The 72,089-nt window shown below is 36.8% G+C and overlaps 5 protein-coding genes, 1 long non-coding RNA gene and 1 other non-coding gene across 10 annotated transcripts; 1 reads left to right on the forward strand and 6 right to left on the reverse strand.

Annotated features, from left to right (window-relative positions):
• Window positions 1–9,232: 9,232 nt before the first annotated feature.
• On the reverse strand, window positions 9,233–9,339 carry LOC145077527 (small nucleolar RNA R71). The gene has a single exon (XR_013693270.1). It is a non-coding gene; the product is annotated as a small nucleolar RNA R71 (small nucleolar RNA).
• Window positions 9,340–19,699: 10,360 nt separating this feature from the next.
• LOC145074631 (uncharacterized) lies at window positions 19,700–22,394 on the reverse strand. Of its 4 annotated transcripts, none has more exons than XR_013691949.1 (6): window positions 22,230–22,394; window positions 21,938–22,097; window positions 21,456–21,559; window positions 21,292–21,388; window positions 20,313–21,183; window positions 19,700–20,006 (listed from the first exon to the last, which is right to left on the reverse strand). It is a non-coding gene; the product is annotated as an uncharacterized LOC145074631 (long non-coding RNA). The 4 variants fall into 4 exon arrangements; XR_013691948.1 differs by having other exon boundaries at window positions 21,938–22,105; XR_013691947.1 differs by having other exon boundaries at window positions 20,313–20,390; window positions 21,089–21,183; window positions 21,938–22,389.
• Window positions 22,395–23,662: 1,268 nt separating this feature from the next.
• On the forward strand, window positions 23,663–24,411 carry LOC145073232 (uncharacterized). The gene is made up of 2 exons (XM_079019791.1): window positions 23,663–23,854; window positions 23,938–24,411. The coding sequence occupies exons 1-2, from the start codon at window positions 23,749–23,751 to the stop codon at window positions 24,390–24,392; spliced, it is 561 nt and encodes a 186-aa protein (XP_078875917.1). The 5' UTR covers window positions 23,663–23,748; the 3' UTR covers window positions 24,393–24,411.
• A 131-nt stretch (window positions 24,412–24,542) lies between these two features.
• LOC145073231 (Basic-leucine zipper (bZIP) transcription factor family protein) lies at window positions 24,543–26,288 on the reverse strand. Its single transcript, XM_079019790.1, has 5 exons — window positions 25,708–26,288; window positions 25,145–25,530; window positions 24,991–25,062; window positions 24,876–24,905; window positions 24,543–24,754 (listed from the first exon to the last, which is right to left on the reverse strand). Exons 1-5 carry the CDS (start codon window positions 26,030–26,032, stop codon window positions 24,665–24,667), a joined length of 903 nt encoding a protein of 300 aa, XP_078875916.1. The 5' UTR covers window positions 26,033–26,288; the 3' UTR covers window positions 24,543–24,664.
• Window positions 26,289–26,759: 471 nt separating this feature from the next.
• On the reverse strand, window positions 26,760–27,755 carry LOC145074653 (citrate-binding protein-like). Its single transcript, XM_079020994.1, has 2 exons — window positions 27,483–27,755; window positions 26,760–27,244 (listed from the first exon to the last, which is right to left on the reverse strand). Exons 1-2 carry the CDS (start codon window positions 27,753–27,755, stop codon window positions 26,861–26,863), a joined length of 657 nt encoding a protein of 218 aa, XP_078877120.1. The 3' UTR covers window positions 26,760–26,860.
• A 6,588-nt stretch (window positions 27,756–34,343) lies between these two features.
• On the reverse strand, window positions 34,344–35,282 carry LOC145075658 (uncharacterized). Its single transcript, XM_079021819.1, has 4 exons — window positions 35,114–35,282; window positions 34,782–35,020; window positions 34,474–34,708; window positions 34,344–34,384 (listed from the first exon to the last, which is right to left on the reverse strand). Exons 1-4 carry the CDS (start codon window positions 35,280–35,282, stop codon window positions 34,344–34,346), a joined length of 684 nt encoding a protein of 227 aa, XP_078877945.1.
• Window positions 35,283–35,542: 260 nt separating this feature from the next.
• Window positions 35,543–37,471, reverse strand: LOC145075659 (uncharacterized). The gene is made up of 4 exons (XM_079021820.1): window positions 37,266–37,471; window positions 36,805–36,808; window positions 36,139–36,456; window positions 35,543–36,025 (listed from the first exon to the last, which is right to left on the reverse strand). The coding sequence occupies exons 1-4, from the start codon at window positions 37,469–37,471 to the stop codon at window positions 35,543–35,545; spliced, it is 1,011 nt and encodes a 336-aa protein (XP_078877946.1).
• Between the last annotated feature and the right edge of the window lie 34,618 nt (window positions 37,472–72,089).

Genomic DNA, 72,089 nt, shown 5'->3' on the forward strand with positions numbered 1-72,089 from the left:
AAACATTATTAAGTTATTTAGAATTTAATAAAAGCATATTACACCATGGTATATCAGCCATTAATCCTTAACCAAATGTTATACTTCTGATGGACGCATAAAATACTATATTATCATTTCCAATCTTCTAGGTATCTTTTGATCGTTGAACATAATGTTTGACCGGATAATTGATGTAACTAAAAACATTGGATTGGCAACCAAGTATTCAACATATTATTAAACTATAATAAAATAAATCTCCATATAGGATATTATAAAAAATAATACTAAATATTTATTTGTGGTTTTAGTATCAACCTACCCTTGACTGCAATAAGAATTTATACAATATTAAAAGGGAACTCGAATTATACTCCAATACAAAGATAATTGATGTAGAGTGCAAACCAGTATAAGACATCATGATTGATCCCGACCAAGACAAATAATGATGGTCAATTCCTTTTGTTGACGATCCCTCGGAATTGAGAAATTTGTTGCAGATCCCTCATAATTGAGGACAATTCTTTTTGAAAAGGGAGGGGATGATACAAATGCGAAATCTAGCCTACTATGTTTCAAGCCGGGTCTGGGTCGTGATAGCGAATAGATGAAGTCCGAGAAGGATGTTGAATGCGAATCGGGAGATGGATGTGAAAAAGGCTTATGATTGCGAAAGTGATCCATGTTGCAACTAGATGCGAACCAATGCGAACGATCGCAATGGATCACAATCCAATGGTTATGGATGCGAATGACTTATCCGATGTGAATGCGAACCACTTCGAAACAACAGTTGGATGCAAAAAGAGCAGTGGGTGCGAAAGCTTAATGGATGCGAACAGTGCTACATGGGTGCGAACAATTACCGGATGCGAACATCTTATGGATGCTGACACGAATATATTTGAGTGGTTAATCGCATGGACGATCTAGAAGACTCTATTTTATTTTTAGAAACAGTTTGATTTTATTTTATTTTAGGTGTTTATTTTAGTTTCCTTTTTGTAAGCATTTGGGTAGATCGTTTGTAAAATTATCATGAGTTGAATGAAATTGAATTTGAAGAATGTTGTTCTTTTGAGTTGCGTACTCGCCTCTTTGTCAAGTCTAGGATGTGTATTTTAGTTTGATACGAATTTAAATCAATGGGTCTTGATTTGTTTCATTGATACTCAATCTATAGGTCCAAATTGTTTATCAAAATCTATATTTTACTGTTTTCTTGTCGAACAAGTTATCTCCGTTCTTGTGTTCTTGTTTTTGTTTCTTATTTTTCCGCTGCAATTTTATATCAAAAAATCTAAAAAGAAGTTAAGCTCTCGTACATTTATGAAATATGGTACCAGAGCATAGTTCTGATCAACTAGTGCGTGACTTCTTGTTTAAGTTTCAGTTTCGATTTATTAGTCGTGTGTTAAAAAAATCAAGTTTTTGTCAGATCAGAAATTCTTGCTGAGTTTACTGATTTCGCTGTTAAGTTTTTCTTTTAGAAGTCAGTTCAGAATGTCGCTAAGGAGATCCGAATTTGTGGGTTCGGATGAATACTTCTCGATTTTTTCTAAATATAGTCAACTCTTTCGAGACATGTTAGGTGAAGAAGATTAGGATGATTTCGATGACACTGATTCTAATGATGAAGATTTTTGCTCCCTCTATGACTCCAATAGGGATAAATTGAAGAAGATATTCAGGAGGGAGAAAAGATTGAAGAAGAGGAAGATGAAGACTCTACCCCTATCTACGACACTGATGGGGAATGATAATTTTTTGATAAAATCAACTTCGTGGCCGAAGAGGAATTTGTTGAAGATCCCTCGGAATTGAGGATAATTCCTTTTGAATAGGAAGGGGATGATATGAATGTGAAAGGTAGCCTTCTAAGTTCCAAGCCGGTTCTGGGTCGTGATAGCAAATGGATGAAGTCCGAGAAGGATGTTGAATGTGAACCGAGAGATGGATGCGAAAAGGCTTATGATTGCGAAAGTGATGTTGAGTGCAAAAATGATCAATGTTGCGACTAGATGCGAAGCAATGTAAACGATCGCAATGGATCACAGTCCAATGGTTATGGATGCGAATGGATGTGAAGGACTTATCTGATGCGAATGTAAACAACTTTGGAACGACAGTTGGATGTGAACGAGCAGTGGGTGCGAAAGCTTAATGGATGCGAACAGTGCTACATGGGTGCGAACAATTACTGGATGCGAACATCTTATAGATGTGAACAGTCTGTTGTTGGATGCGAAAGTTGGTTAGGCATTGTTCCTAACACGAATATATTTTAGTGGTTAGAAGACTCTACTTTATTTCTAGAAACAATTTGATTTGATTTGATTTTAGGCGTTTATTTTAGTTTCCATTTTGTAAGCATTTGTAAGGCTATAAATACCCCTTGGTAGATCGTTTGTAAAATTATGATGAGTTGAATGAAATTGAATTTGAAGAACGTTGTTCTTTTGAGTTGCGTACTTGTCCCTTTGTCAAGTCTAGGACGCGTATTCTAATTTGATACGAATTCAAATCAATAGGTCTTAATTGGTTTTCATCGATACTCAATCTATAAGTCTAGATTGTTTATCAAAATCTATCTTTTATTGTTTTCTTGTCGAACAAGTTATCTTCGTTCTTCTGTTATTGTTCTTGTTTCTTATTTTTCCGCTGCAATTTTATATCAGAAAATCTAAAAAGAAATTAAGCCCTCATACACGAATCGGGTGTCATTTTGGTGCTCCAATGATTCACTAAGGTTATATATAATACCTTATGAGGTTAATGAGTGTCATTAAGTTTATGTGAAGCTAAATAAAGTAATTAAGCTTAAAGAGGTGTGATATTTAACATAATTTTACTTATATAGGATGAATTAATATTACACTTCAAGCAACTTATTATACATTAGCCTACACACTCTTAAAATGTGTTCATTACCTAATAACACATGTCCCTTGTCATACATTGTGCTCTAATGTTTCCTATTATTGAATTTCTTTGTGCATGAAGTTTTAAGCAAGGAGACTCGTCGAAGAAAGGGTTGTGACTATATGGATGTAACGAAAGACGGATGAAATAGATTCTCATAGCCTATCCCTTGACGACTCGTGGGCCCTCTAATGTCGAACAAAAAAAGGACTAGTGTTATAACGACCCCACGACGCTTCACAAAAGTCATCTAGTATTAGCTTTCACAGTAACCGCTTGTTCCATGTCTGCTTCAGCAAATAAGATGAAGTCATTAGCAAAAAACAGATGGTATATGGCGTTGCATGTAAATGCCCCCTTCACCCCCGCCCCCTAAAGTGGTAAAGAAGGCTCATTAGTACCAGAGCCTATTCTTTCAATTGTGCAATTAGTTCTTCCCATATAAGGTTGTAAAAGTTAGGCGGTGGTCGAGTATTCGACTGAGGTTAAGGGACTTATCGGTCAAAGCGGGGATTAATCGGCGCCTACGCTAAAACCCTTAATTATAATAGAATTTATTTTTTAAAGAAATAAATATTACCTATATCTTGAAAAAATAAGTACATAACCATAAAACTTTGACATATTCAAATGTCTAAATATTTAAATCATCGTATATATATTTTAGACTAATCGAATATCTCTTTCACAATTTTACACATCAATCATCATATATTAGTCATCGATTATCATAAATTTGATTATTCAGAGATTTTATTTGAAAATTTTGAATGTCTGACTTTTTGACCGACCTAGACCGCCTAGAACGCCAAGGACGGCCCAAGACCGACTCCGATTAACTCGACCGACGTGCATTAACTGTAGAGGGTAAAAGACCACTTAGCGCCTACGCCGATTTTTACAATGTTGTGTGTATATTATATGTAAAATGTATACATTCATGAAAGTATTTTCACAAAGAGTTTTTATATGGGGATAAACCTTCTAGTTTTGAATTGAGTTTACTCATTATTGCGTGCATCTATATTTGGATACGTTGAGACGTGTATGGTCTGAACACCTTCGATTTAGGGTTCTCCTCCTATCTCTATTGAAGAATACATTTTGAGGAGGAGACGAGTTGCTTTCACAAGTGTAGTACCCACTATGAATGAGAGTAGCGGTCAGAACAAATGGTCCTTCAATTATAATTGTTAGCTTTTCCACATGGGAAAAGTGGTTAGCATCACACGAAGGAACCTTACACAAAATGATATTTTTTAAGAAATGAAATTAAAATTTGATGGACTACTCAAAATAGGTAACAATATCATATCAGTAAGCTGGGATCAAAAAATCGTGAATTATGATTAAAAATACTTTTACATGGGGTGGGTTTAAATACAAGTATTTATTTTAATAAGATATAAACTTAAGTAAATTAGTAAGCAACATTAACTTAATCTTTATGCCTTACTTTATGGTTTTTTTCTTTACTTAAAGTATTTACAGTATGTCAAATAACTAGTATTTAATTCTGTGCTTTGCTACGGGTTCTTACGGGTGTTTTTCTTGTGTATATAAAAGTTTTAAAAAACACTAAAAATTTAAAAGAAACATGTTGTGTGAATTATCAAAAGTTGAGAAGAATTTAGGGACTATTTATATAAGTTTGATTGTTTCTGAATAATTCATAAGAATATAGTGTCCATAAATGCAAAAAGAAATAGTATAATGCGCATTATAAGTAAAGTTGAGAAGAGTTTAAGACTATTTTTTACAATTTGTATCTAGTGTTTTGCAGTCTAATATGTTTTTTAATTTAATTTAACTATTGATAAATTGTATGTATTATTGTATTTGTTGCTAGCAAAATATATAGGGGTATCATTGTATATACCGATCTTGCAATATGTATTTACAAAAAATGTAGATTTTCAGGATAAAAGATGAAAAAAAAAGTTATAATGAATAAATTAAGAAGTAAAAAAACAAAAGGAGTATCTATTGTGAAGAAGGGGTAATAACTTATGGCTTTTAAAGGTAAAAAGCGAGTAAAAAAAGTTGTGACAAGTTAAGTTTGGTTGTAAAAATAAAAATTGAAATAAAAGAAAGAAAAAGGGCAAGTTTGGTAATTTAAGAATAGAATATAAAACTGTAAGAACCATTTCTGTAAGTTCAATTCACAACAATCGAAAGAAGTGTGACGAATTCAGCCTTGTACACTGCATTTTATGTAGCACTTTTAAGCTAAATTTAATTAATTTTATAACCGTTGACGGGTTACAATTTATATATATATTTATAACTAGTTTATAACCCGTCAACAGATATAAAATTAATTAAATTTTATAATAAAAATTTATAATTATTACTCAATTATTTTAAATAAGTTATTTTAAATAAATTATTAATAAGAGATATATCAAATTTTTAAAGTTATTATAACTTCAAATTTAACATATAATTAGAAAATGTAAATTTGAATTTTGAAATGTAACGCTCTGTTCCGAATCGCTTTCTTAATTCGGGATTGTGGCCTGAAGATGGTTTATCATAAGGCTTAGGGCCTTTAGAAGAGAGAGATCTACACCCATTTAGGTACGGACGATGTAATTGAGGTGATCCGGGGGTTTGGGTTGTGCCTTGGAGCCAAGTGGTATATCGGTAAAGTGACGGTTCGGTCTCTTTATGAAATTTGGATTTTCGTTTGGAAGGTTTTGAGGTGAAGATAAGTTGATAGATGTGTAGAGCTTCTCGCCACCTTTACGTGGATATAAAGAACGTCAAAAACATAGTTGAAACGAAGAAGTTATGGTCATTTGAAGTGGGAGTGGTTCACGTGAGTGATCGTTGACTTGTTGACTGAGCTCATTTAAGGCTCACGATGTGAGCAAGGAGTACTCACGACGTGAGGAGCGTCTGATGCACTAAAACCCTAATTTTCAGGTATTTAAAGTTATGAGATGATTAGGGTTGCTCCTCCCCAGCCTCTTTCACTCCCAAGACCTTTGGAAACCCTAATCTCAGCTCGCATTGGAGTTCTTGGTCATTTTGGTGTTATTCAAGAGATTTTGGAGGCTTTGAAGCTCATTAAGGAAAAGAAGATCATTGGTGGTGCATTGGTTAGATTCTTGGCTTCATCATCAGCTAGATGTGGAGCTTTTGGACCTTTGTAAGTCCTCAAGCTCATACCTTTCCTTTCCTTGCTTGCTAGATCTAAGTTTCCATGCATTTTATGGATTGTAATGCTGGTTAGCATGTATGGGATCCATAAAGTTGGCAACTTTATGGATCATGGTGGTACCTTAAGCCTTATAAGTCTCAGATCTGGATTTTGGTCATGGTTTTGGACTCCAAGTTTGAATCTTGGACCTTTTTACTTCATTTTGACCCAAGTTGGTGTTTAATTCATGTATTGGACATATGTGACTGAAAAGGTTCGATTTTTATCGCCCTTGGGGTCAAGGAAGACCCTCTAGACCGTCCCATGTTAAGGCTTAATGGTTTAGGAGCTTAATGCTCCTTTTTGGTCAGATCTGGACTCACGACGTGAGAACGTATTCAAGGAAGTTCCTGCTAAAACCATGACCTCACGACGTGAGCATGAAGATCTCACAACGTGAGCAACCCCTGTGCAAGTGTTGGACTCTTTAATTGTGGGCTAGCTTAGTATTGGACTTGTCTTTTGGTTTGGTCTCATAATGGACTAATGATTTTAGAGTAATGGGCTTGCCCTAATGGGCCTTGAATGATGAATTAGACCATAATAGGCCCAATGTAGTAGTCCTTGATTAGGCCCAATGGGCTTGGACTTTGGGCTATCGGAAAATCATTGGTTCAGAAAAGTAATTGACCTTTGGGGAAAGGCCCATGTAAGGGTTTGGGCCCAATTTGGAAAATTGGGCCATTGATGGATATTTATGGATTTGATAGTTTTGGCCCTTGGTTGTGAATCTTGTTGGGCTAGGAATGAAACGGACATTTCACCCCAGGTAGGGACTATTGGGTTTTGACTAAGTGTTATTTCGGCACTAATAGCTCGGGGAGTCGAAGGATCCACAGTTCGGGGAATTGCCAGTTAGCAGCCAGAGGATAATTGATATTGCCATATTTATACATATTTTTAGGCGATATTTATTTACATTTCTATTAATATTTTGGTCATTTGCATATAATAATGGTACTTATGAGTTTAAATTGTTATTTTACAGCCAAATACAAGCATCTTCGAAGATAGGGACTGAAATTGACAGAATATGGAACTTTGGAGGGTTGGAGAAAAGAAGAACGAAAAAACACCCAAAAGATGTACTCACGACGTGAACAGTTCATGGTTCACGACGTGAGTAGAGAGTTTTAGAAGATATGCATGCAGGTAGAAGAGTCCATGCCGAACACGGTTATCTCATATTCACGACGTGAATCCTTATGGTTCACGACGTGAGCTTGAGAAATCGGAAAACTATAAATTCCCTTGCCCATTACGATTTGAGGACTTTTGACTGACTTAGAAGGGTTCCTAGAGACGAATTTCAGAGGAAGAGAAGGTCTGGAAGTTGGTTTTAACACCAAGGAAGAAGTAGTTCATAAATTGGTACAATTAAACATGTCTTTGATTATAGTTTTTGTTTGTTTAGTTGTTAGCATGTACAGCTAAATCTAGCTGCTTCTGTTAGCTAGATGAAGTTGGAACTCATGGTTTTAATGCATTAGATTTGACTTTACTTGTTGGTAATATGCTTGTGTTGATTGATTTTACCTAGCATGCTTAATTTAAATATTTGATTGCTTTAAATTCTTGTTTTGTGTGGTTGGTGAATACAAATCTGCATGAATTTGAATACCTAATAATTCAGTGAACACTAGTTTATTAGAGCTAAGATCAAACCAATACTAGATAAGTAATTGAATCATTGAATTAAGTTGTGCTAGAGAACTCATATTATGATTGTAATTGTGTGTTTATCAAATCAATCTTACATGGCTCCAATTTCATTTAATAATTGATTCTGAGTTACTATTGTGCGACCATACATAGAATTACATGAATTGATTAATAATTAGTAGATTTATAACTAAATTGCTAATACTTCATTAATTGGTAACCAACAGTAATAATCATAGCTAATGTATAACCATTGAGTGAAAGCGGATTCAAACTAACAGAAGTGTTTTGTTTATTGATTGAGTTTTTGTTAAAGAATTAAGTTCATCTAAACTTGCAAAATTAGATAAAAACCCTTCCTTTTATTAATTAGGTTAATTTAGTAGTAGATAAATTAATTAGTAAATACCGTTCCCTGTGATCGGCACCTGACTTACCCAACTATTCTATAATTCGACTAGGTACACTGCCTAGGTGCATTTTAGTTAGTTAAGTTAGTTAGGTTATAAATTTAAAATTAGGTGTAGCTATTTGCACGCATCAAGTTTTTGGCGCCGTTGTCGGGGAGGGCTTAGTTAACTATTAGTTTGTTTGCTTTAAATTAATCTATCCTTTTTTGTAGGGTAAAACCTGCAAGAAGTTACTTTTATGTTTTAATTTTTTTCTGCATTACAGGACTCACGACGTGAGAACTGAAGTTCTTAGTTTTGTTTATTTTAGTTCTTTTTTCTTAGTTTAGTTTTATGTTTTATCTTTTTGTTTCAGGAGTTCATGACCAGAGGATCTAACACACCTTTGGTGCCACCACTTGAAGATCCCAAGTCTGCAATTCACAAAAAGAAGGATAAGAGCGTGAAAGAGGATCAAACACTAAAGAAGACGCCTTTACAAGAACTCAAGTCTATATTCTCAAAAAAGTCGAGAAAGAAGATGGAAGGATCAAGTTCATCTTCAAAGGACAAGAACAAGGTTGAAGACTTAGATCAAATACCTATCCCGAACGAATCCGAATACGAATCCGAAGCCGAGTTTGGACTTTATATAAGTGAAGCCGAGAACGAGCCGGAGAACGAAATGTCGAACATTGATGAGATGGCCATGGGGGACTACAAGAAGCACATTCGAGATGATGTGGGGCCGGGTTTAGTACATCCTACGATTCCTGCCAATGTCACATTCGAGTTAAAGGGACATATCCTTACTGCAATTAAGGATATCCCATTCTACGGGAAGGATCACGAGGATGCTTTCAAACATTTAGACGAGGTGAACGATATTGCGGATTATTTTAATACTCCCAATATCCCAAGGGAAACAGCTTTGCTAAGGATCCTACCAGTCACTTTCAAGGGAGCAGCAAAAGATTGGTTGAAGGCACTCCCATCTGGTACAATCACCACATGGGTCCAATTGTGAGGGAGATTTCTAGATCAGTTTTTCCCACCCTCCAAAATCTCTAAACTCAATAAGGAAATTGCCAACTTTGAGCAAAATCTGGGGGAGTCATTATACGAGGCCTGGGAACGCTACAAGGGGTTGTTAAGGAATTGTCCTCAATATGACCTCAATATTCAGCAAGAGATGTCGATATTTTATGATGGGGTGAATGTCATGACTAGACAACTCCTTGATTCGCAAGGACCACTGACGAAGAAGAACCCAAATCAGGCCAAGGAGATGATTGAAGAGTTTTCAAGGCACTCTCGTGAGTATCAAAACCCAAGGCGTGATGGGATAAAAGGCAGTGGAGGTACACAAACTGAAGAGATGGTTGCTGTGATGGCAATGCTTAGCACTATGGATAGGAGATTGACTCAAATGGACCAATCAATTCATGCAATTTGAGTTGGTTGCAAGAAATGTAGTGGCCCACAATTGACAAAAGATTGCAATATGGATGAATATGGAAACAAGAAAGCTCAAGTATGCTACTCAAGTGGGGACAAGTATGATGAATACTGGAGGAAACCAAAGAAAGAGTAACTACCTTACGATGAATAAAAAAAGCAAAAAGAAGAGAAATTTAGGCAAATTGGTCGGGGCTTCTACTAAAGAGAGCAACCACTAGCTGAGAAGAAATCAGAATTAGAGACCATGTTGATGAAATTTATGGAAGCTTCAGAAAAAAGGCATGATGTTACTGATACTGCAATGGAAGAACAAAGAACTATAATGAAGAATCATCACGCAATGATGATAGATTAGCAAGCATTAATAAAGAATCAGCAAGCTTCCATCAATAACCTTGAAGTACAACTTGGTCAACTTACCACTTTGGTTAATGAGAAGATGGTCCCGAAAAATCCTGAAAAGAAGACCCAATCTCACGTAATTTCCATAGATACTGAAGAAGAGGCGATTTTTGAGTTCCTAGAAGCCTTAGAAGTGGAGCCACAGCAGCCCGATCCAAAGCCAAAGAAGCCAAAGCTCGAATTTGAAGAATATGGTGGAATACCCAGTTCACGTCGTGAGCCCGCTATGCTCATGTCGTGGGCTCGGTCTGAACAAAAAAAATTCGTATCTGTTCCAGCTTATAAACAGCCTTTGCCATTCCCGTCTAGAGCTAATTTTAGTCCACTGGAGAGAGAACATTTGGAGTTTATCAAGCAATTGAAGGGTATTCCTATTAATACTCCTTTTATTGATTCACTTGCAAAAGTTCTAGAATATGCTAAGTTCCTACAAGACTTGTTAGACACTCGTCAGCAATTAAACGAGAACTCTAAGGTGATTCTAAGTGAGCAAAGCTCAAAAGCTGTGTTGAGAGAGATACCTAAGAAGATGGGGGATCTTGGACGACTCACTCTCCCATGTGAGTTTGGGAATAATATGAAGGTTTATGCTTTAGCCGATTCTGAGGCTAGCATAAATTTGATGCCTTATTCGTTTTATCAAAAATTGAATATTCAGAAGTTGAAGGCTACAAAGATGAGTATTTACATGGCGAACCGTTCAGTGACACAGCCCCGGGGCATTGTGGAAGATATTATCGTGAAAATTGGTAAATTCATTTTTCCAATAAACTTTGTGGTTTTGGATATGAAAGAAGATCCCAATGTACCAATTATTCTTGGTCGCTCGTTACTTAACACTGCTGGAGCTCTAGTTGATATACACGAGTCCAAGCTCACCTTGAGAGTTGGGGATGAGAACGAAATTTTTGGAATAGAAGATGGTTTCCAAAGGAGTGATGCTCAAGAAGAGGTTTTCAACATTGATAAAGAAAATGAACTTGAAGAATTAGAGAAGCTCATGGAAGAAGAAATCAAAACAATTCAACAAGTTAAAAAAAACAAAACCGAGAGCATCTGTTCCATTTTTAGTTGAAGTCATTGCCTACACGAATCCAACTTCTTGGGTAAGCAAGGAAGATGATGAAATGTCGAGTGATGAAGAGGAGGTTATTTCAAAAGTAACAAGTCCAGTGGTGAGAGAGGAGAAGGATACTATGGAGCTTAAAGATGATGAAAAATTGAGGATTCAAGGGATCAAACGCAAGCTCGATGGAAACAACATCAAGGCTAAAAAGGAAAAATTCTAAAAAGGCATATATTCGTCGAGTGCAAGCTTACAAGAGGCGTTTCAAGGAGCAAAAGATCTTAGTGGTGGACTCTTCAGATGATTTAACGTAGGAGGCACGAAGTCCAGCTCAAGACTCCTAAAAAAGAAGCGCTTCTCGGGAGGCAACCCGAGTTTGGTTTGCGTTTTCTTTCTTTTTCTTTTTAGTTTTTAGCATATTTTTAGTTCTTAGGATGTCGATCATGTCATCCGAATTATTATCTGCATAATAAATTACCAAGTAAGGAGTCATTAAAATCAAGTGGTAAAACTTATTGAATGTTTTACAAAATTAAATTTGGAGAAATTAATAAATTTCATGATCAGACGTACTTCATGACATGAACCGTATGGTTCACGACGTGAATTCGGATGGAATACGGGCATGATTATTTTATATGTTAACCATTTTTTGTAATCCTGCCCACTTTCAGTAATGACCCAATATATGCCTTAGCCCACTTCTTACTTAAATGGCCCAATTTTAGAGTCCAGACAGGACTCACGACGTGATCCATTACGGATTCACGACGTGAGAAGTAAATTACTCGGGACCGCAAATTAAAGGATACAAAATCAGTTTGACCTACCACTTTGTTTATTCCTCACGAAGTGAAAGAGGCAACTGGTCCCCTCCATTTGATATTGGCCGACAACCACTATATTTTCCTTTTTGCTTACGTAATACTTCAATCTAAGGTAATGATTCTTAATTATTAAGTTTAATTCTTCTCTAATAGTTGAACTTAGGTTTAGGGTTTGTTAGTTAGATGAAATGTAGAAAATATGCCCTAAAATTCGTGAAAAAGCCTTGAAATGTAGATGATTTATGGTCGAAAGTAACATAGGAGTAAACCCCAAGCATTGTATTGGCCGATTTGTACAAGAACTAAACAGAATGTGACATCGATGACGAACTCACGACGTGAATATCTAAGAAATTCACGACGTGAATTCTGGACTGGACAATTTTCTGTTTCTTTTATTTCTAATCTTGTGGGTTGTTTCTTTTGGCTATGTTTGCTGTTTTTTTTTTGCAGAAATGGGTCCTAGAAGGGAGGCACCTATTGGAGTTGCGGGTTTACACCCGTTCTACAATTTTCCCACAACGATGTCCCAAGAAGTCTTGACCCGATGGAACAACAAATTAGGGTGGCTCTACAACCGAGAGATTGCAGTTGCTCCTACAATCAATTGGACGTGGTTGAGGGAAGTCGGGCTCGTGGAAAGGTTGTCCCCGTTTCTGACCAAAATATTTATTGGAGATGGATATTCGTTCACTTGCTTGGGATGGCTCAACGTTTTTCGGATCCAATAGCGAGTGTATAAGGAGTTTTGTGTTGAGTTTTTCTCAACAGTAACTTTCCAGGAGACTGTCCTAGACCCACGCTGGCAGAAAACTTTGGTATTCCATTTAGGGGGTGAGTATCGGGAATGTAGCCTCGTTGAATTCACTTGGAGGGTTGGAATATATGATCGTCAAGAGGCAATGACTCCCGAATTTGGTATGTTCTTGAGCGAGGCAGCTAGAGGGTATGCAGATGGTGTCACTGTATATGCTTTCTGGCATACTATTGCATCCGGGATTTTCAATTTCGGAGTGTCTCCCGAGACTAGTATTTGGTCCCCTATCCACCGCTTACTCCACCGTTTCATTACGTTCTCCATCAATCATAGGAGGCATGGAGATAAAGTAACAAAGCAAAATCTATTCTTCTTATGGTGTATCTTGCAGCCCAGAGTGTGTTGCAACATTCCTTATTTTTTGGCACGTTTTATGGTTGGGTTTGCTGCTAGTTCACGACATGGGAGCCCCATCTGTGGAGGGAAATTTATTACGTGTTTGGCCCGCTCGTATTGTTTGCTTGTCCCTGATATTACTCGTTCCATGACTTGTGTGGATGAGCATGAGTTTGGCATGGGGTATTTGGAGACCATGCAGGTTATCAGAAACTTTGGGTCGCATTGGGGAATAGTACCTTCAGATGATGAGGGTCATGAGGGTGACGAGCAGCCTGATACACAACCAGAACAACAACCACAACCACGACCTAGGAGAAGAAATGTGAGAGGAAGAGGAGAGAGAGGACAACTAGTGCAACAAACTGCACCATTTGGAGGAGCACCTTTTGGGGGTGATATGACTGGGTATTTTGACCAGTTATCATTGAGCGTCAATTGGATTGGGGGTACCATGGAGAATGTGGTTCGACAGCTTGGGGTGGAGCAGCCAACTCATTTGGGATATCATTACCCGATATGCCCTCGATGGAGCGAGTATCGAGGACAAGGAGGAGATGGGGCAGGCACTAGTGGAGCAAACGAGGAGAATGAAGATGATTGATCGTTTAGTTTTCTTTCGTTTGTTTTAGACTTATTTGGTTTGTTTTTATTTTGTTTTTTAATTTGTTTAGATTGTAAGACTTTAAGATATTATGTTACTTTGTTCTTCTTTGGTTGTTAACTTTCAGCTTGCTAAGGAGTCTTGGGGAAGGAGTAAGGTCGAGTCAAGAGTCGTGTTCGTTTAGGCGAGTATCGTTCAAGTCTAGAAATTGAAAGTCGAAACCCACAATTGGAAATAAGTGTGGGGTGAGTCGAGAGAGAAGTTATAGTTAGAAGAGTCGTCAAAATACACTGAATTTAGAAGGGTTTTAATTCGTTAAGACGTTGAGTGGAGCATATGTATTTACAAGAAAGAAGGGAGTTTCAATTCTGGTTCACCCAGACTTCACGTCGTGAGCCTATATTGATTCACGTCGTGAGTTTTGAATTTCCACCACATTGATTTCATTCCGCTCTTCTTCATTACATGGAATTACTACAATTCCTTATGACACTTTTGTGACGATACGACGGGTTGTTTTCTCTAATATACAATGTCGTGTATGCTTTCCCACATTGTCTACATGATTTGGAGGCTTGCACCATTCTTTTTGAAGATTGAAGTTTTGATTGATGGCTGGTTTCGTCAGTTCAAGTCCGAGTTCTTATTTTAAAGAGGTCCATATTCGAGATGCATGTTTTTACACACTTTTGGAGTTTCGTTCACGCCACTATCCCAGGGGAGTCTGTTCCTTTTTCTCCCTTCTCTTAATTTTGATTTATTTATGCATACAATGAGGGCATTGTATGAAATAAGTGTGGTGTAGGGGTAGAAAAAGTAAATTGCTAGATAATTTGGTAAATTTTAAAAATTTTATTAATTGGATCTAGTAGTAATAATTTGAACTATACTTGCTAGTGGAATGATCCGATAAGAGCTCAAATGTTTACTTGAGCCGATATACGTTATAATGCATTTGTGGCCTCCCTTATTTTAGTGAAATCATGGAACAAAAACACAACCTTGCTTAGTTTGAGGAATGCAAAAAGTTTAGCAGCCTAAGCCAGAAATCTATCCAGGAAAGTTGTTTCTTAACCAATAAAGGTTGAAGTTAAGCGCTCCTGCTTAAGCATGTAGGGTTTGGAATGAAAAAAAGTGAGTTATACATGAAAAAGAAAAAAAAAAGAGAGAAATTACCGAAAAGTAAAAAAAAATATTGAAGAATTTTGGAGCTATCAAGTTTGAAGATCAAAAGATCAAAATTCTTAAAGAATCAAAAGTTAAAGATATCAAAATCATGAATGTGTTGAATTCAAGAGCTCTGAGTTGTGGTATCTCTAAGTTGTAATTCTCTAGTTTATGTGTGCTTGGGTATCTTTACAAAAATACTTTGAGGTTACGTAAGATTTCTGGGGATGGATTTGGAGGGTTGCATAAAATGAGCATTGTTCAGAAGAAGTGGGCGAGTGTTTCTGAAGATTGTGAGTATTTAAAGTATGGGGGGTCCTTTAGGAAAATTTAGACACAAATGCATGCGTTGAGGTCTTGGCATAATGGTTGAGCTGGAATTGGATTGTTCTATGTGATGCTAGTGATGAAGGTTTAAGTTTAAATAAGTAGATTTGCTTGAGGGCAAGCAAAGAACAAGTGTGGGGTATTTTGATATTGCCATATTTATACATATTTTTAGGTGATATTTATTTACATTTCTATTAATATTTTGGTCATTTGCATATAATAATGGTACTTATGAGTTTAAATTGTTATTTTGCAGCCAAATAGAAGCATCTTCGAAGATAGGGACTGAAATTGACAGAATATGGAACTTTGGAGGATTGGAGAAAAGAAGAACGAAAAAAAACCCAAAAGATGTACTCACGACGTGAACAGTTCATGGTTCACGACGTGAGTAGAGAGTTTTAGAAGATATGTATGCAGGTAGAAGAGTCCTTGCCGAACACGGTTATCTCATATTCACGACATGAATCCTTATGGTTCACGACGTGAGCTCGAGAAATCAGAAAACTATAAATTCCCTTGCCTATTACGATTTGAGGACTTTTGGCTGACTTAGAAGGGTTCCTAGAGACAATTTTCAGAGGAAGAGAAGGTCTGGAAGTTGGTTTTAACACCAAGGAAGAAGAAGTTCATAAATTGGTACAATTAAACATGTCTTTGATTATAGTTTTTGTTTATTTAGTTGTTAGCATGTATAGCTAAATCTAGTTGCTTCTATTAGCTAAATGAAGTTGGAACTCATGGTTTTAATGCATTATATTTGACTTTATTTGTTGGTAATATGCTTGTGTTGATTAATTTTACCTAGCATGCTTAATTTAAATATTTGATTGCTTTAAATTCTTGTTTTGTATGGTTAGTGAATACAAATCTGCATGAATTTGAATACCTAATAATTCAGTGAACACTAGTTTAGTAGAGCTAAGATCAAACCAATCCTAGATAAGTAATTGAATCATTGAATTAAGTTGTGCTAGAGAACTCATATTATGACCGTAATTATGTGTTTATCAAATCAATCTTACATGGCTCCAATTTCATTTAATAATTGATTTGGTGTTAACTATTGTGTGACCATACATAGAATTACATGAATTGATTAATAATTAGTAGATTTAGAACTAAATTGCTAATACTTCATTAGTTGGTAACCAACAGTAATAAGCATAACTAATGTATAACCATTGAGTGAAAGCAGATTCAAACTAACAGAAGTGTTTTGTTTATTGATTGAGTTTGTGTTAAAGAATTAAGTTCATCTAAACTTGCAAAATTAGATAAAAACCCTTCCTTTGTTAGTAATTAGATTAATTTTGTAGTAGATAAATTAATTAGTAAACACTGTTCCCTGTGATCGACACCGGACTTACCCAACTATTCTATAATTCGACTAGGTACACTGCCTAGGTGCATTTTAGTTAGTTAAGTTAGTTAGGTTATAAATTTAAAATAAGGTGTAGCTATTTGCACGCATCAATAATCCGTGGGACTTCAGTAGTGCGAGGTGAGTATCCTCTTGTTTGTATGGGTCTACGGCCACAATGCCAACCCATTTAGTTTATGCATGATAGGAAGACTCGGGGGTTAGCTCTTGATCTCAGCTATGTTATATGTTCCGGATTACGATCCGATGACGGGGTAAGCTCGAGGAATGTTTATATGCTTCTGGACTTTGGTCTGATGCCCGGCGGGGCCTGAAGAAAGTTTATTTGTATGTTATTCCGGACTAAGGTCCGATGCCGAGGCAAGCCTGAGGAATGTTTGCATGATAGATTATGCTTGTTGTTTGTGTGATACTTGTATGTGCCTAGTAGAGAGGTGAGTGTGGGCGAGGTCCCGTATCTCATTACTAGTTGAGTGTGGACAGGGTTCCATGACTCATCAGTAGCAGGACAGGGGCGGGGCCCAAGTTAGGCGAGGCCTTAGGACAGGAAATACATTTAGATTATGTTTTCTTTATGTGCTACAGTGCTAGTATGAGTATATGATATTGTTGTATGAGTATAGTGGGTGGGGCCAAGAGACAGGCGGGGCCTAAGAGAAACAAATTTGTATACCGAGCGGGGCTCGGTGCCAGGCGGGGTCCGATTCCGGATTCTTCCGATGCCGAGCAGGCCCGATGTAGCAGACGGGGGGACAATATATGTGCTTATGTGTATGGTATGTGGTAGGTTGGGAAACTCACCAAGCTTCATGCTTACGATTTTTAGTTTTGGTTTCAGGTACTTCCAGTTGCAAAGATAAGAGCTCGGGATGACTGCGTTGCACACACCAAGATGTTTTAGCCTGGGATGTTTACTCTGATGTTTTGAAACTTTGATAACAATGTTTGAGATATTATAATTTATGTTTTGATGAAATGGGTTGATAACTATGGTTTCATTAATGATTTAAAATGAAAATTTTAGACCGTATTATTGGGATGTTTCATAAAATGAGTTGTCTAATATATCTACATGACACATGACATAATATTAATGTGAAGTTGTATAGTTGAATGACACGTGGCAAAAAGAGATTAAATCTATTTATTTATTAGAATAGACTATAATCCAATATAAAGTTAAATATTCATTTAGAAAAGTAAGTCTCTCTTTCTTAATATTATGCAAGTAATAAACGCATAATTGCTTGACCAATACAAAAGTAGCCTTGTTGCCCAAGGCTTATCTCAACAACCAGATCTAGATTTTGTTGAGACTTTTAATCATATATTTAAGCTTGCCACCATCCATATTATTCTTAATATTTTTGCTTCTTATGTATGGCTTGTACATAAATTGGATGTCAAAAATACATTTTTGAACGGTGACTTAACACAGGAGGTATATATGAAAGAACCTCTTAATTGTGTACATCCTTCTCACCCAATCATATTTTTTTTTGCTTAAAGCCGCCTATAGCCTTAAACAAGTTTTTTGTGCTTGGTATCAACAATTTGTTATTATTTTTCCTCCTTAGGATTCAATAATAACAAATCTTACACTTCTTTTTTCATGTTTCATAGTAGCCATGACACTAACTATCTTATTATTTATGTTCATGATATTATTCTTACGACTTCCTTTATGACTCTTATTCAGCTTGTCATTTATCTCCTTTCTTATTCTTACGACTTCCTTTATGACTCTTATTTAGCTTGTCATTTCTCTCCTTTATGACTCTTATTTAGCTTATCGTCTCTCTCTCTCTCTCTCTCTCTCTCTCTCTCTCTCTCGGCATTATTGTTATGTGTACCAATTATGGTCTCTTTTTTTCGCAGCCTTTGTTTGTGACATTCTTACTCGATCCAATAGACTCAAGTAAGATCCTTGTAGTACATCACTTGAAACAAAATCCAAGCTTCTTTCTACTAGTAACCTATCAGCGACACCACCCTCTATCACAGCCTTAGCTTGTTAGTCCCCTTCAATATCTCACATTCACTCATCTATACATTGCTTATGTTGTCAATCAAATCTTCATTTACATGTACGATCCTTGGGAAGCCAACTTGAATGTCTTAAAAACAAGGTTCTAAAAAGTTTGTCATGGCTTCAGCATGACACTTCATGGCTCCAAAACTTGTACTTGTCGCTAAACTTTAACAAAATATCGTCTTAAGTCATATATGTATATAAAAATGAATAATAGTATAACACTCCATCTGTCCCATATTAATAGTCCATATTCCCTTTTTGGTTTGTCCTAAAATAGAAACCTAATTCTAAAATAAATATTACTTTTACCAAAATACCCTTTATTATTAGTTAAACTACAATAAAATTAAATACAACTATCATGAAATTAAATGCAACAAAAAGGTAAAACTGTCATTTCATTTAATAAAGTTAGTGGTAATTAATGTTTCCTTAATCTGTGTGTTTTTTTGTCTGTGGACAACAATTTTGGGACGGAGGGACTATATATATATATATATATATATATATATATATATATATATATATATATATATATATATATACACACACACACACACACTAGCCGTTTATCCTTGCCAAACAACGGGTAAGAATAATTTTTTAGAAATTAGTTTCACTCGGAAACTTGTTTTGTTTTAAGGAACACATCTCTGAAAAACCGATTTATTATAAAATACTATATTTTTTTAATTGTATATAAACTTCTCATTAAGTTTGTGTGCATTCAACTTTTCTATTATATTATATTAATTTAAAAACTTTTATGTTGAAAATTTGTTTCTAACATCGGTACGGTAGTTATTACAAATTTATTATATTAGTTTATGGAATATGTCCTATATGTATAAATTTGGACATTATTTTCTATAAATTATATATTATTATTCAATTGTTTTATTTGTTTGATAAATTAATGAGAAAGTAAATATCTCTATCTTTTTCCTAATAAGGTCATACTTGATAAAAAAAGACAAAATCCTAAAATGAAACTTAAGCTTATCAACCATTGAAATGGTATCTTTTGATACATAAATATCAATACTAAAATATATGAATTCAATCAAACATACATTCCATAAAAGACTACACATGTAGAAAACGGCATGCACAAAAGGGGTGTAATCTAAATCAAAATCAAAATCAATGTACAATGCCCTAATAAGAAAAAAAAACGGCATACACTTGCTGTCAATGTTTATTTAAAAGTAGTGACTGTATACTTTTCACCCCAACCAATCAATTTTGCACCTTTTGAAAATAATTGATTTATAGTCTTTGGTTCTATCTTAACGAATATCAATACAATTTCATTCACACCAACACTTGACCTTCAGCATTCTTATTGACTCTTCTGAGTTCTAATAAACACTTCATCTTAACAAACAGTTTCCTCTCAAAACATGTTGTCTATCTGTAAACACATAAAGATTAAACCAAGATCACATGCTTTGACTTTTATTTTTTTGAACATCCTTTTACTCAAATTCAAGTTTCCCACAAAATTTAGAAGGATTTCACACAAAACTTCTTAAATTATATATAACTGGCACCTATATATACAAACTCATGATAATTTTTAAATTTTTCCACAAAATTCGGTATATACCAATAATCGTGTATTTAGATTGACCTGCAATTTCTATAGAAATTTGGTGAACATGTGGCATGTAAAAACCATCTAACTTATAAAAACGTCAAATGGTCAAAATATATTTACCTTCATTTTGAAATCAAATTTGGATGAGGTACCACCAACAACATTGATCGGGTTAATAATAAGTCGGTAATTATGCATCTGAGTATATACAATCAAAAGATTAAGAATTCATGTAAGTGTTAAATAAATGTAAACAAAGAAACCATGTCCATAGTTGTATGATAATCAAAATATCAACAATATGTCTAAATTCAACAAAGGAGACATCACAATCAACATACATTAAAATAAATCCACATGGGTATGGTAGTTATCTCTGGGAGGCTGATTTGACAATGTTCTTAAGACACAAACCAATCAAGCATATAGTATTTGTTTGGTATCTACTATCTACTCCCGACTCTCTCTATACAAACACACAACAAAAATGATTCATGCAACATTTAAAATGCCAAAACAATCTATTGGTTTTCTTTTTTTTGGTGAATTTAGACCAACATCTACTTGCTTTTTAAGTATAGCAGATTAAAGCTAGGTAAAGCCATCTCATGCTTGAAATCAAACAAATGAAATATAAATGAAGGAAGATCAAAATCCAATGATTTTCCATGAAAATCAGTCAACCAATAGGACTATAAATAATTTTAAAATCAATTTCATGTAAAAACTATAAAGTAATAAAATCTCATATTCAGTAATCATAATCTTTGGTCTTAAGCCATCACTTCTATTTGAAATCAAAGATGAAATTAAAAAAAACATGATGATCAAAGTTTGAAGTTGGATAGTTCACCAGCTTAATCTGTCAACCAAACTTAACAAACACAAACACTTACAAACGAAATTTGTAGTCTTTCAATCCAAACAAACTCTTTACTTGAGTTCAAGTTTCTAGTTGCAAAAGTTCTGCTCAACTCTTCAATACTGTATTCTACAAAAGAAATCCCCAAAACATATAGTTAAATTGAAATAATACTACTATAAAGATTTATTCGGATCTACATTCAATAACATTAAAAGGAAAAAAAACAGATGAGACCTGCCATTGATGTTTTGATGGTCATACATGGACATATCAGATTCACATTTACACATACCCCAAGAAATCAGATCTCACACATACATGTCCCTACCACCTGCCACAGACACATACAAATTATAAAATTGTACAAAAAGAGTTTGAATAGTCAAGATTTTTCTTACCTATTGTAGAGACTGTATACAACCCCACATCCAAAATGAAGAGCATATCCCTCAAGCCGCTTCTTATTTAAGCATATATTCCCTACCATCAGCTTTATTTTCATCTAAACCAAACAATTAGCCATTAAAAGTGAATCTTTTAGCCATTTCTGATAGTTGAAAAAAAAAACCGATATATAAAGATTATGATAGGAAGCTTACACATCATATAAAAATCAACATAACAGTAAAGTAATATTTGTAGAAACATTCAATATTCCAGAGGTCAAATTAGAAACAATCAGATAGCATATCCTAGAAAAAATTTATGGGTAGACTAAAATATAGTAACTAACGGATTCAAAAATAGATTTTAGATAGAGGATATTGGGATGTAACTGACCTTTTCAAGATCTAGGGTTTCGTGGCTTTTATAAGTGGTGTGCGTGTGTGAAGAGAGAGAGAGAGAGAGAGAGAGAGAGAGAGAGAGAGAGATGGTGTACTTTTGGCGTCTTCATGATCGCTTCATTTGTAACAAGAAAGAGAGTGAGAGAGGTGGTGCGACGATGGTGCCTTGAGGATCGTTTCAGTACTCTACGAATGATTTTCCCTTCGATCGAGTGTATGTAAGATAGAAGCCCAAGAATTCACATTGAGTGTTACCTGCATTTCTTTGAGAGAGAGAGAGAGAGAGAGAGAGAGAGAGAGAGAGAGAGAGAGAGAGAGAGAGAGGGTTGCGGTAGTCGTACAAACATGAAAGAGTGTGGAGATGAAGGAAATGGAATAGAAACACACCAAATATAATGGAGACCGACCAGAATCCTCGTATATTTGCCAAGATCTCGGATTCAACATCAACAAACTCAACCAGGTCAAACGAATTCTATGTGAGCTTGGAAGATGAGTTTGTTAGTTTGAGATAAGATATATGGGATAAGAGTTAGATATATCACGGTTAGGTCAAACGTTTGCAATATTTAAGGATATTTGTGCATTGAATAATTGTACTCGGTGCTAAATCATTTCGTACGACTGAAATTCAATGTTTGACTCTATACGTTTTAATGCATAAAATGTTTGTACCTATTGCAGTATGGTTTGCACCACTTAAATTTTAAATTTCAGCGTTTGACTAAAGATTCTTTATAAGCTAATATATATATATATATATATATATATATATATATATATATATATATATATATATATATATAGATATATTAATTAATTATTAATTATATACAAAATTGTTATTTTGAGTCATGTCTTATAAACAACGTAGCTCATCGCAGCTCAAAAAAACTTGAGGTTTGGCATTGCCGCCAAGTCACACCTAATATTATTTAGAACATTGGTTAAAACATATCTTGAATTACCTTCGGGGCACTCTGACTCATTGTCTTCAGCTTTATCCATCCTAGGTGGACCATTTGGTTTCTTACACCGACACATATTGGGTTGGATACTCGAACGTCTTAAGACTCGTCACTCTACTTCGGGTTTTTGTGTCTTTTTTAATGATAATCTTGTCTCTTCATCATCCAAATGAGAACATGTAGTTTTGTTCTCATGTTGAAGTCAAATCTAGATGTGTTGTCAACGCGTTGTCAAGGTCACCGGGCTCCAAAATCTTATTCTTTGACTCCCTTGTCCCATGTCTCGTGCAACCACAATTTTCACTGACAACGTTTTTGTTGTCTGTTTAGCGTCTAATTTTATACAACACCAAAGAACCAAACATATATAGATAGATTTATATTTTGTATGAAAATGTTGCCTTTAGTGACACTAGAGTTTTGCATGTTCCATTTGCACATTCGTTTCATGACATTTTCACAAAAAACTTGCCCTCATAGTTATTCTTAATTTTCAATCTACTCTTAGTGTGGGCCTACTGCTCGGACTGTCGCAGGGGATGGGGGTCCTGGATGTTCATTTATATACAAGTGGAATACACATAAATCCATTAAGGGGTTTTCATTATTATGCTTTCATTAAAAATCGTTACAATTAAAAAAAAAATTACTTGTTCTTTTCTGTTAAATCAAAATCATTTAAAGTTAATTAATTTGATTAGAAACAAACAAAGCTCATATTCATCCTCAAATCCCATCTGTAAATGAGCAGTAATGGTTGGGTTAGCTTCCCTCCAAGGCAAAATACACCACACGATTCATGACTACAAGAAGTATGAACAACAAAAGCAATGCATATATTCTTTGCTCTAAAACATTGTAATCAAATTCCCTTATATACATACATCTCTCCCCTCTTTCATTTTCCAATCTCATACCCCTTCATCTCTTAAACGAAAATGGATTCCAGTTCCAAACTGGGTTTACACCCCAAAGATGAAACAGATCCCGTCTTCATCACTCAACAGACAGACTCCATGTTCATCCTCAAATCCCACCTTAAAGGTTTGGTTTAAATATCATGTTTCCTTTTTCTTTTAACTTGTTTTAGATTTTTCACCTCATATCTGTTTTGTGGTTAAATTTAGGGTATGATAGAAGCAACATAAAGATCGAGATAAACGAGGATGGGAGTAGAATCACAATAAGTGGTAAAAATCCCGTTTGCCAAGAGGAAACAATAAAGGGATTCCAGAAAACCTTCAGAATCCCCGAGGGAGTGGTTTTGGATAAAGTCAAAGCCAGGTTTGACCAAGATGAATCAAGACTCATCATTCGAATGCCAAAATCAGTACATGGGATCGTGGGAATCGGGATTCAAGAATTAGAAAATCCAATCCAAGAAAACGAAAATCATGAAATGAAAAATGAAGAAACTGTGGGATCGAATGATTTGACACAAGAGGAAGAAGTAAAACCTCGTGAAAAGAGCTCGATTATATGTACTCCAGTCATAGCTGGGTCAACGTTGTTTGTAACAATTATTGTGGTTGTTTTGAGTTTGTTTCGATCTAAAACCGGATCAAGGGAAAAAAAGAATTAACCCCAAATTTAGTTTGATATTTTTGATCAAATAAAATTCTTTAAGTTAACAAAAGAAAAGATACAAATGATAAGCATAATAGATATATATATCTAATATACAATCCTAGTTTTTTTTTTTTACCTTCATCCTCGAAAATGCCCAAGAACAAAAACTCAAGAAGCCACAAATGTTGATTCAAAATAATTAGTTTGCTAGTAGTTGCATTTGCACCATTATTCCCAATTTTTCCATGTCTATCAAATAGAATTTTAATTTATGTCTTCCTTCTATTACCACTCCAATGATCGAACTTTTCTCAGCACATATTTTGTCTTTCTTCTTGTCTCTGTCTCTGTAACTGGAATTATGTTGTCCATCAACTGAAACACAAACAAATTCAAATCATTACTATCACAAATCTAATAAAACTTAATGAGCTTAATTTGTATACATGGTTGTTTCTTTTTGACTGAATATGGATAGATATAGCGGATTTCATACCTGTTTATACCTTTTTCTAGTCTGCTCTGCCTGAAACAAAGTAACAAGTCAAAAAAGTAAGCCAAAAAAAAAAAAGTTTTCAAGTAAAGATGAAACAAACAAATGATAAGTGTACCTTTGCTCTCAATAGTGCTTCATTCTCCTCTTCTAAAGTCACTGCTAATGCTTCCAATTCAGCTTGGTATGCCTAAACAAGAACCCATAAATTGTTTGTTAAAAGATTTATGAAAATGGGTTGAAAATAATTATGATAAAGAAATGAAAGCTACCATTTTTCGTTCTCTTGATCTTGCAGCTGATTCTCTGTTCTTAATCATTCTTCTTTGCCTCTGTTGTGCAGCTTTATCTAATGGCTCCACGATTGCTCTTCTTTTGCCTCTATTTCCCATTTCATCAGCTCCAATTCCGAATCCTACAACACCGTCTACATTTAAGGGATGCATTGGATTCTCAAAACTGAAAATGCCTCCACTTAATCTCTCAGATGTTAAAGGTTGAGGGATGATTTTCACATCTTCTTCCTCCACTGCCGCTGCCTTTGCCAAGAAATCCTCTAATGTCATCAACTCGTCTGGCACCTCCTGCTTACAGCTTGCCACGATCTCCTTCCAGACATCATCCACTGTCTTTTGGGGTCCGTTTGATGAAGTGCGAACTAGAAAAAGATAAGCATACAATCAAGGACTAGATTTGAAACAAACATAATGCTAAAAGTAACTAATTTTGTGGATGATTGAGATTGCATGTTTATCCAAGTATTGTTGAAAGATTCAAGAACTTGAAATGAGCAAAGAATTAACTACAATGGGAGTTAGATGAAGAAGAAAGTAACCAATTTCTTGACGGCTAACATTGCCGGTGGTCTCGGAATCGTTAGTTGCAGAAACGGCACCTGCAGCGTCTAAGAGAGTGTCGAATAAAGTCGTCTCGGGAGTTTGTTGTTCGTTGTTATCGTGAACGATTGGCGAAACGCCGTCAACGGTCATCTGAAGGACGCCAGAATTCTTGTCGGTTCTGATTCCACGGCGTTTGTGATTATGATTAAGATGAGTAGCTGAGGTTGAAGAGGAGGAAGAATTGGAGGATTTTCTTCTGATGAGATCCGAATTTCTTGAAGTGGAAGACGACATCTTCATCATCAACTTAGAAGATGCCATCTATCAATCATCCGGATTTGTAGGAACTTTTTACAGTTTCCGCTGATTTTGTGATGAATGGGGAAGATCGTAATCTAGGGTTTGGAGCATGATGTAGTCTGTACTTCGGATTTGTTGGGGGAATCGAAAGCTGTTGACTTTATGAATCGGAAATGAGAATTAGAGCTTGTGTATGATTTGGATCGAGATAAGCCCGTAAGTTTTATCAAGGTTTCTTCGATTTTGATACCAATGGAAGACCCAAGAAAGGGGATAACGAGGAAGAAGATAGGTTTATATACGAAATTTACAAAAGGAGTCCCTCAATTATTATTAATCTGCATGTTGTCCACTAACTTTCTTTGGATCTTGCATATGCCTTGATGAATCTTGATCTTTAATTGTTGGGCGTCTAAATCATCCTAACCATCATTTATGGTTAAGAATATGAAAATGTTTTGATCAATCAATCATGGGTTAATACTATAATATTGTCATGATCATTAAGTTATGGGTGTTATTATAATATAATATTGTTTGAAAGAACTTCATTTATGCCTATATTTTATCATTTTTCCACATACCTCATTCTTTAATGGTATCTTTTGTTTTAGTAATGTTACTTATGTCTATAATCTTGTTGAATGTGTATCAATCTTGACAAAACATCATGGGCTGTGAAATACTACAAAGTGAAACCAAATTAAATATAGAATCAAAACTCATTACAAGCATAAATGCACTTCTACACCTATTGGTATAGTACTAGAATCAATTAATGTTGTCGACCTACAACTTCACATTAAAATCATAGATAGACTATTTATACTAGAGGTACAAGTTTGTCCATCAACATTTTTTATAAATTTTGACGTCTTTCCACCTCGATTCCATGTAGTAGCTAATATTTTTCGGTGCACCGTAGACTCCAAATTTGAAATACAGCAAACCGGGGCCTTGATCGTGTATTTTGAATTTCTTTTTGTTATCAACAAAAACCGTTACTTTTCCTCCATCCACATCATGTATTAGATTAACTTTAAACCATCTATCATATAGATTAGTATCTATCACTTGTGTACTGTAATATCTCATCTCTCCATTGTAGATCCTTAACAAAGATGTCGTGTTACCATGGGCTGCACCATGGATTTGAACTATGGTGGCACCGCTAGTTCCATTTGGGATGAAGGCGACCCCTTCGAATTGCCATACTCCTGAAGTGTAATCCGGCTACATCATTAAACACGAAAGTCAATATGTATTATTTTCTTTGTCATTATCATGACAAGCATGCAGGACTTATATCTATATACTAGTTAGATAAATTGTTCACGTCTTAATATTAAACCAAATCAACGAAAATGTTTTTTTAAGTATACCTTTAGGATACTTCATCAGAAAAAAAAAAAAAAAAAAAAAAAAAAAAAAAAGGTACCGAATCTAAAAAAAGAGGGGTGGTGGAGATTACAAGTATGCGAATTTCGGTACGTGGTTGTGTGTTGCTTCCTAGACGGAATGGTTTATCGTCTGCATATACCCAAAAACGATGAATCCCATTTTGGTATATGTAACGTTGAAAGAGTGGTGTATCATAAGGCTTCTGATACTCAAAGTTGCTTTCATTTAACATTACCTCAACAAATCCGTATATCGGATCAACAACAGACGCCATGTGAGCATCGTTTAAGAAGAAGATCAATGCTACCAAAAAAAGGAGCATATGGCGATATGAAGCTTGCATAACTCTCTAGAAAAAAGAAAGAATGTATTTGTAGCTTGGGGGTTTCTATGGTGTATACCAATTCTATATAATATGTGAAAGTTTTTGCATTATGTTTTATTCTTTTTTATTAGTAACTATTAAATTAATTATTATGGGTGAAGCTAAATTAATCATCATATATATAAAGGGATGGCAAAAGATGACAAGTAGTGAGTTATGGCCATCCTTATTTAACTTTTTTCTTCCTCCGGCATACCAATTAACAAAACATATTATTTATATTATAATGTTATGTATATTAATTTAGGGCCAATGAATGCCCTAGGTTTGTCTTTAGCTTTGTATTTCTGGAAACCTTAACAACACCATATATATCAATTATGCTATTCTTGTTATTAATAAAAGAAAGAATTTTGTAAACGATCCTTATAAACGTTAAAAATATTATATTTATCCAATTTAAAATTTAACTATCTTATTTATCATTCTTAATCTTTTAAATATCATATTTTGCCAAATATTTTTTTTTTGTTTTATAATTTTATAATCAGTTTTCTATTTTGGAATCATTAAAACTTAAAATAAAATAAAAAATGGACCATATTATCCTTACTTTCTAAACTCATGAACTAAATTACGTTGTTGCAATGAACTCTTCTTAACCTCCCTTTCTTGTTCCAATTGGATAATTTTATGGCTTTCTTTGTGTAGTAAACATTCTTTGTGAACTAAAGCTTCTTTGATTAAAGGAAGGATATGTTGTAGATGGTGTTGGGCAGTCTCATGAGGGAGTATTAATCCTTGACCTGGTGGGATAATGTAGGTGTGTCATGGGTTTAATAAGATTGTGTCATCTAGAATCACTATAACAACACCGATCGACCTTGTTGACTAAAATATCATGCTTTTCATCTCTAAAAAACACCATTTATTTCACAATTATGTTTGAACTAACAAGTTGTAATCACAACAGAAAAAAGTTCTTTTTAAGTAAATTGAGTGTATTGATATTTATGTTGCTCTTTCAGTAAAATTCTCGGTGAATAAAAACCCAACAAATTTGTAGCTTTGAGTTGAAAGTCAACATTGTACAATTTCACATGCATGATGTACAAGAACCCAAAGCATACAAGGTCACCTTCATTGAAGAGCAAGTGTCATGCACATTTACTTACATGTCTGTGTCCATTCCTCCACCAAGCAAAACATTAGTACAAGCCTTGAAGATGAATTAATTTTATTGCACGGAGTACAAGTATCGTCTGCAAATAAAAACTAAAAGGGTCTAAGATGACAAATTGAAAAAATGTATTGGCAAAACCAAAAGACGGAAAAAATGAATGCTTTTTAATAAATGTAATAATGTTGCTTACGTTTAATTTAATGGTGCATTAGTATATCCACATGTGGAATCAAACGTAGACCCTCTTTGACTATCATTCACAAATAAGAAATAAGCACCATGCATGCGACAAGAAAATGGAGTAGGTTGTAACAAGAATAAGGTGGGGTTTGTTTTTCTATAAAAAAAAACATCTTCAAATCATTTATTGTTGTGCGGCGTAGCACACGCGTAGCACTTTCTCTCTCGAAGCAGTTTGTTTTTTGAAAAACTTCAGACTACAAAACCTCTGCGCGTGTGCTGCGTGACGCAACACTTGACTTGCCTCTTCTAACCTCTTCAGCTTTCATTTTTTCTAAGTGTTTTTTTAAGAATTTTTGTATAACTTTTTTTTTAATTTTTTTTTTAAACTTTGATTTTCTTAAATTTTTATTTACGGATGTAACACATATTATTTTTATAATTTCCAAGATTTTTTTAACATGATTTTTTTAATTATTTTTACCGTTTTATTAATTTTTCAATTTTAGTTGCATCTTTTTTAACGTGTGTAATTTTTTACGAACTGTAGACAATGTTTGCAATATTTTCTTAATTTTTTTATAATTTTCTTTTTTAATGTTTTTTAAAATTAGTTTTTTTTCTAGAATAAAACTATTAGCTTCTTTTACATTTTTTAAAGTTTTTTTAAGAAAAAAAGTTTTATATTTTTGTTTTTTTACATGTTCTTTTTATTATTATTTCAATGTTTTAAAACTAGAATTATTAAATTTCGATGTTGAGAACTATTTTCAGTTTATAAAATTAGTTTATTTAAATTTCAGTTTAATGCAGCAGTCTGCAGATGTTAAAAAACAAACATGTTTCTTATTATAGGCTGCAGCCGTTTGTTCCACCTTTTCTGCTACAGAGGATTGCAGAGGTGATCCGCAGACTTCATGAATTTTCGCTTCGAAAAAACAAACAGCACCTAAATCTTTCTCAACTCTGATGTAGGAATTGGAAAAAAAATATTGTAAATCTGTAGCTTTAACTTTTTCTAAGGTGCATATGTGGAGCAAGTATTAGCTTTTATATAGTTGTGAGTTAAATTCGAGCAATGAAGTGTCTTTCAATGAGTTAGAATAAAGATTCTATGTGAAGACTTGTCTAACATAACTCTTTATATAACTCTTTATATGATATATTTGATTTTGTATATTTTAATAAATATTGTAGTTGTTTTTGGTAAACTACAAATACAATAATTAATACCTTTATAAAAAAGCGGACTTATATTACTGGGCAACATAATGACCCGAACATCACCTTTTTTCCACCGAACCCATAACAAGTAGACGAATATCATAGTTTTTGAACAACCATAACTTGCAGTAAAAAAACAACAATAATGTAATAAAGAACTTGGTAGCCTGATAAAAACGATTTTTTTAAATAGTCCTAAAAAGTACAATAGTTTAATCACCACAAAAAGTAGTTAAAGTCGTTAAATAGATAAAATAGTAAAAATAAAGGTGTTTTTCTCAATCTTACAATACATTTTTGTAGCTTTCACTAAGCAAGAAGGATTATAATCAACTAAAAACTTGCAAAACAATAAAATGGAGAAAAACACTATAGGGTGATGGGGTCTGTTCTTCCATAGCACCCAATGTTTCTCCATGATATGATCCTCTAAGTACTACAACTTAAATGAGAAAATATATCACATGAAAAATAAAGCAACTTGCTTTCATTAATTTGTTTACTATAGCATTCTACTTTTATTTTTTTCTTAATACAACATTATACTTTCAAAATTTTACCTAAGTATAGCAACGCAATACAAATGCAAATCAATTTTCACTCCTACAATTAGGTAAATTCTTTTATTAAAATAACATAAAGTGTGTTGTCATTTCTTGCATTTACCCCAAAGTAAAATGTTCTAATAAGAAAAAAATAATTAAGAGTACAATGTTATATTAGGTAAATTCCTTAATTAATAATTAGAAATGAAAGTTCATTTTTTAATAAAAATAATTGGAAGTAGGACTACATAATACACAAATAAAATGAAAGTAAGTTGTCATTTCTTCCATTTAGTCTATAAGCAAGTTGTGTTAATGTACATCTTAAGCTCGCTACTGCCTATATAGCAGCATAAGTTGCAAGGCGAGGATATGTGGAAATTCATCTGGTTTTGGATGGCCAACTACATAATAGAGAAAAAATTTAGATTGGTATTATATTTATGAGCACCAAAATATTGCAATTGAATATTAATGTATTCTTTGTTTTCCGTTATGCAACCCAAAGAATGGTTAGATTTTGGTCGCATCTCTAGAATTTATGTTTTTGCTGTTATTGAGTAAGTTCTACTATTTACGATTTTTTTTTGGGTTTATGGAAGTCTTGTTGGTTCACGATTACATATGAACAAAGAATACTTAATAACTTAGGTTGCGTTTAGTTGCGGAAAAACAGTTTTCATTTTCTGTTTTTTGTTTTCCATTTTCAGTTTTCGTTTTCCGTTTTCATTTTTCATTGGAAAATTTAGAAAACGCGTTTAGTTCAATCTTATTCATTTTTCATTTTCTGTTTTAGAAAATTAGAAAACATGTTTAGATGTGCATTTTTCTATCGGTTTTTCATTTTCCATTTTTTGTTATTTTAACTAATATCACAAACACCACCCCGCCCCGCCCCACCTACCCTATCCCACCCCACTCTACCCTAACTCATACCCTACCACTACCTACCCACCACCACCACCTCCAACCCCACCCTACCTACCACCCTTATTCTTTCTACCTATCACCCCCACCCACACATACATTTAATATATAAGAAGCAACATAAAATTCAATGTATCATTTAACATAAAAATGAACATTTTAATAAGACAAGTTTTACTATTTTAATGCTATCAATATTGTGAACGCCCCCGGCGACGTTGTGTATGTCTTTCCTATAGCATGTTAGCAATTGAATCTCTAACTTGAAGCATTTCATCTTGATCTGTCATATCCAAAGGAAAACCCTCTTGAACCACGTTAAAGCCTTCTGTGAGTTCTTGAAAATTTTCACCACCATATGTATTGAATAAAGTGTCTGCCCTATCCTCCATCCGTATATAATTATGCAGTGCACAACATATAACGACCCAATTTTTATCAATAATTTTTTTTTCATTTTTAATTACTCAAACAATTCCCATCACTCATAATTTCCAAACCATTTGTTTTCCAAATCATAATTATTACAATTTCAATGTACTTTTGAAAACATCAGATAGTCCCATCACACAAAAAGAGAGGTAGAGTGCACGCTACGTCATCACGCCTTGCCTTTGCCCTTCGGCTCTGAAGTACCTGAAACAATCAACAACCTGTAAGCGAAATGCTTAGTGAGTTTCCCAGAGCATACCACATATATACAAACCACATATCATATATCCTGTTAGCTATAAAAGCTACACATATATCACGTAAGCCATGCATACATGAAACCTGAGAAAGTGTCGTGGGCTACCCCACATGGTCTTTGCCTAAGACTGCCATGGGTTCCCCCACATGGCCTTACATCCAATGTCATGGGCTACCCCACATGGTCTTCACCTAGGACTGCCATGGGCTACCCTCACATGGTCTTACATCCAATGCCATGGGCTCCCCCCGGGGTCTTCATACATAACATGCCATCACATAACAGCACACAAAATATCTACCACATATGTCATAAACACATAATGGGTCGGCCTTGGTGCCTTAGACCCATGGGTATGGTGAGAAGACTCACCTGTCACGAATGCTGAACTGACATGTTGCGACCAGATGTACCCCACGGGCTGCTCCACGCAACTGCCTAAAAAGTGTCATACAATATCCAGTCATTTCCCCAAAGTCCATTCGGGTCAACTACAGTCAAGGTCAAGTCAACGGTCCATGTTGACCCTAACCCGCCGAGTACAACTAGTGACTCGCCGAGTTTCCTAAAATATCATCTACTCGTCGAGTCATCGAGACGACTCATCGAGTTCATACAGCCTTGATTGATAACCTAAGGTCACTCGTCGAGTTCCCTTGCTTGACACTCGACACGTCTACGAAGATCCATCCATTGGGAAATCCTACTCGACTCACCGAGTTGTTCCTTCAACTCGCTGAGTTCTAGGCCACCTTCATCCGACTCGCCAAGTTGTTCATCCAACTCACTGAGTTCATGGCAAAATTCATCGGGCTCGCCGAGTTGTTCATCCAACTCGCCGAGTCCATGCCTGCCTTCAAATGACTCGCCGAGTCACCCCCTGTGACTCGCCGAGTCCTTTCAGATCTCAAGCCATACAGACCCTTTTTGAGCCATGCAAAGCTTCCAAACTACAGATCTAGGCTCCTGAGGCATGCTTTCCACGTAAAGTTGCAAACTTTACGTGCATGCAAGGCTTTAAGGCCCTAAAATAGCAAATCTAAGCTTGGAATGGGGTCAAACACTTGAGGGAAGGGACATGCTATGCTCAACTGATAACTTTATGCATCCTAAGGCCAAAAGGAGTTCAGATCTGAAGTTACAACTTCAGATCTTGGCTTAAACACAAAAGCCCTTTCTTAGAATCCATGCACAAGAGGTTTTGGGTGGAAATGAGCCAAGAGACAGCTTAATACCTTCAAGAAGTGCTCCACAGAAGTAGATCTAGAATCCCCACGAGCCCTTGCTTCTTCTAGCTTGATTCCTCAAGTGATTCCTTCACCAAATCCCTCCTTCAAGCTAAAAAATCAACAAGAACACACTCACACACGAATCAAGGTTCTAAGGAGGTATGGAGCTGTAAAGGAGAGGCCAAGGGAGGCTAATGACCCTTTAAATAGGGTGCAAGGCCCTGGAATCTAGGGTTTCATCTGCTAGCATCTACTTGGCGAGTAGCATAATGGACTCGGCGAGTAGACCATTAAACCCCCGCTTCCAAACTCGCTACTACTCGACGAGTTGGGGAGCCAACTCGCCGAGTAGGTCCTCCAAAATTCAAACCGAAATATCTTATCAATACCTGAGGATCAGGGTGTTACACAACATGCATGCGGGATCAACATTTGACGTCTCAACGGATAGTTTGGTATATATTTCAAAATGTGAAATATTTTTTTAAGAACAACAAATGCCCGCTCTATGACATTCCGAACAGATGAATGTACAAAGTTGAATAATTCTTTCTTTCCTCTAACTCCACTACCACTTTGCCAATCAGACCGATGATACCGCTCACCACGATATGGAGCTAAAAATCCCTATAGATTTGGATACCCACTATCAACAACATAGAAATAATCTACACCACATAAAGAAAATATATATTTAAGTCGAGTATTTAGAAACTAGATTAAATAAATTAGGTAAAGAAATGTTGAGAAGTCTTACCACCGGTCGGTATTGGAAATTTGTTTTCGGGTCTAATAACAGCGTCATAAAATACACGAGAGTCATTTGTAGTTCCCTCCCAGCCGGCATACACAAATGTAAACATCATATCATGGGAACAAATCGCCATCACATTTTGTGTAACAAGCACTGCTTTTCTTCCGCGAAATGACTTTTGTTTTGATAATGGAGCCCAAGCTGCTACGTGAGTGCCATTAATAGCACCGATACAATTCTACATTGAAATTATGTATGTTAGAGAGATAGAGGTTTTATGTATAAGTGTTAACAAAGAGATCAATGAATACCTTAAAGAATGGATACCATCTCGAATCTGCTCGAATTTCTGGTTGAACTTCACCTCTGTTAGTTGTTTTAACTACTGTAAGAGCAAATGCCTTCAAAGCTCTTAACACATACTTAAACCAATAATGTACAATCCCCGTAGAATGTTGAAAACGATCCGAAATCATTCTATGGCTTGTTCCATGACATAAAATCCGCAAACTCATTGCCAAACCTTCTTCTACACTAACATCCCTTCGATCTTCCAATAAATTCATCATATTTAGTTTATCACACAAGTTTAAAAAAACATGTGGCTTTATCCTAATTGCTTCATATCACTGGATAGGATTACCGCACATTATCTCTCGAATGTATTCTTTTCCACTTAGCATAGATGTCCTACAAGGAGTTCGGTCAATAAAATTCCTATTATTCTTTATTAAGAAAGCAATCATCATCATATCATCCAACTCATCATCGTCATCATCTGAGTAAGAGCTACTATCCAATGAATATGACATTGGGACACTTTATCTGCACCATAAACCATTGAATTTAATGCCCATCAAGTAAAATAACACAAAAAAAAGTAAAATCACACATCAAGTTCCATACATATCATCAAAATTTTCCACAAAATGACATCAAGTTTATACTTAAACATCAAAACATAAACTAGTGCAATATGTTTATATGACATCCCTAAATTCTAAAACAACTACTCATCTAAACTATCAAGCCACTGATTCCTCCTATTCTCAGACATCATTAGGAACATTTTTCACCAATTAATATCAGGAAAGAAGGACAATGCTTTAGTGTAAGATCTTGCACCAACACCAGGTGTAGCTTCTAAAGTCGTCATACAATCACTAATCGAGTATTCCTCGGTCAATGAGCTTGTTACATCACCATACTTTGACTTATAATGTTCTGCTCTTGCTAAATCTCTTTCCTTTCTAGCGACTATTGATTCTGAAAATGCATCCAACAAGGTATCATATTTGGAATTTCCAGGACCTTTTTTCATTCTTCTTGAACCTGGTAAACCCTCCATTTCCTCTTCCAACATACGCTTTCCCTTCCGACTACCCCCATTAAACTCACTCTCACCAAAACTACCACCCTCTAGATACTCATCCTCAATTTTGTGCTCTTCTTCTGATGTTTGAGGGGAACAAGTTGAGGCGTAATGAAAAGCACCAGAAGCAGTCGAACTATTGAAGACCAAACTCAATAAGGAATAAATCTTACAACCCTTTTTCTTGAACAATTTGAAAACTTTATCTCGTTGTAATATATGATATACAAATACTTTATTAGTTAGCAAAATAAGTCAAACATTAATAAAATTATTAGGTTTAAGATATTTTATACCTTAAAAAAATCATTCCAAACAGTATCATTAGCAAACACTTTTCCAGAAATAGCATCCCATGTGACTCCAGTATGGTTAATCAATTCACTAAACTTTAGATGAACAGATTTAAGGCGGTGGTATTTTGCTTTCACCTTCTCGGGACCATATCTTAAAGCAAATTTCATAAAAATCTGTTCATCCATTTGTGTCCAATCAGTTCCTTTGAAGATTGGAGCCCCATTAGGATCTCTCTTGACCCTTTCCTCTAAAATCTCTAAGAAATATTTCTCACAAGCTTCTGTCCACTCCATTGCATCCCCACTATGCCCACACATCTATATATAACCAAATTTATTCAAAACTAAACACACTAAAACGGTTTTAAATCTAACAGAGTAACCAAACTAATTAGGAGTTTTGTGATTACAATGCGTAATTAACTCAGACTTTAAAATGAATATAGGTTATATTAAAATTGAATCTAGGAACATGTACAGTAATATAAGGGATCAAATCATAAAACAGAGTTGCACTATAGGCCATTTATGTTAGAGATAAAATAGGAGAATGCTACATACATAAACAGATTTACACACAAAGAGATACACACACTTGCATTACTATCTACATATACAGACATGAAATTGAAAACACAAATTCATGTTATCTCATTAGGGTTTTACATTCCTGTACAAACATGAAATTGAAGCAATATTGAGGGATAAGTTTAAAATGTATTATACTAAAATTGGCATAGATATCTATAATGAAGATCGAGGTTCTATATGACATCAAGAAATCAGTCCATAAACTGAAACTAGGGCAAGAATCAACTGATTTCATCACCACCAATAAAAAGTGAAAGAAAACATCAAACAGAACGATATATGCAATTATTTATCGAAGTAGATTCGTAATTAGTAATCGAAACTGAAAGATATCCTTAGATGAGAAAAAATTGTGAAACTGTATACGTAGCGTGATGGGTAAAAAGGGTGTTGACACTTGAGACTTGATGGATAACAAAGAAATGGGAAAGAATTTGAGATCGATTATGTAACAATTGATTCTCGTCAACACCAACAAAATGTGAAATCGTAACCACTAAATACATCGATTAAGCTACAAATAGAATTAAATTTACCTGAGTTTTCTTTTGCAATAACAAGCACAGAAAGAAGCAGACGCAAAGATGGGATTCTGTCGGAGAGAGGAGCCGTTGTCGTTGAGAGGAGCTGCTATGGCGGCGAATGGAAGGAATTGAGATCGATATGTGAGACCTTGGGTTGTAGAGTGATACGCACTTGATCTGGAATCTGGACGCACTTGATTTGGAGTCTGGACGCACATGAATCACAACAATTGGGCCATGGGCCAAGAGATTGGGTTGTAGTCGTAAAAGTGGAGCATCAATAATTCATGTCTATCTCACATTGATAATCCATGGTTACCAAATAATTTGATGGTGCATTTTAACATGTGAGACCTTGGGGGTGGGGGGAGGTGGGGTGGGGTGGGGGTGGGTGGGTATTTGTGGGTAGGTGTGTGTGTGTGTGTGTGTGTTTGTGGGAGGTGAGGGGTGTGTGTGTGGGGGTGGGGGTAGGTGGGTGGGTGCTTGTGTGTGTGTGTGTGTTTGTGAGGGGTGAGGTGGGTGTGTGTGTGAGTGGGGTGGGGGGAGGTAGGTAGAGGTGGGTGGGATGAGAGTATGTGTGTTTATATTTTAGAAAAAATTTAGAAATAGAAAAATATGGAAAACAATGATTATTGGTTTTCCAAAATTTTCCAATTTCTTTATAATTTTAGAAAACGGAAAATTTTCATTTTCCATGAAAAATTTAGAAAAATAGACGAACTAAACGCGTTTTCAAAATTCTCATTTTTCTTGGAAAATTTTTCCGGAAAACGGCCCATTTTTCCGCAACTAAACGCACCCTTAACATTTGCATTTAATTTTTTAAATATTGAAGTGCTTAAGAGCGCAAGGACTATGGTTGTGCTAGTCCTCGTTAATGAATATATCCAGATTACCCTCTTTAGAATTTCAGTTAATTATTTTTATTATTAAATTGTGTCCCCTTTTTATGCTATCTTGAATAACATATATGAAACTATAGATAGAATTTCATTAGTTTTAGCGATTTCATAATTATGTCGAGTTCTATGTTTTCAAATTTGCATCTATTATCAAAGAAAGATCAAAGATGTGCTCATTAACCATATTAGGTCATACATTATAGGTTAACTTGTGACATCCCCATTTTTATGACCATTTTAAATCTTTGTATTTTTGTTTATTTAAAGCAGAGTTTATTTATTAATGTGGATTTGGTCTCGTAAAAGTATTTCCAAAGAAATGTTTTTCATTGATTTATAAAAATCTTGAGATGTCATAACTGATACAAAACATAAGAATAAATATGTCTTACAGTACCTTAGACTATCAGTCTACATCTCATTGAATCTCTCATCATTCATGTACCTTAGTGCTGCTACCTGTGATACAAAGAAGTTGAGTGGGTCAGATTGGGAAACCTAGTGAGTATATAGGTTTTTCAACCCATAATAATATAGTTAATGTGTTTAGTTATCAACAATTAACCCGATTACCCATCCTTGTTTTCCTTCTTTATTCTTCCCTAAGAGTCATCATAGTCATCATTGCTGACATTATTGTTACAAGGATTTCTCCACAATACGTGTCAGTATGTTTTCTTTCTATTGTAACGCTTGGTTTAGGTATTGGTCGGTTTTCAACATTTTTAGAGTTTGGGCTGGGATCGAAGAGTTTGGGAGCTCCAACTCGTCGAGTAGAAATCATATTGGACGTTGGATGAAGGACCTACTCGACGAGTTGGAAGGGACCAACTCGACGAGTAGGAGCTAAAAAGGAAAACCCTGATTTTCAAGGTTTTTACCATTTTTAAAAGCCTTAAGCCTCACTTGTAGCCTCCCTTATCACCTCCTTTGTCCAGAGAAACCTTAAATCGTGTCTCATCTCCCATTTGGTGTGTATGTGAGCTTGGAAAGTGATTATTGGTGCTCTTTTAAAAGGAACTTGAAGCTCAAAGAGTTTGGATTAAGTGGAAGGCAATAGATTCGGGATTGATTATTGGTGCTCTTTTAAAAGGAACTTGAAGCTCAAAGAGGTTGGATTAAGTGGAAGGCAATAGATCCGGGATTTCCTCCAATGTGGCAACCATTTTAAGGTATAAAGTCGAAACCTTGACCTTCCATTGCTTCGATCTCCTTCTATGAAAGTTTATGGCCATTATTAGCCTTGTTCAGTACCATTCTTGGTTTTAAGCATGATAAGAGGATATGTCTTTAGATCTGGACATCTCAGGGCCTTTGGGGACTTAAAGTTGCCAACTTTATCAAGTCTTGGCCCTCCTTCATGCTCTAAGTCCCTTGACAAGCCTTGATTAAGTTTTTTTAGCCTTTAGTGCCTTGCATGCATGTAAATTTAACAACTTTACGTGGTATCTCAACCCTAGGGGGTTGGATATGAAGTTTAGGACCTTAGATCCCACTAGAAAGGTGAACACAAAAAGGACTGAATGAACTCGTCGAGTCCCTTAGTCGACTCGACAATTCGGGTAGGGTTTACCCTTTTTTTAGATTACGGATTAGTGCAATAAAGGATTAGAGTTTTGGTCTGCATAAGTTTGCGGTCGTCTGGACATTAAGGAACTCGAAGAGCTACATAGGTAACTCGGTGAGTTGACGAGTTACTCAGGTGACTCGACGAGTTGCTAGATGCACTCGGCGAGTTGGGTCAACATCGACTGTTAACCTTGACCATTGAGTTTGACTTTGACTAGGAGTTGACTAGGGTTGACTATTCAGTATTCAAGGCCTTTTTGGTATTAGGCCTTCTCGATTTAGGCCCATTGATGGATTATGGACATTATAGAGTTGGGCTTCATTTTGGGATTGGGCCTCAGTCTTGGATAATACTGGGCCAATGGTAGAATGGTCATCCTACCCCATTTATGGATTAGGGATTATAGTATGAAACCCAATTGCTAACTGGGTATATTGATTGGTATTGATAGCTCGGGAAGTCGGTGGGACAGCAACTAAGGATGTCATTTGGGAAGCTTCTGCATTCGAGGTGAGTCTCCTCACCATACCAATGGTTCTAAGGCACCAAGGTCGACCCATTCAGTTAGTTGTAGTATTATTGTAGATTCACTACTGATATGTCTTATGTGCATGTAGATGTAGATGTAGATGTGCTAGTATGTTTTTGACTAGATATGTGAAGACCCCGGGCGGAGTCCGTGGCATTTGGTTATTAGACCATGGGGGAGCCCATGGCAAATAGCTAAGACCATGCGGAGATCCCATGACACATAGGTGTAAGACCATGGAAGGAGTCCACGACATCCTCATATGTTTATATATATATATATATATATATATATATATATATATGTGTGTGTGTGTGTGTGTTATGTAGTAGGATAGTTATGTTCTGTGATATGTAGTATGCTTGTGACTCTGTGTCATTTACATGGAAGACCCGGGGCGAGCCCGTGACAGTTGGATGTCAGACCATGGGGGATCCCATGGCATTCCAGGTAAAGACCATGGGGGGAGCCCATGGCACGAAGGTATACGATAATGGGGGGAGCCAACGACATCCTGGAGTAAGACCTTGGGAGGAGCCTACGGCATCCCTATATGTTTATATGCATGGCTTGTGCGATTGATGTGGTTTATGTAGTTGTTATATCGGATATGGATTATGTGGTTATGTGGATTGTGTGTGGGTATGCTCTGGGTAACTCACTAAGCTTAGTGCTTACGGTTTATAGTTTTGGTTTTAGGTATCATCGATTGGAAAAGAAGGGTCCGGCTTGATCGCAACGCACACACCTATGTTTTTTGCAATAAGTGATTTTGGGATGAACTCTAATAAATGTTTTAATTAACTATGTTTTGGAATGTCTGGATTAAAATATATTTATGTTTTGGCTATAATAAAAATGAAATTTTTACCATTGATTTTTGGGTTGTTACAAGTTGGTATCAAAGCCTTGGTTTGAGGGATTCGGACATACTTTCGGGTGTGTCTAAACTCAAACTGAGGATCTATAAAATTTTCAAAGAAAAATGTTTTCAAGGAAAGAGTTTTCGAAGACAAGAAAGGGTGTGGTGCATGCTAGTTAGGGCTAGGGAGATGCCTTTATACGTTGTATGAGCTGGTATACTTGCATGCTAGTGCTGAGTAGTCAACAATAGATTGGTCTGATATGTGATGCTTATAGCCTTGGGGATATTGGACGCCATGTTAGAATGAGAATGATTATTGTTATTGATAACTGCTAAGTGTATGTTTTAAAAATTATATACGGTTAGGATCTTATAGCCTTAGAATGACTGGTTTGGCTCATTTCTTGTTATGTGTACAATTTGCATGCATAAGGCAGCCGACAGTGAGGACGGGTGGAGGTGGATAGCATGGGTAGTGGTACGAGGACTGAATGTCCAATGATAGTTTCATAGGTTGGGGAGTACCCTAGGGAAAGGCTAGGATGAGATTAGTGATAGGTGTTACCTACTTGGGATTGTACGTGTGGATAGACTGACTTGTCTAGTGTATGCTGGTTAGATTTACCATTACCAGAATGATGCTTGCTTTGTGCTTTGTAGGACTCTTATTAATGGGAGTTAGCTACTAAGTGAATATGCTAAGTCACATGTGGCACAGACTGGATAATCTCAGAGTGATGGACTTGACCCTATTGCACAGCTCTCGTATGATTCCAACCGTTCTAGGGTTAAGGCTTTTACTCGAAGGATTATCTGATCTCTGTTGCATGTAGCTATATTCATGATGTAGCTAGTTGACATTAATGGTAATCCTTTAGTAACTGAGGGTAGGGTGTGGTTGGGAACCTAGGAAAGACTAGGATATGCTCCAGTGAGTTTAGTAGGACGGTTCAGTGAAGTTCGGAACCTAGGGGGGCCTAAGAGGTGCTACGGTAGATATCGTGTTGCTGTTTAGCAGAAATTTAGTATACCAAGGGAGTAAGTGACTTGGAGGATTCGGGAGGATTGCTGAGGAAAGTATGGATAGGTGTGGAAGGTAGTAGTGGGCTTGTAGTACTGAAAGCACATGATCCATACTCTAATCGGTGAGAGTCTTGGAGAATCTAAGAAGCTTGGGGGAAAGAAACTCTTGATTATGCTCCTATCATGAGGATATTTGCCTTGCGTTTTGAGGATGGGCACGCATAAGGAAGGACCAGAGTTTGGTCCCGGCTCCGGTGGTGAGCCAGCTAGCAAAAGGACTGCCAGGATTTTGAGTTCGCCTTGGATCTCTTGTATCAGGCGGCAAGGATTGGTTGTGTGATTTATCGTGCTTTGGAATTGGAGACTATGTCTTGGGAGTAGTTTGTAGCCGGTTTAGAGCAGAGGTTGTTCCAACTATTGCAGTTCAGCTGTTGACGATTGAGCTGGTGAGTTTGTCAGGGTGTGAGACCCTGAATGATATGGATCCCAGAACCGAGAACGGAAGATTGAGTAGGAGTACCTTGATGAGAGAGGTTTAGGTTAGGTGAATTTAGTGAAAGATCTTGGGCAGAGACCCAAGAGTTCGGATCAGCTTTTGAGAGGCCAGCAGGACGGATCCAGTGCAACGCTTGTGGAAACTTGACGATGGTGGTTCGTTCCAAGGTTTTGGATTGTTATTGGGATTGGAAGGAAGAGTTACACCATGTCCTCAGGGCAGACGAGGTAACACGGGAGGAGGTGGTCGGGATTCCTTCAGGTGTTTGCGTATATTTTATCTTCTGCCACTTCAGGTGGATATCGGGAATTTGCATCACTTTGGAATTATGATAAGTTGGATCTTGGTTTGGTTCTCTGCTATATTCTGAGTTATCAAGGGTTTTCAGATGCCAGTCAGCATGCCGAGGAATCTTTGAGAAATGTTCAGACGAACGTGTCTCGCAGAGCGGGTTCAACGTGTATTGTGATTGCACCAATTCATTGTCGGAATCTGTTCAATTATCTGGGTTACTACAGGTGTAGCAGGTTTGGCCATGTCAGTAGGGATTGCCCATAGGGGGCAAGCCCGTTATATTTTCGTTGTGATCAGGTGGGCGACAAGGAGGTCGACTGTCTGATGATCAGAGAGGAGCAGTGAGTGCACCTGCTCCAGTTATTTTGGGGTTGTTATCTCTATTGGTGGTTGAGTTAATTATATTCAAGAAGGGTTATATGCCAACTACATACCATGAATCTTTGGTGGAATAGTACGAGGTTGTACCCTTATAAGTAGCATATTCCTAGTGTTCGAATGTCATCTTGGGTAGTCGGGATTGGATCGAGGGCTTGTACGAGGGAATCATGACTAGGTTTCAGTAGTCTTAGTATTTGTGCTTGGAAGAGCATTCGGGATTGCCGAGGGAAGAGAGAGTTTTTGCTGAAGTTTTGGTTAGACTATCCATCCTTTGGACTCCGAGATCTGAGTGTGATATTGTGACATCCCCAAATTCACGGCCTAGAAAAGACCGATGTGTGTATGCTTTGTTTTGTAAAATCAGAGTAATCCTTTGATTAAAAGTGTTGCGGAATTTGTTCCCAGAAAACATGAAAAATTCCTTATCAAAGCATATCCGAAGAAATGCAGTTTATTCATTTTAAAACATTTTGGATGTCCTGGTCAATACATACGCATAAGCATAAACAGAACTTACATTATTTTACACTAATGATTTACATCTCCTTTAATCTCTCGGTGAAATATGCCTTCGTATCGATACATGTGATACAAAGAAAACTGATTAGGTCAGGCTTCGGAGCCTGGTGAGCATATAGGGTTTTCAACCCACAATAAAATATTATATTATATTTAATCATCACACAATCAACCCAATTACCCACCCATTATCTCCTTTTTATTTCTTAAAGATTACCCTAAGAATCAGCTATTCCTCATTCATTTATTCCTAAGGATTATCCTAAGGAATCAGCACGAAATCCATCGTTGCCAGGGTTTTCTCAACAGACACTATATCCGTAGTTACCAAGCGCTAACTCCATAGTCGACGGGGTTTATCTCGTTTATTGAAAGTATTGGTTCCGATACTCCTCTAGCAATACATATCAATGGGTTTTTAGAGTACACCGGTGAACATATCGTTCACAACACCTACAAGTTGCGAGCCTGCTAGTGTTCCGCCGGACTGTCTAGAATAGTCTGTGGTTGTCATCCCTACTCTGATGAATGACGGGGGCCATCGTTTGGGTAAAGGTTTCACTCATTTTTCACCTGTCACCCTCATCTTATGATCTATATCATCTTTCTTCTCATCCTCAAATTCATCTTTCCACACACACTAACTATTTCATCTACTCATGTTCTACCCAACATATTTGTGGATATAAATTACATATATAGTTTAAATCATTTAAAAATCTGTATAAAACATTCATTCAACTTCCATCTCAAGTAAACAAACAACGTATAAACACATAACACGTATTTCATAGCAAATACTTCATATATATGCGGTAGAAGAAAGTAACTACACACTCACTTGATTAGACGATGCTCGGACAGCACTACGGCTCTTCGAGTAGCAATTCTCCAGTGAAACTGGGATATCTTCACACATCGGGCTTCTCGCGGACAGAGCTTCGACTTGAAACTCTTTTCTTCTCGAGATATTCAGAGCTTCGGGACTCGCTTCAGGTATCGGGGATGGTACCGGGGCTTTGGGGGGTTAAAAGAAGGCTTAAAGATGAGTAGAGTAGGAGAGAGGTTGAGAAATTAGCAACCAAACCCGGTTGCCTTCGGTTTCTATTTATAGGGCTAAAATTTCAGATTTCACGTCGTGAAACATCATTTCACGTCATGGCCGTGGACGTCATCAGGTGCGTAGTCGCGATGTTCAGTCTGTCAGGCTCCAGAAGACGTCAGCACTGAGTTCACGTCATGAACCCCTTTTTCATGTCGTGAACTCTGACACAGTGTTGGGGTTCGCGCCCCGAACTTCAGAAATTCATAACTTTCGCATACGAGCTCCGTTTTCGACGTTCTTTATATCCATGCGTATGTGAGATTATGCTCTACAAATGTAGTTTAGACTCCGTCGGCTAATTTTGATTTAATTTTGATTATATTATTTTTAGTAGGCCGGAACAGGAAAACTCCGTTATAAACTAATAACTTCTTCATCTGACTTTCGTTTTCGTCTGTCTTTTTACCGTTGAACTAATATCGATGAGATCTTCGATTCTTGTTTAGAGTGTTTCGGCTATAAATCCCTCGATCTCATATTCAAACTTCGGGTTGCATACTGCTAAGCTGAAACTTAGAAAAATCATAACTTCCTCATACAAAGTCAGATTTGGACGTTCTTTTTTTGCACGCTCTCGGTTTAACGTATTCTACGACTTTCATTTAGATCGCTAAGGCCAAATATTGCTCTAACGTAAATTCACTATTTACGTCGCGCTGTGTCGTGTCGGTTCTGTCGCGAAACTTCGACAGGTCATAACTTCTTCGTTATAACTCGGATTTCGGCGTTCTTTATATGTACAGAATCCTTGTAACATATACTACAAATTAGTTAAGATTACTCCTTCTAAATAATCTTCCATAAAAAATTCATTTCTGATGCTCATTGTCTCTAAATTGACTAGGCCTGATCTACGGGCATTACAAATATCATTTTTAAGCATCTAGAGTCATTGATGTTGCTGGGATTCAAGAAGTGTTAGTTGGTTTTCAGGAGTTGTGTTGTTTTAGGAAGGGTTATTATGGTGCACTAGTTTGGTAAGCACCGGTTATCAGCAGATTGATCATTGGAACGAAATAAGGATTAGGAATTCTTCAATTTTCATTTACCAAGCGGACTTAGTTGAATCTAAGTGGGGGAGAGCCGTCCAAGTATCCAGTACAAAAGAAAGGGTGAAACTAGGATGCATTTCACATCCCCATTAGAAAAGGAAGGTGACCCTAGTAGTTGTCTGAATGTAGGACTCGGTAGGTTGGGAGTTCAGGAAACTCCCCAACATTTGGATCGCATCTTCTTAACGACAGATAGCAGGCTTTGGGGGAGGGGACCAGGATGGGTTCCAGTCAGTACTTGAGTTCAATTTGGGATGTTAGATCACGTGAGTACGCAACGTTGAGATGTGTTCAGATTGGTAGATGAACGATAGGGCCATGGACAGTGGTCGTATAGTGTGGAAAGTGTTGTAAGACCGTGGAGGAGTTGTTGCATTCACTAGTAGTCAGATAGTAGGGGAAGTGATGTAAGACTGTGGGGAGCCGTAGCAATCACTAGTAGACGGATAGTTAAGGAAGTGAAGTGAGACTAAGGGGGAGTCGTAGCATTCACTAGCAGTCGGAAAGTATGGAAAGTGTTGTAAAACTGCAGGGGAGCCATAACATTCACTAATAGTCGGATAGTGTTGGAAGTGTTATAAGTACGCGTATGTAGGCGTAGCATTCGCAAGGTTGTCGGATAGTGTGGGAAGTGTTGTAAGTATGCGGGTATAGCCGTAGCATTCACAGATTCATTCAAATGATTTAGAACAGGGAAGGCCAGTTCGCAAGGTTGTGGGTAATCCGCAACTTAATTAGAATCAGGACCGGAAGGATTGTTCGATTAGTTGTATGTGGGCATGCCCGGATGGTTATGATAATTTAGAATTAAACCGATAGAGACTATTGAGCCAAAATTTGTATCTTGAGTTGCAGGATCATGTGGAGGAGTAGTGCGTGTCACAGTAGGGCTACGGCTGGGTAGTCCTGATATTTGATCTGTTTGGAACCTAGTGGTTGGATCGGGTACAAGATTAGAAGTCGAGGATCGGAAAAGGGTATTTATTAATCGGTCAAGTAAGGGATGTCAGAAGTTATGGTGCATTATGGAAATGCAGATTTGTGAATTTCAAGGTAGGAGCGGAGTATCGATTCATTTTGGGAAATATCCCGAATCGGAGTTTGCGAGTGTGCAGTACAGAATATTGTTTCAGTAAGATGAGATTTGGAAGCATCTATATGCCCAGGACATAAAATACAGGATTCCATGGTAATTAATAGGTTTGGTTCGATGGTAGCTTAAGTTATCGTGATGCGTTTCAGATTGGTTCTATCTCTAATAGAGCCACGACATGTTGGAATCAGGAAATGACATATTAAAGGATACGGGGAATGTGGTAAGACTATTGTTATTCTAGTATCACACACATTTGCATTGGATTCAGTGGCAACATGTTGTTAGGTCATGATGATTGGATGTGTCAGAAAGATTGATGGAGCCATAAGTAGCTGTATAGCTAGGACAATTATTTATAGACGAGGTCTCTTTTGGAGGTTGCGTGGGGCGAGTGTGAGGTTGCTAGTCAGCTCAGCAACCAAACAGGAATCTGGTATTCCGAATATAGGCATTCGACACCCGGTTATGGTAAGTGAATCCAGTCGGTTGGTAACGTCGGGATAATCATGATTAGAGAGAGCCTGGTGTGGTTGAGTTATGTTGCCTTATTGAATGGTCATAGAATGATCGGGGTGACGATTGTGTCCTTCGAGATGTCGGGTGTCGATATTCATTGGGTTCAGAATGGGTTGTTGTTTTTTGGTAAGAGTTCGATACACGAGCTTCATCATGGTTGAAGTGCTCTCAAAGCTTCACTCTAAAGGAGTGACACCCGATATAGGAAGCAGGGTTGAAGGCCTGGTATAGTGAGTCGGTCAGGATTTGGCCCTGATAGGGCAAGGGGTGCATCATGAAAGATTGCGGAGGAAGCATTATCCAGACTTTTGCATCAGCAGACTTCGAGGAAGAAGTCTAGTTTAAGTGGGGGAGATTCGTAACGTTTGGTTTACGTATTGGTTAGTTTTCAACATTTTTAGAGTTTGGGCTGGGACTCGACGAGTTGGGGAGCTCCAACTCGTCGAGTAGAAATCATATTGGACACGGAATGAAGGACCTACTCGACGAGTTGGAAGGAACCAACTCGAGGAGTAGGAGCTGAAAAGGGAAACCCTAATTTTTAGTGTTTGTACCCTATTTAAAGGCCTTAAGCCACATTTGTAGCCTCCCTTATCACCTCCTTTGTCTAGAGAAACCCTAAATCGTGTCTCATCTCCCATTTGGTGTGTATGTGAGCTTGGAAAGTGATTCTTGGTGCTCTTTTGGAAGGAACTTGAAGCTTGAAGTGGTTGGATTAAGTGGAAGGCAGTAGATTTGGGATTTCCTCCAGTGTGGAAACCATTTTAAGGTATAAAGTCGAAACCTTGACCTTCCATTGCTTAGATCCCCTTCTATGAAAGTTTATTGCCATTATTATCCTAGTTTAGTACCATTCTTGGTTTTAAGCATGAGGATATTGATTTAGATATGGACATCTCAGGGCCTTTGGGGACTTAAACTTGCCAACTTTATCAAGTCTTGGCCCTCCTTCATGCTCTAAGTCCCTTGACAAGCCTTGATTAAGTGTTTTTAGCCTTTAGTGTCTTGCATGCATGTAAAGTTAGCAACTTTACACGGTATCTCAACCCTAGGGGTTTGGATCTGACGTTTGGGACCTTGGATCCTACTAGAAAGGACTGAAGGAACTCATCGAGTCCCTTAGTCGACTCGACGACTCGGGTAGGGTTTACCCATTTTGTTTTTGAGATTATGGTTGAGTGCAATGAAGGATTAGAGTTTTGGTATGCATGAGTTTGTGGTCTTCTGGACATTAAGGAACTCGACGAGTTACATAGGTAACTCGGCGAGTTGACGAGTTACTCAGGTGACTCGACGAGTTGCTAGATGCACTCGGTGAGTTGGGTCAACATGCATTGTTGACCTTGACCGTTAACTTTGACTTTGACCAGGAGTTGACTGGGGTTGACTATTCAGTATTCAAGGCCTTTTTGGTATTGGGCCTTCTCGGGTTAGGCCCATTGACAGATTATGGGCATTATAGAGTTAGGCTTTGGTTTTGGGCTTGGGCCTCAGTCTTGGATCATACTGGGCCAAGGGTAGAATGGTCATCCTACCCCATGTATGGATTAGGGATTATAGTATGAAACCCACTTGCTAATTGGGTATATTGATTGGTATTGATAACTCGAGAAGTCGGTGGGGCAGCAACTAAGGATGTCATTCGGGAAGCTTTTGCATTCGAGGTGAGTCTCCTCACCATACCAATGGGTCTAAGGCACCAAGGCCGACCCATTCAGTTAGTTGTAGTGTCATTGTGGATTTACTATTGATGTGTCTTGTGTGCATGTCAATGTAGATGTGCTAGTATGTTATTGACTAGATATGTGAAGACCCCGGGGGAGCCCATGGCAATTGGTTATTAGACAATGGGGGGAGCCCATGGCATACCAGGTAAAGACCATGGGGGGAGCTCATGGCACATAGATGTATATGTTTATATATATATATATATATATATATATATATATATATATATATATATATATATATATGTGTGTGTGTGTGTGTGTACGTGTGTGTTATGTAGTAGGATAGTTATGTTCCGTGATATGTAGTATGCTTGTGACTCTATGTCATTTACATGGAAGACCCCGGGGGGAGCGCGTGACAGTTGGATATCAGATCATGGGGAGCCCATGACATTTTAGGTAAAGACCATGGGGGAGCCCATGACACGAAGGTATTAGACCCTGGGGCCCACGACATCCCTATATGTTTATATGCATGGCTTGTGTGATTGATATGGTTTATGTAGCTGTTATAGCTGATATGGATTATGTGGTTATGTGGATTGTGTGGGGTATGCTTTGGGGAACTCATTAAGCTTCGTGCTTATGGTTTATAGTTTTCGTTTCAGGTATCATCAATTGGCAAAGAAGGGTCCGGCTTGATCGCAACACACACACCTATGTTTTCCGCAATAAGTGATTTTTGGATGAACTCTGATAAATGTTTTAATTAACTATATTTTGGAATGTCTGGATTAAAAGATATTTATGTTTTGACTATAATAAAAATGAAAATTTTACCCTTGATTTTTGGGTCGTTGCATCTATTTTCATTCCTAAGGATTTTTCCTATTGATCATCTTAATCGTCATTGCTAACAATACTATTACATAGATTTCTCTGCAATACATGTCAATAGGGCTTATCTTACAGTTAATCACAATCATCGTTGCTGCCAGTGTTGTTATAGGGATTTCTCTACAATACATTTCAGTAGGGTAGAGTGCATCAAATGGGCTCGAATTCCATTGCTTACAGGTTATGAACCTGTCTTCTGTTCCATGGGACTGTCATGAATAGTCTAGTGGTCGTCACCTATACTATGCTAGGTGACTACATCATCGGTACGCTAGTACATTCCTACATCATTAATACACTAGTATCAGTTCTACATCGTTGGGACACTAGTACCATTTCTACACCGTTGGCACACTAGTACCATTTCATTACCCTTCGTTACCCACTGTATTATATTCATAAAAATACATATACGTGATAGTTTCATTTTATTTACTTCCTTTTATAGTTTATTTTAGCATATTTCATTCATAATTTAGCTAATCATCATGCATATTTTGCTTTTTGTTATTTTAAGACTATTTCGGGTACTTTCTAGTTGCATGAGCATAATTACAGATTTTAAGAAAACTAGTGGTTCGGGAATGTTTGGGACCTTTAGGAAGCAATTAGACGTGGAGGACAACAATGATTATGGGCTTGATAACTAGTGGCGATGATACATAGAATGGGCTAGTGACCATGGAGCATTGAAGAACATGGGCTTGGGCTTAAAAGAAAATGGTGGAACATTTGTGCATTCAGGATTAATATGATCGGACGAGTATATAATTTGGAGAAAACAAATGATGGGTTTGAGCCATAAGAACATTCCTATGTGCACATACAAACCCTAATGCTTGGATCTAGGTTTCTCTAATTGAACATGCAATGTATCCAAGACTTTGATTGATAGATCTAATGAAAACATTCATATTATAACACATGAAATCAGATCTGAAAAATTACCTTGAATTGCTTGCTTGAATCTTCTTGTCCTTGGAGCTTAGAGTCACAAATGTCACTCCTCTAATGGCTTACAAACACCAACTTAGCAAGAGGATGATTAGAGAGAGAGAGAGGGAAGGGTCAGAAAAGTCGACCAGGGTTTCTTTAATCACAAGGGTGCCGATTTTCTTAGCCTTAAGGGTCTATTTATACTAGTGAGCCTTCTAGGGTTTCACCCTTAAACCCTAATTGGATAGCTTAGGCCCTAAGCAATCCAATCTCCTTATTGATAAGCCTTGGACGATTTCTAGGCCTTTCCTAACCCTAAAATCGTCCACTCCCTTGTTCATAAGGAATCATAGCCCAAAGTACAACTATCATACAATTGACAGTTTATGCCCCTTTATTCAATTAATCACTTTAAGTCACCAAATTAATTCCCAATTAATTTATGACTTATATTAATCAAATAACAATATTATTATTCCTTATATTATTCTCATAATATATTAATAATATTTCTTCTCTCATTATAAATCATCATGTTAAGTTGCTATGGTGAAGGCAACCCAAAAGGACCATGCACAATCGGGTCAAATACTTACCAAATATAGTTGCAGCCTTAGACACTATTCTAACAGTCTCCAACTTGGATAAGTCTAGTAACTATATACACAAGCATAATCCGATTAGCAATCGTATCTCTCAAAGACGTTGTCAAACTCTGATCTTATCAGTCCTGTCCTTTAGATAAGGGATCGTACAGTCCTCTGTTTAGATATCATGCTGACAATTCTATGGAACCAATTGTCCAGCAGTTGGTTTCTCGATCTCAGATTTATTTGACATAGAACTTAATCGAACACATCAATTTAGTTCTGACCGGGCCCGACACATAATTCAAATCAAATCATCGAGCGGCCGAGATATCGCTTTTACCCTCTTAGGATAAAAGTAACAGATAAACTTCGACTTATATGCATTTACTTATTCATTAATCAACTATACACAACAATGCGTTTTATAACATCAATTTACTGATGCGGTTTCGCATTATCAATGTACAACCAATTAACAAATAACAAACCATATATCTAGGTTTTAAGACCATATGATATTATCGTCTTGCAATCAACCTTTTTCGTCACATTCCATAAGGTGGTTCCAGCAAGCGCGGGTTTGTTCCAATGCTCAAAACTAGTTCATAAGCACTCATGAACGTTGCAACAAACCTTTGCTATGTCTAATACCATTTAGACAGTCTACACACCAATTCATGACAATCTTAATTCATACCTACTTCCAACATATGAACGATTGTGGACAATTTGAATAATTCAATTATTCTTAATAAACTCAATTATTCTGGAAGTCAAAACATGCAAAGTGAAACAATAGCTAAACAACTAACATAAGACAGTAACATTATACTCCTTTATTTAATCATCAAATGTTAATCACATTTATCTATTACACGTTTCTAATACTATCTAATCTAAACTAATATCATCCTTCAACCCAATACTCCTAGCATGCTGTAAGTGCTTAACCCTGCTCAGTCCATTTGTAAGCGGATCTGCTGGGTTATCTTCTGATGATATCCTCTTAACCACGAGTTGTCCTTCTTCTACTCGATGTCTAATGAAATGATATTTTTTGTCAATATGACGAGATCTACCATGATCCCTTGGTTCCTTGGTCAAGGCAACCGCTCCTTCATTATCACAGAAAATTTCCATAGGCTCCTTTATGGCAGGCACAACTCCAAGATCACCAATGAAGTTCTTCAACCATATTGCCTCATTTGACGCTTCGCTCACTGCAATGTACTCTGATTCGCACGTTGAATCAGCTACGGTTTCCTGCTTGGAACTTTCCCAAGTTACTGCTCCTCCATTCAGGGTAAAGACCCATCCCGAATGCGAACGGTAGTTGTCCCTGTCGGTTTGAAAGTTGGCGTCACTATACCCTCGCACCTTCAAGTCATCACTCCCTCCGAGGACTAAAAACCATTCCTTGGTCCTTTGAAGGTACTTAAGGATATTCTTGACCGCAATCCAATGGGCTCTGCCTGGGTTCCCTTGATATCTACTAACCATGCTCAAAGCAAAGGCTACATCAGGGCGATTACAAGTCATAACATACATGATTGAGCCAAATGTGGAAGCGTATGGTACTCGGCTTATTTCTGCTATTTTAGCTTCGATACTCGGACTTTGAGTCTTACTCAACTTGGCATTACTTTGTATAGGTAATTCTCCCTTCTTTGAATTTTCCATACTAAAATGTTTTAGCACTTTATCCAAGTAAGTGTTCTGACTAAGTCCTATTAGTCTCTTACTTTGTTCTCTCACTATCCTTATACCTAAGATATAAGAAGCCTCTCCGAGGTCCTTCATAGCGAAGCACTTCCCGAGCCAGGACTTAACCTCCTGCAGTGTCGGGACGTCGTTTCCTATGAGTAGTATGTCATCGACATACAGAACGAGGAAGCTTACTATACTCCCACTGGCTTTGACATATACACATGATTCATCTTTGCTTCGTACAAATCCAAACTCTTTGACTTTCTCATCGAAGCAAAGATTCCATCTGCAAGACGCTTGCTTAAGTCCATAAATGGACTTCTCAAGCTTACACACTCTATTTGGATGCTTCGGATCAACAAAACCCTCTGGATGAGCCATGCAAACATCCTCAGCCAACTTCCCATTAAGGAAATTAGTCTTGACATCCATTTGCCAAATCTCATAATCATGAAATGCGGCAATAGCTAGCATCACTCTAATAGACTTTATTTTCGCAACTGGTGAGAAAGTCTCATTATAGTCAACTCTGGGAGTTTGAGTAAAGCCCTTCGCAACCAATCGTGCCTTATATGTGTTTACGTTTCCATCCACGTCGATCTTCTTCTTGAAGATCCATTTGCACCCAATGGTCTTACGTCCAGGCACATTATCAACCAAATTCCAAACTCGGTTGTCATACATGGATTGGATCTCGCTGTCCATTGCCTCCTTCCATTTTGCAGACTCCGGGCCTGCCATGGCTTCCTTATAGCTATTATGTTCATCTAGATTTATTAGTGTACCATCACTAATATACGTGTCCCCTTCGGTAGTAATATGAAAACCATAAAACTGGGGTTGAACTCTAACTCTTTCGGAACGTCTAAGAGGTAAGGACTCGTCAATCGGTTCAACCGGAGTTTCCTCCTCAAGTTGAGCACCAGTGGTAGAGGTTCCTTCATCATTCAATTCTTGAATCTCTTCAAGTTCAATTTGCCTCCCACTGTCTCCTTGGCTTATGAGTTCTCGCTCTCGGAAAACCCCTCTCCTTGCAACGAAGACAACATTGTCATTCGGTCTATAGAAGAGATATCCAAAGGATTTCTGAGGGTAGCCGATGAAAATACATCGCTCACGACGATGTTCGAGCTTGTCATGATTATCTCGTCTTACAAAAGCCTCGCAACCCCAAACCTTGATACGTGCTAACGAGGGAGCTTTCCCTGTCCACATCTCGTGAGGTGTTTTGGCAACCTTCTTAGTAGGGACTCGGTTAAGGATATGGGCGGCAGTTTCTAAGGCATACCCCCAGAATGATATAGGTAATGAAGCACGACTCATCATAGAATGAACCATGTCTAACAAGGTTCGATTACGCCTTTCTGCCACACCATTCAACTGCGGTGTCCTAGGTGGCGTCAATTGCGAAACTATTCCACATTCTTTGAGATAGTCGTGGAATTCAAGACTTAGGTACTCTCCTCCTCGATCGGATCGAAGCATCTTGATTTTCCTGCCCAATTTATTCTCCACTTCATTTTGAATTCTTTGAGCCTTTCAAATGTTTCTGACTTTTGCTTGATTAAGTAAATATACCCATATCTACTATAGTCATCGCTAAAAGTCACATAGAAGCGGTTCCCATCCTTTGTGGTTGATCTAAGGGGTCCACATACATCGGTATGTATGAGGTCCATTAAACCCTCACCCCTTTCACATGTGCTAGTGAAGGGTGACTTGGTCATTTTTCTAAGTAAACAAGATTCGCATGTGTCATCTTCCCTAAGGTCGAATGACTCCAACACTCCATCCTTTTGGAGTTGGGCTATGCGCTTCTTATTGACATGTCCAAGACGACAATGCCACAAGGATGCTCTATCCATACTATTGGAAGAATCCATGCACAAAACATCATTTCCTAGTTTATCTACAATCATAACAATTTCATAAATTTCATTACATGGCATTGCTTTAAAATATAAGACACCATTTAGATAAGCATAAATTGAACCATTCTCATTATTAAAAGAAAATCCAAATCCTTGTCTAAACAAACCATGAAACGAAATGATGTTTCTTTCCATTTTAGGCAAGTAGCAACAATTATTCAAATCTAAACATAATCCATTACTAAGCACTAGCGAATATACTCCAATCTTGGTCACAGGCGACGATCTTTTGTTCCCCATGATTAGATTTATTCTTCCACGCTCCACATCCCTATTTCTTCTTAGTCCCTGCAATTTAGAACAAATGTGGTAACCACACCCGGTATCTAGGACCCAAGAAATAGCATGAGATGAATCATTAGATTTAATTGTGTAAATACCTGCGAAAGACGGCTTGATCTTTCCTTCCTTGATGGCTTGTAGGTATTCTGGGCAGCTTCTCTTCCAATGCCCTATTTTGTGGCAATGGTGGCACTCTGCCTCCTTCGGGTTAGGTTTGGGTTTAGCAGGATCAACCTTGGTCCCACTAGAAGAGGAACCATCTCGGTACTTTCCCTTGCGGTGGCTCTTAGACGGAGCCTTCCTCTTCTTACCCCTTCCTTGCCCAATTGCCAAAACAGGAGCAGCGGGTGGATTGGGAGTTGGTGCAACAGACTTGTCCTTGAGGTTGCTCTCAGCAACCCTTAGGAGACCTTGGAGCTTACTTAAGGTGACCTCCTCCTTGTTCATGTGGTAGTCATCCTAAATTGGTTGTAACACGGAGGCAAAGAATGAAGCACCATGTCGATAGCCAAATCTTCCCCAAAGTCGACATTCAACTTGCAAAGATGATCGACATACCTTTGCATCTTTTGCAAGTGCACGGTTAGAGATTCTCCATGTCCCATTTTAGCGGAGATCATGTTAGTGAAGATCTCGTAACGTTCTTGCCTCGCGTTTTGATGGTATCTCTCCAATAAGTCTTGATGCAATTCGTATGGATACATGTCCTCGTAGGACTTTTGGAATTCGGCGTTCATTGTGGCTATCATGATGCAATGAACCTTCGTCGCATCACGTTCATGAGTCTCAAAAGCAGTCATTTCAGCCGGACTAGCGATTTCTAGATTGATCTTCTCGAGCTTCTCGTCAAGGACATACTCCTTGTCCTCGTAGCGAGCAATCGTGTAAATGTATCTTATCCATTCGCTAAAGTTCGTTCCATCGAAAGTCACCTTTTGGCAAAGGCTCATCAATGTGAATGAACTAGTAGCAGCGTTGTTCGCGTTCGACATCTATAAATAGGAAGGACAAAGATAGATTAGAATTTGAATCCCTAATTATCACCCAATAAGAAAAATTAGGGCTAGGATCCAACAACAATATTTACATATTAGAAAAGGGATGTCGTAATCCAACATGTAAACAATTTGAAGGTGAGTGAATGACGATTCACTAATTCTCCACCATGAAAACATAACCTTAAGTTCTAAATGTATTGAGAATTCCTAGGTTTCGATGAGATTGAACTTTTAATGAGGAGATGAGGTTGCCCTATCCTACCCGTTCGGCTAACGACCCTCCACCGATCAAGCAGGCGGTGGGTGTAAGTGTACACCCATTAAGCGCCATTTTATAAGCGGCAACCTTATACCCACCTTATAGACCGACTTCGTGAATGAGGCCTACTAACGGTAAGACTAGCATTTAATTATACATATATATTAAGCTTGTAATCATGTAGAGTATAGGGTTGAATTTATAACTTGTAAAATTCTAGGGTTTGAAATTTAAATTGTCTAAATTAAACTTTTAATCACAAAACATAAATTTCAAAACTTGAGGACAAGTTTTAAACTTTCAAAACATAAGGGATCAAATAACAAATAATTCAAATTAACCATTTAATCTCATAATTATCTATATTTGATTTATTTAAATGTTTCTTGCAAAACAATTTACCAATTCAATTAAAATAATCAATCAATTATCACATAAGGAAATTATTATTCAATTAATTGATAAATATCTTTAATTAGGTCAAGGATATACTCAAATATATGTTAAAATCGGATTTATATTGACCCATTAAGATAAAGGCAAGTTTCCATAAGATAAACAGCAAGAAATCCCGAAACTAGCTCCTTCTGATGCTCGAACTCGCCGAGTACCATAATGTACTCGCTGATACACTATGGTACTCGCCGAGTTCATCAGGCAGAAGGACAAAACCGATTTTGCAGTCAACAATCAAGCAACCAATGCATCAATTCAATAGAAATCAATCAAGGCTCTGATACCACTGATGGGTTTGAGCCATAAGAACATTCCTATATGCACATACAAACCCTAATGCTTGGATCTAGGTTTCTCTAATTGAACATGCAATGTATCCAAGACTTTGATTGATAGATCTAATGAAAACATTCATATTATAACACATGAAATCAGATCTGAAAGATTACCTTGAATTGCTTGCTTGAATCTTCTTGTCCTTGGAGCTTAGAGTCACAAATGTCACTCCTCTAATGGCTTACAAACACCAACTTAGAAAGAGGATGATTAGAGAGAGATGGCAAGGTAAGAAAAGTCGACCATGGTTTCTTTAATCACAAGGGTGCCGATTTTCTTAGCCTTAAGGGTCTATTTATACTAGTGAGCCTTCAAGGGTTTCACCCTTAAACCCTAATTGGATAACTTAGGCCCTAAGCAATCCAATCTCCTTATTGATAAGCCTTGGACGATTTCTAGGCCTTTCCTAACCCTAAAATCGTCCACTCCCTTGTTCATAAGGAATCATAGCCCAAAGTACAACTATCATACAATTGACAGTTTATGCCCCTTTATTCAATTAATCACTTTAAGTCACCAAATTAATTCCCAATTTATTTATGACTTATATTAATCAAATAACAATATTATTATTCCTTATATTATTCTCATAATATATTAATAATATTTATTCTCTCATTATAAATCATCCTGTTAAGTTGCTATGGTGAAGGCAACCCAAAAGGACCATGCACAATCGGGTCAAATACTTGCCAAATATAGTTGCAGCCTTAGACACTGTTCTAACAACAAATTGGGCTTAAATTTAGGAAACTTGAAGATTTGTGGGCTACTAGCCGATAGGAAGACTAAGCTCGTGGGCTAAAGCTTTGAAGGCCCAAATCTCAAAAGAGCCCACATTAGGCACCACCCGCGCAGCAGCACGTGTGCCGCGTACAGGCCTACAAGGACATTTCTGAGAATTCATCTTTTGTGTTATATGGGGAATGTTGGTGTGCAACTTTTTCACATTTCTACACATCGTATTTTAGAGAAATTCTCTAGAGATTTTGGAGGACTTTGAAGGCCAATAACACTTAAAGAACATCTCCTTTTTACTCTAAAATCTTGCTACATGTTTGGTACAATCTGCTTTTATTTTGTTTTCTTGAGTTTAGCCGTGCTAGGCTAAACTAATCTTAGTTGACTTTGGTGAAATTGCTTGAATGGTTGGTTGGATATTTATGAAATCCATGAACTTGGTCTTAGATCTTTATGAAAGTGTTTTACATCTTAACTTTTTCTTGCTACTTATATGTCTTTATTCATGAGTTTAGATGTTTATGTAGTGATTAGTTGGCTAATTTCTTTATTAAGTAATGGATCTTCAAATCAGCAAACAACAAATGGTTTTTGTGTTAGTTTTCATTTCACATGATCATTAAAACATTTTCTCCAACATAGTAGTGAAAGCATTTGACTCCTCTTAGATTTAGTGACTTTTTGGTTCTTAATGCTAGTTAATTTTCAATAATTACATGCTTAATGGAAATTATGATTTAACTAAGGAAATATTTTATGAGCTTCTCTAGCTATTTCAATAACTAAGAAAAGTCTAGGTAATCTCAATATTCTTGGATTACTATAGCCAAATTAGAGATTTATGACAAGTGTTGTACCTTAGATTCTAATGGTGTATTTACCAAATGTTCAAGTGATGAAACCTTAAGTCAACCATCTTTATCTCATTAATTTTACATCAATTCTTGATTTTGTTTAATTGTGTTCTTTAAATATTAATTTAACTCTAGTTTTCTTTAAAAATATCAAAAGACTAAAACCCAGATTTTACTTTTATTGTCATTTTATAAGTATTTTACAAAGAGATTTACATTGAGTAACAAATTGAACCAATCTCCATGGATTCGATCCCTTTACCATTATGCACTATTTAGTATACAAGATTTAGAGTTATTTATTTTGTTGGCCTTGACAACCACCAAATTTTGGCGCCATTTTCGGGGATTGGTTTATTTTTAATCAATTTTTTTTATCTATGCCTAGATCTCATCGTACAAGTACCTTAGTTTACAATCCAAAATTTGAAAAAGTAGCAAGGTGTTTGGCAAAGGAAAGGACAATAGAATTTGGTCAAACTTGTAACCCTAACGTGGACCCGGAGGTTGAAACCTCTTCCTCTAGTTACCCCGAAACTGAAGTAGAACCCAATTCTAGCCCCGACCCTCGCTAAAAGATTCCCGAAACACCACCCCTACAACAAAATCCACCCATCATAAACCAAATGCCAATGGCAGAAGGAGAAGAAACTCCTAAGAGAACCTTGAGACAAATGATGGAAACTGATGTCACACAAATCCCAACCGGTATCAATTACCCCGGTTTGGAAGGAGGCTTGGAATTGAAGTCAAGGTTAGTCCATCACATTCCAACCTATCGTGGATTAGAAAATGAAGACCAACATAAGAAATTGAAGATGGTCCACATCATTTGCACTAGCATGAATCCATAAGAGTCAACCGATTACTAAATCAAGATAAGGAAATTTCCCTTCTCGTTGGCTGATAGAGCAAAAGATTGGCTATTTTATCTTCCACTAGGGTCAATAAACTCATGGAATGACATGGAAAGAGATTTCCTTGATAATTTTTATCCCTCCTCAAGAGTCTTAAGTCTTAGAAATGAGATTTGTGGAATCTGTCAAGGTCAAAATGAGACTTTCTATGATTATTTGGAGAGGTTCAATAGCTTGCGTTTGAGTTGCCTACAACATCAAATTCTAGAACAACTCCTCATTCAACACTTTTATGAGGGTTTGTTACCAATGGAGAGAAGACTAGTTGATATTTCTAGTGGTGTAAATGTCTTTAGTAAAACTCCTCAAAAAACACTACAAGTCTTCAACACTATATCCGCCAATTCGTAACATTTTGGAACCTGTCAAGACATGAAGAGAGAAATGCATCAAAAGGTGAAGTGGTGAAATCAAGCTTAGAGGAACAACTTAAAGATTTGACATTCGTTGTTCAGAAGTTAGACATGGGAGGTACTCCACAAGTGATGGTTTGTGGAATTTGGGCAACATTGAGACATCCCAAGGACATGTGTCCTATTCTTCAAGAAGATGCGGAACATGTAAATGCTACGAGAGAATTTTAAAGCTACCACAACAAACCATCAGGTTATCAAAATGCTTATAATTCAAGTTATAAGTGTAATCCCAATACGAGCTACAACCCACAACCATTTCCTCAAAATGCATTGGTTAGACCCTCATCCCTACCATAGCAGCCCCATTACCAACATTTATAATCCTATAATCAGTCCAAACCAAACCCTTCACATCATCACCAACAACCTCCTCAATCCAAACCAAGTAGCTCCGTATTGTCTCTTAAAGACATTGTCAACTCTCTTGCCACTAGAACCCAACAATTCCAAAAAAAGACAAGAACTAATACCTCCAACCTTGAAGCACAAGTGGGGAATATAGTTACATCCTTCAGCAAGTTAGAGTCCAATGGCAAATTTCCTTCTGAAACCAAAAAGTACATGAATGTCAATGTGGTGACCTTGAGAAGTAGTAAACAAACCAGAGAGTGGCTCAAAGAAGAAGTCAAGGGAAGACGAGGAAGAAATAAAGATCACTCCTATTGAAGATACCATTGTCAAGAATGATGCACAATCGGTTTCTCCAAAGAAAACTACCTGTATAGTCACTCCAATTGCCACTCAACCACCATTTCCCTCCCGACTTGTAACTTCAAAGAAGAATGTGAAGGATATAGAAATCTTGGACACCTTCCGAAAGGTGGAGGTAAATATTTCTTTGCTTTATGCAATCAAGAAAATTCCAAGATATGGAAAGTTTTTGAAAGAACTTTGCATAAATAAAAGAAAATTGAAAGGGAATGAAAAGATTGATGGGTTTTATGCATAAGAACAATCCTATGTGCTCATACAAACCCTAATGCTTGGATCTAGGTTTCTCTATTGTACATGCTTTGAATCCAAGACTTAAAACCCTAGATCTATCATATAATATTCGAAATCAACATCATAAGAACAGATCTATGTGTTTACCTCTTTCAAATAGCTTGAAATCCTTGTAGTCTTCTTGATCTTGAGCTTAGAGTCACAATTGTAACTCCTCTAATGGTTCACAAACCCCACAAACAAGAAGGCAATATGAGAAAGGGTGAGAGATGCTAAAATAGGCCCTAGGGTTCTCTTGGAATCAAGTGTAGCCAATTTTCATAGCCTAGGGGTCATATTTATACTGCAGGCTGCTAGGGTTTCAGTCTAAACCCTAATGGACAGCTTAGCCACTAAGCAACCCAAGGAACCTTCTGGAATAAGGCCTTGGACAAAAATATGATGGATCCCCATCATAATTTCGTTCCCCCTTTAGCCCATTAGGTTTCCCAGCCCAAAACTCAACTATCACACATCTGACAGTTAATGCCCCCTTTATTTAATTAATCTCTTTTAGTCACCAAATTAATTCCTAATTAATTTATGACCAATACTAATTAAATAAATATGATTTCTCCTTTAATATATTATTCTTATAATATATTAATAAACCATAATATTCTCTCTCTCCTTAAATTACCTTGTCAGGTTGCTTTGGTGAAGGCAACCCAAAATGACCATGCACAACCGGGTCAAGTACATACCAAATATAGTTACGGGCTTAGACACTAATCCAACAAAGATTTCAATGAATGAAAATGCATATGTGGTTTTACAAAGAAAATTCCCAACTAATGCAAAGACCCTGAAATGTTTACTAATCATTACAAGATAAGGGATGTTAATTTTAGTAGTATCATGCTTGATCTCGGTGATTCTATTATGTAACGTCCCAAAAATATGACCCAAAATTTTCATTTTTGATTTAATAAAAACATTAATCCAATCATTGCCATACAACCCCAAAAATATCTAAGTATGTCACTATATCAAACATATAGAGTAAATCTAAAAATGCAGAAAAATGTGGTGTGTGCTCTGCAATCATCCTAGACTCTTCCCTTTTGATCCTAAAGTACCTAAAACTTAAACTGAAAACCGTAAGCACAAAGCTTAGTGACTTCCCCAAACTACCACATACCATACATAAATAAACAAATAATGGGCCCGCCCAATGAGTGTATTGAGCCCCGCCCACACTCGCATAACAGGTACCGCCCACCACTACTAGAAAAAAGGCCTTTTACGACGCTCATTGCGCGTCGTAAAAGGCTCAGACGACGCGCAAATGCGTGTCAAGGAAGGCCCTGTCATAAAGAGAGACGGCGCGCTTTTGCGCGTCGTCTATAGACGACGCGCATTTACGACGCTCATTTACGACGCGCAATTACGACGCACATTTACGACACGCAATGCGTATCAAGGAAGGCCCTGTCATAAAGGAAGATGACACGCATTCGCGTGTCGTAACCTTATGACGCGCGTGTTAATGACACGCAATGCGTATCAAGAAAGCCCCTGTCAAGAAAGGCCATGTCATAAATGAAGATGACACACATTTTTGCGTATCGTAAATTTAAATGTTTAAAAAAATAAATTTATATATTTATTAATTTTTAAATTAAATTTGCATTTAATTTCTCATAATAGAAATAAAATACCATATACAAAAAATACAATCCATTGCATAATATAAAATAAAATTTCATACTCAAAAAATAAAATAAATTACACAAATTGTAATGTCATACAAAGAATCATTCAAATGTTAAACAAAAATAATACATTGCTAACATGGGTTATACATTTCTATAAAACTAACAAATAATCATACAACTCTGTTTCTTACTGGAAAGGAATGTCAAACATGATTACAAGTCTCCCTTAATCTTGATTACTCACCTGCTTAAGTAGAATGTTGTTGTTGAGAAGGTTACCTAGCAACAGAGAAAAACACAACACCTCTCCCACAATCACAACATCATTTACAGAGAAAGGGTTGTCAATTACTTTCATTAAGACTTTCATTCAATCACAAAAATATTAAATAAAAGGGTGAAACAATAACTTACTTTTGATAAGTTGATCTCCCTTAGAGCAAACACAGCTAAAACATTGAACAAGACCCTATTTCCCTCTTCTTTTAAAGTTTCCAGAATGTTTAGAATGCTCTCCTTACTCATAATATATAATCAATAATCAGATTGAATTATATATTATGAGTAAGTAATAAATTACATGTAACATAATAAAGTATTATTAAGGAACTTATGAGTTCAAATATTATTTTTTACACTCAGATGCCAAAATATTTTATGTTATTCTTCTACAAGTTGAGAACCAACTCAAACATGAAAGATAATAGTCCATCTGGCAGCTTTTGATGACATGGCAAATGAAATTTCTCAGAGATAGAATAATACCTGTACTATCAAAATGATGGCAACCACAACAGGTGGTCCAATAACTACAGCCAAAAACATGTCTTTAATCATGTCTGGAAAGAAAAGAAAGATTGTTTGCTGCAATCATAAATCCCATGTGTTACAAACTTATATCCAAATTTAAATTAAATAAAAAGAGAAAACTGTAAAAACAAATTATATCCAAGGTAATACACCATACAACAAAATAGCAAAGTCCATCAGTATTGTTACAAACCCATGAAGGAAGTGGAAGTTACTGGAAAAAAAAACATATGATTTGAGGCCTGTTCTCCATTCTTCCTAATAAGATAAATTGAGAAGCATTTTTCAAAAAAACACCGTTTTCTTAATTATTAGAACACATTAGGAAAGCTTTATACTCTTTGATTTAAGAAGCTAAGTAAACTATAAGAAATCCACAACAAAAAGAAACTATAAGAAATCCACAACAAAAAGATTTGAAACTTACCTGTCCAGTAAGAAGAGGGGTATCAGCAACAAGCTTGAAAGCAACAGGCCTTGGAGTACGCACAGGCCAAGCCTGCAAATAAAAGGTGCATCAAGTATAAAAGAGAACAGGGAAACTGATATTAAAAACAAGAACTTTGATCATTAGAATAAAAGAGAGAGAGAAAATAGAGAGGGAAGAAATGGAATGGAATGACTCATTCCATTCCATTTCATTCTATATTCCAACCTTTACCTTGTTTTCTTATCATTATCAGTTGTAATATATATATATATATATATATATATATATATATATATATATATATATATATATATATATATATATATATATATATATATATTACAACTGCAACTGGTAACACTATAACTCCTAGGCACCAAGAAGGGTATTTTTGGAAATTGTAAAAGATCAAAAAGGGTATTTCAGGAAAGTGAAAAACCCAAAAGGGTATGTCTGGAAATTGAGATACCTGAACAAGCTCTTCATTTTCAGTAGCACAATTGGGTTTATCTTCATTTTCAATAGCACACTTGCAAAAATTTTAAACTTTTAAAATCCATCTTAGAAGGACTAAAGGTTAGAAAGGAGAAGTAATGAAGCTATGAGTTGAGAAAAGAGTAATCACAGCAAGGTCTCTAAAACAGACCTGCTGTTCAAAACGGATTTACTCCAAAATCTAAAACAGAAACATAGCTTTAACTAAATTTTATAGAAAACTATGATTGTTCAGGATTCCAGAACTATAAAGAACTCCTTCTAACTCCAAAGGATGAATTAAATATGAATTTTACAAAAAGGTGTATCACTTCTATCTCCAACAAGACAGTCAAGTGAGGTTGGCCAATTCTACCCAACTTGTGAGTAGAATTCGTCCATACCAAAATTCAGAGAAGTAAAGGACATACAAATGAAAGTCTCAGAGTTGGAATTGAATGAAAAGCATTTCCCAAGCTCCGGATATAAAATTCATATTATGGACAATCACAACACTAGTAAAAGCTGGTGACTGCCCACTGATCTGGAGTCTGGATCAATTCTAACCAATTTATAATTGGAAATAACACCCCATCTGCTCCAGATCTTAAATTCATAATATCAGGAACATATAGAAACTTGGAATCACTCTGGATCCTTTTCCAAGCCTTATAGATGATGAAAACAAAATGACATATTAGAACAGACCCGGATCAGACCTAACAGCAAAGATTCCATTCTTGCACATAGATAAAGTCCTTACCAGGGAAGTTGGGCTGCTTAAGAAAGTTAGCCAACTCAATTTGCGAACTTTGGGAACTGGTTTGGGGTCCGTTTGAGTTCTATAGCTCAAGGTATGATTTTTACAATATGACTATAGATCTGATGGAAAACAGAATCAATTTGTGAGCTGGCAAGGAGCTCATTGATTTCTTCTAATAATGGGCATTGGAGTGAAGGTGAGAATGGAAATAATGATATGAGACTACTGTGACCAAGGGTATGATTGTCATTTTCTAACACAACATACCATTTTCTGTTTTCACCTGGAATTAATTTTCACAAAATAAAAAAAAGCATATAAGGTTTTCTCAAGTATCAACTATAAAAAATAAAAACCAATTTCCACTAATCTCGATTGATGTTACTGCTATTCAGATGAAAGAAGAAGAGGAGAGAAGTAAAATAGAGAAAGGAAAAGAAGGAGCTACTATGGATCTTATGCAAGTGCTTCTTGCCAGCACTAAAGAAGTTAAGGAACAAAATGATGGGTTTGTTGATGTGGTGAAGAAAACCAAAGGAAATAATGGAAATTTGTTGTCAAAAGAAGCTACAGTGGGGGAAAAACAGTTTTCGAGTCAGGGGCATCAAGGGAATTTCTCGAAAAATGAAGGTGCAGGGGTTTTTGCTGGAAACCGCAAGCAGGGGCAAAAAGGGAATTATCCGAAAATTGGAAATTCTGGGGCTTCTGCTGGAATTCGCTATCAAGGGTATAATGGGAATAATCAGGAAAATTTGGAATTTAGTTTTGATAGAGGTGGGAAGACAGGAGGTAAAAATGGGCAGGGGTATTATGGGAATATTGAGCCAATGAAAGGAAAGTCTAATGATTCAAAGATTGAACAGGGGCAAAGTTGGAAAAGTAACAAGGTTATGGGAAAGAACAAGGATGGGGGTGATGTTTCAGAAGTCAAAGGGTTTGTGGGGAATAGTTCTATGAGTCGGCCTGACCAGGAAGCTAAAAAATCAGAAGCAGGGGTAAATTTTAATGGTAACAGGCAGGGCTATATTCCGAAATCTGGTGCTCGATTTCAAAATCAATATTATGGCTTGCTTTTAAAATCGATTTCATTAATTTTATATAAGAAGGGTACAGCTGACCTAATTTTATATAAGAACTCTAGAACTGATACGTACCTTTCTCTTTGATAATTTCTTTTAAGATGACTATTGTTTAGGGCTATCAACAACACCGTCATCTCCGCTACCATAGTGTAATAAACAAAGCACCATTGAAGGCCCTTCATCCTCTTGGTGATTTGCATCAGTTTACCGAACATTACATTGGGAAAAAAGGCATTTTTTTCTTGAAATGAGGCTATTGCAATGCTGTCTTGAAAAAAAGGCATGTTTTCTTCTCCAATAGAAATTGATATCACATCAGCTCCATCAGCTACTGCAGCATCAAGCCCGGTTAAGATGTCACTCTCTGGCCAATCTAGACCAAAACATACTTTATAAACCGCCAGATGAGCATAAGGTGCCATCCCAACGGCTAATATTTCACTCTCTGGGCAATCTGGACAAAAAAGTAGACCATCAGTTGATTTTTTGTGATGGAAGTTTCGTTTGAGCAATTCAACGAACAGTTGGCATGCATTGTTCGAACAAAAAAATTCAAAAAACTATAACAGGTGATAGTTACACCAAATCATCCACCATGGTTGATTAATCGATAGACCGACTCTCTATCTCAATTTATTTGTAATTACAAGGAGAGTGAAATAAAAAGGAAAGGGGGGAAGTGGTAGCATAGGAAAGAAAAAAGTTCAGAACTTTAAAATCATGTCTACGTACCTTCAAAATTGAAGCCAAAAAACTCAAAACTGTTGATTCGTGGCTTGAATCGTTGTTGTGGTGCGATGTTAGAATGGTGGAGTCCAAGAGAAAACACAAATTATGATGGGTAGCTATCGTTATTGGTAATGCATGATTCATCAAAAGCCCTAGTTCTTCGGTCAATCGTCTATTTTGTGAAAGAAGATATTACCATTGCAAATGCGTTATGTCTGATTAGGGTTTGCATAGAGAAGGAGTGAAAGTCGATCGTAGAGGAAGGGGTTTGTAGAGAGAAGGACGGGAGAGAATGAAATCGATCTAGCGGGTGTAGAGAGTACAGAGGAAGAGGAAGGAGGATGTTCAAAATTTTGGGGGAAGGAGAGACGAGAAGGTTGAGGTTTCGATTAGGAGTTGTTCAACAGGTAGCTTCAATTGACGGTTGATGAGTCGTAGTTGTCGATCAGCGCTACAATCGAAAGGAGTTGCAGTCACTGAACCATTTAACGCGAGGATCGGGTTTGAGACTAGAAGAGGCAACGAGGATTGGAGGCAATGGATGTGGGTGAGGGTGGAGACGAGGGAGAAGAAGGCGGGGGTTTAAAAAATTTGGGGATTTCATTTTCCCTCTAAGCAGAAGTGAGAAGCGCGTTTCTTAAAAAAATATAAAACGACATTCATAGACGACGCACCTTTTAGCTAAAGTGCCCTCCGTGTTTTTTATTTTTTTACATTAGACACTAATTTAAGGGCACGCAATAATGCGCGACCTAAATCCTTAAATTTTTTAAAGAGATGACACTTATTTAACGTTACTCTCTTTTGCGTAACATCTATCTCCGAGTGTCGTTGTTTGCGCGTCGTAAAAGGGTCTTTTTCTTGTAGTGCACTGACTATAACGGGCCCCGACCAAACTCGTATAACAGGATCCGCCCAATAAGTATAACAGGCCCCACCCAAATCGCATAACGGGCCCCGCCCACATACAAATCATATAAGCGTAACAAATAATAGCATACAGAGTAACCATCAGGCCCCGCCCAGTAAGCATACAAGCACATACACATACAAGAGTTACACAGACATCTAGTATTCTAGCATAACATATCATCGGTCGGCATTGGTGCCTTAGACACACTAAACTTAATGAGGAGACTCACCTCACACTGCTAAATATCATAGAAACATCTTTGGCTATTGGCCTGATAAAATCCCCGCACTATCACAAAATAATCCAGTTAATAATTGGATCCCGACTCATACTACGAGTCCAAATTCTGGTAAAAAGACCTTTTTACCCCTTCCCTAACTTGGCCCATTCCAAATGTCCTAAAACCCCAAATTCCAAAATAATCATCCAAGGCCCAAATATTGCCCAATTTTCCAAATTGGGCCCAAACCCCTTTATGGGACTTCAACCAACGGTCCAAAAAAAATATCCTTAGCCCAAAATGATATTTTATGGCCCAACAAGGCCCTATTTATGTAGAGTCCAAATATGGCCCAACACCGAGGATCCCACACATCCGAAGCCCATCCGCTGAGTATGCGGGGCATACTCAACTTGTACGCGCAGCGTGCTCGCTTTAGGGCTTGTACGCTAAGTGTACCTTCATGTACGCTCAGCGTATTCCACCAACTTCGCCAACTTTCTTATTCATCTCTTAAATGGTTAAGACTTTACTCCAACACTTAGATCTGACTTCCTTAAGGTGGTTTATCACGTAAAGTTTCCAACTTTACGTGCATGCATGGCTTAATGGGGCTCTAAAGCTCAAAAGAGATTAATAAATGACTTAATAAATGCATGAGACCAAAAATACCATAAAGCTTGCATTTTTATGGGCAAAGGGACCTAAAGGACCCAAGATCTACCAGCAATCACTTTTGGAGTGAATCAAGAGGCTCAACAATCAACTCTTGGACTTAAAAAGCACAAAAATGGCACCAGACTAGATCGAGCATCACATATTAGCAAGGTGGAAGCCTTTTACCTCAAAAAGAAAGAAAATGAAGAACAAATCTCGGATCTTCAAGATCCAAGCACAACTCCAAATGGTTCACTTCTTCTTCTTCTCCTTCACAAGCACCCAAAAATCACACTTTAAGGTTCAAACTCTCAAGATCTCACTCAGGGTTCGATTTTTTGGATAAGAGGGGATGGATGTTGTCTACAAATAACCTAATGAGGATATCACAAGGTTTATATAGGGTGCAACACCCTAAAATTAGGGTTTCATTAATCCATGCGTACACCGTGCATACTCCACGTACGCCCAACATACGTGGTCCAAGGTCGTGATCCAAATACGGGCTAGTACGCGAAGCATACCACCCTGTACGCCTCGCATACTAGCTCAAGGACCAAAAATGAAATACTTTTAATAAGGAGGGATTACATATGAAATTTACAAATTTTCCAAGTGTTACATATTAATGTTATGCTCTATTCGGTATATGAATCACTAAATGTTGGTCCTTTAAACGAAATGGGTGTCATAATTTCACTTGCGGATAAATCAAGTGTTTATCCTATGGATGTCTTAGAAGATGTTTTGGTGTAAGTGAATCAGTTGGTCTTCTTGTTGGATTTCTAGGTGATTGATTCAGAGGAACAAGTTTCCTCCAAATCGGCTCTAATCTTGCTTGGAAGACCGTTTTTGAAAACGGCTAGGACGAAAATGTTGGATTAGGTGTCTAAGCTAATAACTAAATTGGAATATACTTAAACATTTAGCAGAGTCCTTTTGGATTGCCCTCAAACCTGACAATTGGATAGGATGACTTTTAAAGAAAGAGAGAGAGAGAGAGAGATTATTGATTTATTATATGTTTAATAAATAGAAATAAAAGATTTATTAATATATTTTGAGAATAATATATAATTAGAAATAATATTTTTTAATTGAGAATTAATTAGAAAGTAATTAGAATTAATTTTGGGATTAATTAGATTAGTTGAAAATGCAAGGACCTAAGCTGTAGTTGTTCAATAGTTAAACAAAAAAGATTCCAGAACCTTCCTAAGGCGGTGGACGGTCTAAGTCCAAAATTCATAAAAAGCCCGAACCGCCACTTTACTGATATACCCACAGACTTCAAAACACAAACCGTACTCCCAGATCATCTAACCTATATTATCCACACTCAAAGGGGGTCTAAGTCTCTTTACTAAAGGCCCTAAGCCTTATGATAACCGGTCTTCGAGTCACGGCCCCGAATTATGAAATGATTTGAAACAGAATATTACAACAATGCTCAAAGAAACTAATCTACCACAGAGAAGGAGTTATTGGTCATAGCGTTCACTTTGGAGAAGTTTAGGCAATATCTACTTGGCACTAAAGTCATGGTCTATTCAGATAATGCAACTCTCAAGTGCTTGATGAAAAAGAAAGATGTGAAGCCAAGACTCATCTAGTGGATATTATTATTACAAGAATTTGATTTGGAGATTCGGGACAAGAGGGGATGCAAGAACCTTGTTGCCGATGGTGGTTGTCGAGGCCAACAAAAATAATAACCCTAAATATTACACACTAAAATAGTGTATAGTGGTAAAGGGGTCGAATCCACGGAGACTGGTTCAATTTATAACTTTATGAAAAATCTCTTTGTAAAAATACTTGTAAAATGACAATAAAAATAAAATGGGGGGTTTTGGTGTTTTGAAATACTTGAAACAAACTAGAATTAACTATGATTTAAATAGACAATTTCAACAAAAATAAGGGTTTGGTGTAAAATCAATAAGGGAGAGATGGTTGACTTAAAGTTTCCTCACTTTGACTTTTGATGAACATATCATTAGAATCCAATGGTGCAATACTTTGATTTAAATCCTTAATTTGGCTATAGTAATCCAAGGAGCTTGAGATTACCTAGAATTTTCTTAATTGTTGAAATGTCTAGAGAAGCTCATAACAATTTCCTTAGTCAAAGTCACTAATTCCAAATAGCATGTAATTAGTGAAAGTCAACTAGCATTAAGAACCAAAAAGTCACCAAATCCAAGAGGGGTCAAATGCTTTCACCACCATGTTGGAGGAAATGTTTTTAAGATTGTGTGAAGCAAAAACAACACAAAAGTCATTTGTTGCTTGCTAATTTGAGGATCCTTTACTTAATCAAGAAATTAGCCAACTAATCACCACAAACACATTTAAACTCATGAATAAAAACATACTAGTAGTGATAATATGATAAAACACAAAACATTTCCATAAAGATTTAAGAACAAGTTCATGGATTCTTCAACATTCAACAAAAGTTCAAAGGATTCAACAAAAAGTCAACCAATATTAGTTTAGCCAAGCATAGCTAAACTCAAAGAAACAAAGTTAGAGAAAATTGTACCAAACATTAAGCAAGAATCAAGAGGTAAAAATATGATGTTCTTCAAGTGTTCTTGGCCTTCAAAAGTATTCAAAACTCCAGAGAGAATCTCCAAAAATCGGATGTCCAAGAGTCTCCAAAAGATGGGCACCAACCTTCCTCAAATAGCCTTCCAAATGAATTTCCGAAATTACCCCTGCAGAGCCTTGCGCGACCCGCGTGCTGCTGCGCGGGTGGTGCTTGACATGGGC

The sequence above is a fragment of the Lactuca serriola genome, chromosome 9 (genome assembly GCF_051521515.1).
Source record: "Lactuca serriola cultivar US96UC23 chromosome 9, Lser_US96UC23_V15, whole genome shotgun sequence".
NCBI classification, from domain to species: domain Eukaryota; kingdom Viridiplantae; phylum Streptophyta; class Magnoliopsida; order Asterales; family Asteraceae; genus Lactuca; species Lactuca serriola.

Bases quoted from the DNA above. Each gene is read 5' to 3' on its own strand.
- LOC145073232 (XM_079019791.1), top strand. From the start codon at position 23,749: ATGGATTCCAGTTCCAAACTGGGTTTACACCCCAAAGATGAAACAGAT. The intron at 23,855-23,937 runs GTTTGGTTTAAA...GGTTAAATTTAG, and splicing joins CCTCAAATCCCACCTTAAAG to GGTATGATAGAAGCAACATA.
- LOC145073231 (XM_079019790.1), bottom strand. From the start codon at position 26,032: ATGGCATCTTCTAAGTTGATGATGAAGATGTCGTCTTCCACTTCAAGA. The intron at 24,906-24,990 runs GTACACTTATCA...ACTTTGTTTCAG, and splicing joins AAGCACTATTGAGAGCAAAG to GCAGAGCAGACTAGAAAAAG. The intron at 24,755-24,875 runs GTATGAAATCCG...TTTGTGTTTCAG, and splicing joins CTAGAAAAAGGTATAAACAG to TTGATGGACAACATAATTCC.
- LOC145074653 (XM_079020994.1), bottom strand. From the start codon at position 27,755: ATGCAAGCTTCATATCGCCATATGCTCCTTTTTTTGGTAGCATTGATC. The intron at 27,245-27,482 runs GTAATCTCCACC...TTAATGATGTAG, and splicing joins GTACCGAAATTCGCATACTT to CCGGATTACACTTCAGGAGT.
- LOC145075658 (XM_079021819.1), bottom strand. From the start codon at position 35,282: ATGTCATATTCATTGGATAGTAGCTCTTACTCAGATGATGACGATGAT. The intron at 34,709-34,781 runs GTATTCATTGAT...ATTTCAATGTAG, and splicing joins GATGGTATCCATTCTTTAAG to AATTGTATCGGTGCTATTAA. The intron at 34,385-34,473 runs GTAAGACTTCTC...TATGTGGTGTAG, and splicing joins ATTTCCAATACCGACCGGTG to ATTATTTCTATGTTGTTGAT.
- LOC145075659 (XM_079021820.1), bottom strand. From the start codon at position 37,471: ATGTGCGTCCAGACTCCAAATCAAGTGCGTCCAGATTCCAGATCAAGT. The intron at 36,026-36,138 runs GTATAAAATATC...AAATTGTTCAAG, and splicing joins TTTGGAATGATTTTTTTAAG to AAAAAGGGTTGTAAGATTTA.